The sequence below is a fragment of the Xyrauchen texanus genome, chromosome 19 (genome assembly GCF_025860055.1).
Source record: "Xyrauchen texanus isolate HMW12.3.18 chromosome 19, RBS_HiC_50CHRs, whole genome shotgun sequence".
Taxonomy (NCBI): domain Eukaryota; kingdom Metazoa; phylum Chordata; class Actinopteri; order Cypriniformes; family Catostomidae; genus Xyrauchen; species Xyrauchen texanus.
The window spans coordinates 26,451,300-26,523,388 of record NC_068294.1 but is presented as its reverse complement, the minus strand read 5'-3'; the positions used below and the strand labels follow the sequence as shown (position 1 = coordinate 26,523,388).

Below are 72,089 nucleotides of genomic sequence, written 5' to 3'. Positions count from 1 at the left end.
ATTATCCTGAATTTGTTCATATTTATAACTTTTCAGTTGATCCTATCCAATATTTTTTGGTTTTACATGCCATCCCCAAGGAAATTTTGAGGCTATTAGAATGTAATAATAATTATTCTTTACAAACAGTTAAAGAATTTACTGCTTGTATCAAGCTGCAGGGCAAGAATTTCACAAGTTCTGGATGTAATACTATTTTCTTGCGTTCTCTTCTTCAATCTAAAAATATACTTGCTGTTACTACTCATTGGAATTCTCATTTTAAAAAGCGTTTTGATTGGAGTAAAATTTGGATGACACCTCATAAGTATTGCATCACAAATAAAGTGAAAGAGGTTTCATATAAAATGTTCCATCGGGTCTATCCAGTTAAATCACTTGTGGTACAGCGTTTTAAAGTGAACATGGAAGATATTTGTGTTTTTTGTCAAATTTCCCCTGAGACTATGGTTCATTTATTTTGGGAGTGTCCCAAGATCCAAATGTTTTGGAAAGAACTTAATAATTATTTACAAAGAAAAGCTATGATTCTTGTTAACTTTGAAGAAGTTGATGTTATGCTAAAATGTTTTTCATTGATTTAATTATTATAATTGCCCGTTATTATATTCATAAAGTCAAATGGAATGGAAAAATGCCAAATTTTGAACAATTTAAAGTCGATGTTAAAATATATTTAGAAACAATATCTAAAAGTAAAAACTTAAAAGCAAGAAAAACTTTACAGCTATTTAATAGATATTTTAGAAGTTTTTTTTCTGTAAAATGCCTTTCTTTATTTTTTTTATTTTTTTAACCCTTGACTTGTATGGTTATATGTACTCTTGTATGTAAATTATTTTTGTTGTTGCAATAAAAAAAAAAAAAAAAAATAAAATAAAATAAAAAAGTACAGAGCGTTATCTCAGTTACCGTAGACTTTGTCAGTTCCAACCAAGCGAGCCGCACAGGCCCTCAAAAGTGAAGCCAAAACGTCTCGATCGCCCCCCGTGACTGGTCCTAGTATAGGTCATAAACCCCGCCTCCTCATGTTATTCAAGGGGACGTGAGACCAACTAAACAATTAAATCACACTTCACATATCTTTTTTCCAAAGATAGTTTCTGTAATTTACTGTAGTTTCTATCACGTTGATGTAATTTCAAGTGTTTTTTTTTCTAAATAAGTTTGTTTTTAGTTAGTTATTTGATGCTATAAAAACGGTGCTGTGACATCATGATTGACAGGTTTTCTGAGCGAAGTAGTCATTGAAGCACCAACAGACTTTTTTTCAGGATCTTCGGAGGACTGAGGAGATTGGAGCTTTAAATTTAATATCTAAATTTCTATAATTAATTATTTCACACCGTCATAAGTCAAAAGTGCAGGGGTGTGTGCTTGCGATTGATTCAGCGAGAGTGAGGGCGGGGCCTTGATTTCGCGGCTTTACTTCCTGCTCACTACTGCGCAGGTCTGGTCCCGAAATCGCAACTGCGCAGACTCAAGTCCCAAGATGTCAGTGGCATATAAGGACACTGGCAGCTTCAGTTCTCACCAATGGAAAAGAGCGAAGGGGCTTCAGGTCTTTTTTTACAGTCTATGGTTCGAACCAGCCTGGCCATTCTCTGTTGACCTCTCTCATTAACAAGGTGTATCCATCAACAGAACTGCCACTCACTGGTTGTTTTTAGTTTTTGGCACCATTCTGAATAAATTCTAGAGGCTGTTTTGCATGAATATCCCAGGAGATCTGCAGTTACAGAAATACTCAAACCAGCCAGTCTGGCACAATATTAGGCAGGTGGTTTTAATGTTGTGGCTGATCAGTGTATGCATTTTTTTTAACTTTAGCTCTTCACTATAAATAAGCAATGGAAATAGCTTTTTCGCTGCTTGACAAACTACATCCAAAAATATTTCATTTAAAAGTTCATAAAAATAATCATATCACGTGTTCTGAAAGCCTTTAGATCTCATGATTTAACACCCAGCTAATCCCTCATTTAAAAAAAAAGTTCTCATTTAAGAATTAAGAAGTAGATTAAATACAGTACTCATTGAACATTGTCTTATATCTTATAAAAAATATATTTTTAATTGTTTAAAGCAAGTTTTTAAAACAACTGGAATTTCATTTGGCATCACAGTGCAATTTTGTTCCTTTGTGCCTTTCGAAATCAAAGACTTATTTAATTAAAAAACTACTATGTGCACAAAATTATCCAATATGTGCCCCCTTGATTAAATTAAATTATGCTCATCTAAAGTCGTTAACACCTGGATAAAAAGGATAGTGAAAATTCTTCAACTTGAACACCAAACACATAATCGTAAAATAAAGTACATACTTCACATCAAAGCTAATTTAGCCCTGCATCCAGTTGATGAAATACCCATTTCAACATTCTTTGAATTGATCTGTGTAGAACAGAAAAAGTCCAAATACAGGAATCATGATGTGAATCAGTCATTGTCTGAGTTTTTAGGAGGCAAAAATATCAAAGAATCATGGAAGTCATGTCCATACGGTCGAAGTCTGTAGACGCCATACATCATGACCTGCATCTGGCTCGCAGACATGCCACCGAACGTGATAGCCATGTCAGAACAACAGGCCTCCACAACATCGGCTGGGTTTTGGTTCATGCTGTCAGAAATCAATGTGCTAATGCTTTTCTTGTTAAAAAGTCCTTTGCCTTGTGCATCCTCTCCGTTTTCAGCAAACACCCCCCTGTACTTAAGACAGGTGGCAAGCTGCTTCTCCTCAGGCATCTTCCACAAGGCACGACCTCTTTCTGGGCATTTGTCCTCATCTTTGAACATCTCCACCAGCCTCCTCACTGCCTCAAAACTAAAAACAATCCCGCCGTCATATTCCACGTAGTCCAGCTCTCCAAACTTTTCAGTGTGGCCAATGTAAAAGGGCTGGCTTGGGTCTTTATCCAATATCAAATACTTAAGGTTCTCAATAATTGCAAAAGTGGTGGGTCGTGCCACAAAGAACCAGCGCAGATCTCCGGCATTCTCATAGGCATGTTTGATGGCTTTGCGAAGCCTTGCCCACTCGTCCTGCTCCTGTAGGTCCACTGCCTCTAGAGCTTTGGAAAACTCTGTGGTGTAGAACACAGATTTGTCACAGTGTTTGCTCCACGTATTGTTGGCTGTCGCCCAATAAACCAGGAGCTTGGGGGTGACCATAATGAGACAATACACTCGAACCTGCTGGGTGAGTTCCGACATCTGTGCTTCAGATAACTTTTGTAGTTCATCTTTGCTGACAGGTTTCAGATGATGGTGGAGATGCTCATCAAACTCGGAAGGAAGTCCTGGACTAAAAGTTCCAAACAGAGACATCACTAGGCAAAATATGCCCCCTACGATCATCCCTTTCATAAACGAACTGCCCTCAGACATTATTCAGCAATACAAACCTGTAATAGATAATAATAATAATAATAATAATAAATGTGATTTGAATAGAAAAATAAAAGCACTGCCTGCTCTAACAGTCCAAGTCAACATCTAATGAAATTGACAAGTGCTGAATTATAATCACATATTACAGTATATATTTTTATGAAACAAACAGCAATAGCTACAAATATCATATAATAACAAACTATATTATGAGATCAGCATTTACAAAGATACAAACTACTAGACCAACAGGCTTCAGCTACATCAGTAAGATCAACTGACTTAGTAAACAGTTGACCAAAATCTCATATTCCAGTCATTAGTTATAATTTGATACCTTTCAACAACGCAGAATGTATGTCACTTTTAAGATGCGACACAGTCGCATTCAGTTCCGTATACGCAACCGGAAAGTATAAAACCTTCCAAAGTGTAGTATCTGTTCTGAAATCAGTTCTACCTGTCCTCATTCAAGTAATTTAGCTTGGCTAAAGGAATGAGGACTTGTTGGAGTCCAGCTCAACTGGCCTGTGGAACACATTGCACAAACGGATATTTAAACCAGAGATAATTTAGCAGAGACGGACCGCTTCTATTAAAATGAATGGGAGAAATTGGAACACTCAACCACCGGAGCTCTGAACGCCCAACAGCTGTAGAAAGGAAGTCCCGCCTTACGCGTAAAATAACCAATCACCTTTTAGATCCAGACATAACCTGTCAATCAACTCTCGAATGCGCATGCGCATTAACTGTAAAAGCCAGGGATAATTTTTTTTTTGTTACGTAATATGAGATAAATAATTCAATTTATGATACCAGTATTGTCAGGTTTTTATTGCTGATTTGAAATATGTTCTTTGATCGTAATCTTGACCAACCGTTTTTGAGATAATGGTCTTTCTACATTCAAGTAGATATGAGCTGCACTGGCATGGCTGGAAATAGCCTACTGAGAGTGTTCTAAAGATGGCCGACAGTGCACTGCCTTGCTTTTTATTTATTTTTTTGCTAATTATTTGGATTTTTATTTATTTATTTATTTTTTATTGAACACAAGAACAGAACAAAAAAACAGAATATATATCTACAATAGCATTGGTAAGTACAGGTAAATAAGTATTAGGCAAGGCACATATCAGTTAAAATAAAATAAATTAAATATACAAATACAGAGGGGTCTCTTTATTCCTCTTTTAAGAGCTCAAGGTCTCTTATTATTCAAGGTCTCTTAGCCAATTTCTGGGCCTTTTTACTTTTTATACATTCCAACGCTGGAAAGAAATTACAAATCAAGTATCTTTTAAATACAGAAAAATAAGGTTTCGTCTTCATACATTTGGACTTAGGAATAAAAAATGTGCCCAGTATCAACATTACATTAATAAGAAATTAATTTCTTTTCTCTTCCAACAGCATTCCAAACATAACATCAGTTGTCTCTATGTCAATTTGACAAAAAGTACAGGCATTTTCTTCAAAATTAAATCGTTGTCTTAAAAATTCACTTGACGGGTATACCCCATTGAATATTTTAAAATGAGTTTCCTTAGCTTTAGGAGCCACTGGAAAGCTAATATACTGTGTTCGAAATTTTTTAATAGTTTGTTTATCATAAGATTGCAAAAAACAGTTATTATACAGAAGTGTCGGATATAATATAGAATTGAAACAAGAGCGGATAAGTTTGTTGGGAAGCATTGTTCTGAGGTCATTACCACTGAAGTGAAGGGATGAAAGTTCACAAGGTCCATCAGGTATGTTGACAGAAGTGTTTTGTACAAGGTTTGCACTGCCTTGCTAGAGCAACTTTGATTTAAACGGATGTTTAATGTGCGCGAAACGTTCCATGGGAATTGTAATTCGTACGGCATTGAATAGCAAAGCTGCATACGATGGTAAAAACTACAAGCGTCCTCTTCCTCACATTGGCAAAGTCGGTTCCCTCTCGAGAGGTCTCTCCTATTGCGTAAGTAGCTTACGCTATGGGGAAAACTCAGTTTCTCGAGAAATATTGAAGTCTTTATGTAAAACGCATTGCAGCTGCACAGCAGACAGCAATGAGCGAGGCAGCTCGGTCATTGGCTGTGCTGCGGCAACTTGCTCGAGGTCACTAAGGGGTCACGTGTCCACACTAAAGTGCGCATTCCCACATATCAATACTGTCCAAACAGTGTCGAATACTTCCCCAGCTCAAGCTGGACGCCCCATAAATGTAGATCGTGTGCCTATTGTCATGTATGCACCACTACACACAAGCACTGTTCCCACAGTTATAAACACTTCCCCAGTAAAAGCGGGAAATACTACAAAGGTAACGCGCGTGCCTGCTGTCATGCATGCACCCCTGCACACAAACACTGTATGCATGCCCAAAAACCCCCCGCCGCGAGCGGGAGGCTTTATGAAAATGGTGCGCTTGCCTACTACGGTATATGCACCCCCACCCATAAACGCTGCCCATACAGTTTCAAACAGTTCTCTGGCCCATGCCGTGAGCATCACAGATGCGGCGCGTGAGCCAAGAAACTCCCCGCTAAGAACGGGAAGCTTTATGAAAGTGGCGCACGTGCCTATCACAATGTATGCACCCCCACCCGTAAACACTGTCTATACAGTTTCAAAAATTTCTCCAGCTCATGCTGCGAGCATTACGGAGATAGCGTGCGTGCCTGTAATCTCACACGCACCCCTGCACTCCGCCGGCAGGGTCCATACGTCACTGCGACACGCCCCCAGCCAGCATTCAGCCCATATCTGTGCGAGCAAAAGCCGGGGAAAAAATCCCCGACATGCCGAAATGGGTTTTGAACATAATAAGACACGGTTACTCGCTTCAATTCGCTAGCAGACCACCCTGCTTTTCAGCGGTGGTCGAGACGAAAGTGAGGAAAGATGTTTCACATGTTCTACGCACCGAGGTGCTCAAACTGATAGAGAAGAGCTCTATAGAAACTGTTCCTCCCTCTATGAGCGAGGCGGGTTTTACAGCCGCTACTTTCTCGTCGAAAAGGACGGTGGCCTCCGCCCCATCCTAGATCTCAGACATCTGAACAAAGCTTTAATGATTCGCTCGTTCAGAATGTTAACGACCAAACATATCCTCGCGCAAGTTCGCCCGGGATTGGTTTCTATCAGTGGATTTGAAAGACGCTTACTTTCACATTCGATAGCGCCTCATCACAGGCCATTTCTGAGATTCGCTTGAGGGACAGTCATACCAGTACACAGTACTACCATTCGGCCTATCATTGGCCCCCGTACATTCACGCGAAATGTATGGACGCAGCACTTTCCCCTGAGACAGCGGGAGTGTGAACACTGAATTACCTCGATGATTGGCTAATCCTAGCACAATCAGAGAGTCAGTTAACGACGCACAGATCTTGGATTATCAGTCATCTAGAATGTCTGGGTCTGAGAATCAATTTTGCATAGAGCGTGCTATCCCCAGCCAGAATATCTCTTTTCTGGGAATAGTGCTAGTCTCAGTGCAGATGACGGCGCCTCTCATCAGAGCGCTCGCTCGCTATTCGGCGCCTTGCAACATCATTCAGAGCGGGCGCGCACGCCCCCGTCAAACAATTTCAAAGGATGCTCGGTCTCATGACCTCGGCATCAGCTGTACTCCAGCTAGGATTGTTGCACATGCGTCCTCTCCAACGCTGGCTCAAGAGCCGTGTCCCCACTCACGCGTGGCGCTTGGGCCACTTTTTAATCAGAGCGAATCACGGCTGTATAAAAGCCCTGACGCCCTGGAAGGCCGTCGACTGGTATCAAACCGGCGTGAGTCTGGGCGTGAACACATGGAGAAAAATTATCACGACAGATGCCTCCAAAATAGGATGGAGGGCCCTTTACGAGGGCAGGCCTGTCTCCGGTTTTTGGTCAAACCCGGAAAAGCGCCTAAATATAAACTGTCTGGAAATGAAAGTGGTCGCCTTGACTCTCAGAGCCCTGCTTCCGTACCTGAAAAATGAACACGTCCTGGTCCGAACGGACAACATGACGGTAGTGTCGTATATAAATCGCCAGGGTGGACTCAGGTCGAGCTCCCTGCACTCTATGGCCAGGGAGCTCATCTTATGGTCACAGCACAACCTGCGCTCGCTGAGAGCAGCGCATGTGCCAGGCATCCTGAACCAGGGAGCGGACATGCTGTCCAGAGACAAGGTTCTCCCAGGAGAATGGTCTCCCACCCCCTGACGGTCCAGTGGTTATGGCAAACCTTGGACGAAGCAGAGGTCGACCTCTTCGCCTCCAGGGAAAATGTGCACTGCCCTCTTTTCTTCTCAAAGAGCACGGACGCTCTCGCCCAAGTCTGGCCGAGCCGCCCCTTGTATGCTTTTCCCCCGATCGCGATGCTACCTCAGGTCATCAGTCGGATCAGGGAGGTGAAATGTGCAGTGCTCCTGGTAGCCCCACTCTGGAAGAACCAGATGTGTTTTCCAGAACTGATGCAGATGATGCAATCTGCCCCATGGCCGATTCCGTTGAGGCTGGACCTCCTCAGGCAGGCCAACGGGATGATTCTTCATCCCGCCTCGATCTGTGGGCCCTTCATGCATGGCCCCTCAGCGGGTTCCAGAGAACCTCCCCAGCGGAGTGTTGAGAACCATCACTGAGGCTGAGCGCCTCTACGAGCGCTTATATGCCCAAAAGTGGAAAGTGTTCAGTGACTGGTGTGATACCAAGAGCTTGAACCCCAAATCGTGCGAGATACCAAGTGTACTCGCCTTTTTGCAAGAGCTGCTGGAGGTAGGCCGCACACCCTCCACGCTCAAAGTCTATGTGGCTGCCATAGCGGCGTCACACAGTCCTGATAAAGGACGCTCATTAGGGAAAAATGACCTAATCATTTGTTTCCTAAGAGGCGCTAGGAGGATGAACCCTCCTCGCCCCCCCTCGGTACCGATCTGGGACCTGGCCACGGTCCTGGACGCACTCAAGAGTGCCCGTTCGAACCTCTCCGAACCGTGCACCTTAAACAGCTCTCGCTCAAAACTGCGCTCTTGCTGGCACTCGCCTCAGTCAAGAGAGTGGGCGTACCTGCAGCGCTGTCATCAAGCTGCTTGCCTGGAATTTGGACCTAACGACTGCAGAGTTGTCTTTAGGCCAAAGCACGGGTATATTCCTAAAGTGCTCTCCACACCCTTCAGAGTACAGGTGATATCTCTGGCAGCCTATCGTCTTCAGCAGGCCAAGCGACGCTAATTTACTCTGCCCGGTCAGGGCGCTCAGAGTATACTTGGAGCGTTCTGCCCGTTCAGACAGGCGGAACAATTATTCGTATGCTTTGGCGGCCGCACTAAAGGTCTCACAGTTTCAAAGCAAAGAATATCGTGCTGGATAGTAGATGCTATAGCGCTGACTTATGAAGCCAAGGGCCTTCAATGCCCCTTAGGCGTCAGAGCTCACTCTACGAGGAGCATGGCCTCCTCGTGGGCATGGTCGAGTGGGATACCCATTGAGGATATTTGTGCTGCGGCAGGCTGGGCCTCGCCTTCGACATTTATCAGGTTTTATAACCTACAGGTCCCCTCATTGCATTCCAACATTCTATCAGCCTGACTATAGAATGGACTGGAGTACATATATGCTGAGCATTATCTCCTCCCTTATAAGGTCCGTCTCTGACTGACTTAGGGAGTTTTTTATGCATCTCAGTAAAAAGAAAAATCAGTACATAAGATATGTGCGTGTGTTTTTACAATGAGCGCCCCACCATGGGCCACCTTGGGGCAAAGGCGCTCTGTATTATCCCATTATATAGCTCGCCGTTGGCCGGCTCGTTGAATAATCACTTTGCTTTAAGGCTCAGGCATCTGCCTCTGGCTTTATAGAGCGAAGTCAGCACGCACGGCGTTTTGCATGGTGTTCCCATAGCGTAAGCTACTTACGCAATAGGAGAGACCTCTCGAGAGGGAACGACTCGGTTACTAACGTAACCTCGGTTCCCTGAGAGGAGGGAACGAGTATTGCGTAAGCTGCCGTGCTTGTGCTTGGTCAGTCGCTTCAGTCGATTGATCCTAAAGAACTCTCATTACGGGGCGCATAATATATAGCCTTAGCCACGCTAATCTTGGCGGGCTCTGAGCGCGCGGGCGTGAAGCGCGCTCATTGGTCGCGCGTTCAGAGTCGCCCCGTCATTGGTTCGAGCAAGCTGCCTCGCTCATTGCTATCAATGCGTTTTACATAAAGACTTCAATATTTCTCGAGAAACGGAGTTTTCCCCATAGTGTAAGCTACTTACGCAATACTCGTTCCCTCCTCTCAGGGAACCGAAGTTACGTTAGTAACCGAGTCGATTTGATTCACGGAAGTCAGAACCCTTCCAACAGGCTGCCTACAAGCTTAGCATTCTATGGCGAGGAGACAAGAGGCCGTTCTTTTTTATTGGCTTTCTATGGAGAAGATACTTCAGTACGCTAAATAAACTACTTTTGTGAGGAAACGGCTCATCACTTAATGAATTGACCACCTTTCCGCTAATCATCAACATGTTTTACATTAAACAGTCCATTTGGAATTACCTTTGTTTGGATTTACTACGATAAATGTATGACTAATGTATGAAGTCACTGACATTCTTTGCGATAGGTAGGTGTCACTTTACGGTTCTCCACATTCATTTGTATGGGATCCGCAAACGTTGATTTACTGTCGTAACACGCTAGTTAACCGTTACGCTCTCTCCTATGATATAGCCGCGGAGGTTGTTATACTTTTAATAAAGGAATCTCTGACGGAAGTGGTTGTGAACGGAAGTTATTTTTTATTTAAATATTTAAACAAATTATTTCTTTAACAATAGTGATTCTTCACCTTAGTCAGATTTTTGTCTTTTTCGTCATGATTTTTTGATGTTGATTCTATTTAACAATAAAATGTTTACTGTTAAAGCCCATATAATTTGTAATGGAAGCACAATACTGCCGCTTACTGGTAAATGTTGTACAAAGATTTTTGTATATTTTTCAGTCTCAAAGCTCTAAAATGTGTATAGGTGCTGTAATTAAGGTCAACATTAAAAATAGTAATCTTTTTAGATATATATTTTTAATTTAAATTGATTTGGATAGTGCTTTTCATAATACATATTGTACCAAAGCAGCTAATAGTGCCTTTACAATCCCAGTAGTAAACAAACAAAAGACAATAGTAGCAACGACAAAAATCAAAGTGATAGTTCACCCAAAAGCGAAAATTTATTATTTACTCACCCACGTGTTGTTATAAATCCATATGACTTTTTCTATGCACAAAGGGAGAAATTGTGAAAATTTTTTGTTCTAAGTGATGTCATACAATGGCAGTTTAGGGTGACCACCTCTACTAGCTTCAAAAGCAAGCAAATGTATGATTCAGAAGTCTAATAAATTATTTCATTTGACTTATACAATAATGTCTGGTGAGAAACAAACTGAAATCGAATGACCTTCTTGAGCTGGAACATATTTAAACAAATGTCTACAAAACATAGATGCATAATTGTTTTTTAGTTTGACCAAATGCCACATAGTAATAATGAACCTCGTGATGGGTGGATAAAGGGAATATAATATGTTACCAAGTAATATGTTAAATATGAAAATTGTACATATTTACAAGATTATGTAGATCATGATGGCCTCCCTTTCTTTACCATCCGATCCAAGATCAGAATAGATAAATTGCTCATACAATTATCACTGGTGAATAAGCAGTGGAAAAAATACACACAACACCTTGTTTAGTTGTACTTGAGCAATTAGGTGGAAACAGACTACAATGTTAATCTGGGGTACTCAACCATACTATTCCTATATATAAATTACAGTCTATATGTTTGATTTAAGGAAAGGTTTTTACCTGTAATTGTTTGAAGAACAAGTTACCTTTTATTCCTCAGACAATTCCAAAACCACTTTTGGAAAGAAAAGAAAGAAAGAAGCAGCACTAGCACCAGGTGAAACGCTATTACTAGGTCAGATTCGGTTTTATTGAAAAAAAAATTCTTTTCAGTATTGAAAGAAAAACTGAAATGGGTAGAAAGCATAGAAATGCACTATTTATATACAGTAACACATTTTAACAGAAAATAAATATCATAAGAGACAATAAATACATTTCAGGATTAGACTATCCTCTATTTTTATTTATTTATTTGTATTTCTTGACAGATGGAAACATCTGGAAAATTCCTAAATCAAATGGCACCCAGCTAATACTTTTTGGTAAACAGAATGTTCTTGGAACGTTCCTAGAATGGACATTCTAACATTCTCTTTTGGTAAGTCAGTAAAGTTTTAGTTTTTAAGAAAAACACAACATTCCCTGTAGGTTTGGAGAACTTACCCATAACATTTTCCTATAGCTCTAAATTCCGATATCCTCTGTGCGACCCTGCTGTACGTCAATAATAAATGTAATAATAAATTACCATTAGAATACATTTTGCAGACGGTCTATTAAGGTTGTCACACAAAAACCTCCCTGCAATGTGGAACATTTGTTTGGTTATAATAATGATTATGAAAAATAGAACATGAATAGAACGTTCCTAGAACGTTAGGAATTGCTTCCCAAAAATAACCAAATGGGAATAATACGTGAACATTAGGCGAACATTTGTTTTTATTTTTACATAAAACGTGCCCTTTGTTTGGGATTTCTTTAGGTGTGAAACGTTCTAAAATATCACGTTCAATTAATGCAGGCTACTCAAAAGTAATTTTCTAATGGTCTGGAATGGATATTGGGAGAATTCCTTTGTTCCCTGTACAGTGAGGCACTGGCCCTTTAAAATAAGACATTTCAATCTAGGCGTGTTTCCTGCTCCCGAAGAGAATCAAGCCCTGCCCGCATTTTACAACGGAGAAATTTGAGGAAAGATTGTATTCTTACACATATAATATCTGTATAATCGCCATAGGATTTATTTAATTGAGTTATTGAGGAAAGGGAACGGAAAATTCTCTCGGGATAGACGCCTTTTAACCAGCCTAGCCAATGAGATAAATGTCAGTCGGTCAAGGTCCAATCTCCAGATGTGCTTTCAACATGTACAGGTTTATTTAATCTCATTTTGAATCTGAGCGGAATCACTTTGTAATTGCGTTAAAGTGTATGCTTTTTATAGCCATCATGGGAAATCTTCGTTTTTGTATTTGAATGGACTTTAACCATGGGGGTTGAAACCAGGAGAGCAGATGGAGTGACTGACGGATGAATTAAAGACCGAAACACTGAAGATCCATGAGGAAACACACGGATAAACACGGAAGGATACCTACAAACAAATCTCGCACGTGAAGGAAGAATTGTACTGAAGCTCTTTGAACATTTAGCATTTAAAAAAATGCTGATAATCGTTCGTATTTCTCCTCCGTTAATCATTTAGTGGACGCAGTTGCGATTCATTTATTTCAGGTTTCATCGGCAAAAGATAAGTTTATTTGCTACCATGTCGGCGGTGATGATAACACGGAAGGTTACTCGAAAATGGGAGAAACTGCCTGGGAAAAACACATTCTGCTGCGATGGACGGGTTATGATGGCACGGCAGAAAGGAGTGTTTTACCTGACGATATTTCTCATCATTGGAACCTGCTCTCTGTTCTTCGCCTTTGAGTAAGTTGGTTTAAATCACTGGTGGTTATTATACTTCATCTACTCGACACATCCCTCTCATAGAATAACAACCGAGGATGTCCACACTGCGAGTAGTTCATTATAATAAGTGCGTTTTAGTTGGTTGCGTGCGGCGCGAAGTGTGGGTGGCATTTGTTTAAGGCCATTAAAAAAAAAATATACATTCTTTTAGTTGATACATTCCTTTAGTGAACCGACAAATATGACGATAGTTGTGCCACCTGCCTGAAAACATAATATTAATATAATAATGTTTGCACATGTGTATCAAATGTAGAGCCGAGAGCTCCTATTGTTTGGGAGTTATAGGCCATTCCTCAGATATGACAGCTGCATTTTGGGGCCACAGTCACATTTCTTTATGCAATGGCTTTATTTGAACAGGCAACTTCCAGTCAATCTCCAGAGAAGCCAGTATTTCAATGGTTAGCACATTTTTGCCTCAGAAATAACTGGGTTAACTGTTTGTAGGCCTACCCCATGTGTTTGACATCGAATTATATGGATTTATGAATAGAATTAAAAAGGAATATTCCAGATTCACAGCATTTGTGGCTCAATGTTGATTACTATGAAAATGAATTTCGGTTTGTCCCTGTTTTCTTAAAAAAAAAAAAAAAGAAAAAAAAGAAAATTAAATTGCATACAACTTAAGACAGAAAAGGTTAGTGAGTGATTATATTGCACTAAAATCATGTTAACATGCATATTGTTTACGTCTTGGGCCTATACTTTTGAAATGCCGAGTATTTGAACGTTTACAGACTGGCCCCATTCATTTGCATTTTAAATAGCTCACTGTGTTTATATATATATATATATATATATATATATATATATATATATATATATATATATATATATATATATATATATATATATATGAGACAAGTCATTTATTATTGTGGTAATCAACATTATGTCACATGCTATCGATTGAGCATAACTTGTATTTAAACCGGAATATTAATTTGATATTTTAAACCTGACCTCTGGATCTCAAACTGTAACATAACCCTCAATATAAGTTTTACATTGTAGAATGTAGATCTGCTATTACACAGTCTTTAAAATTACATGAGATCTTTCTAGCCTGATGATATAGATGGATTGGAAACAAATAAGACCTTTGTGCTTTTTTTTCAATAAAGCACGTTTTCACACAAATAAATGAAATTCAGAGTAAAACATGTTTGGAAGTGGCTTAGCGTCCATGTTGATAAAACACATCATAAGGTGTGCTGCTGCACTTGGATGTGAGCTCCCATGTGTGGACAATGTTCATAATGCTGATACCCATAATTAGTCCTCATGGGGCAGACATATTAATATAAAGAGTGCAAAAGCATGATTGCAAACTGTATATTACAGGACCATGACGAGCTAAAAGAGGAAGTAGACTTTTTTTTTTTTCCCCATTGAAAAGTGCTCCTCCTATTTCAGTTTTCCTTTGCTTTTGAAGCATTTTCGTTTACCAGCTCTTGAATGTATAATCTTTCATTTGGACTGAATCTGACATTGGGGATCCATGAATACCTTTATCTGAAACCACATGTTTTTGGAAAAATGTAATTGGTTGCAGAAATGCATTTTTGTTAAATAGTACAGTTTTATCAGCTGTATAAAATTGTGGGGATGTGGGATCGTATCTTATGGGATCTCATTATTTCATTTACATTTGTGAACATTTAATATATACATTTATGTGCACTGACTGAACCTTTTTTTAAGTAATGCAGAGATTGCTTAAGAGATATGAATGGTCTTTGGAAGAAACTTGTAACTGTTCTAAGAATGATTAGACATCTTTCTGCTGATCAGTGGTCTTGATGGAAGTGAAACCAAATCATATTGTGAAATGTAAGAATGGATATTTAAAAAAATGTTTCATTGCTAGCACTCAGCTCCTTATTCAGTAATTTACAGGAATTATTGTTTGAGTTTTGTTGTATGCTCACACTACTTTGTCTTCATAGTCCTTTCTGTCCCTGGGGCAGGTGTCCGGCCAATTCATCCCTACATAGAGTTCCAAGTACAAGGCTGATTAGTAGGGCTGGACTTTGTATAGTTCTCTTTAAAGATCTAAGTCTTTTGCTCAGTGATTGTTTACTTGGGATAATCTATTCCTCCTTCCTTCTCCCTCCTTCCACATCACCCCACCCATTCCTTTCCTTATGTGTCTTTGTTTGTCTGTTTTTGGCTGTGATACCACTTTGGGATGTGCATCAATATATAATAATTTGAGGAACTAGGTCTTGCATAACTACTAATTTTTACTAGTAAAAGTAGTCAACTGGTCGGCAGCTCAATGTTTCCCTTATGTAAATGACTCGACATGCACCGTTCAGACATCTTGGCTGTTTTTGTTCCAACGCTGCGTTAAAGTCTGCACAGCTGAGATGATGCGAGTTAGAAATGAAAGTGTTCATATCTTCATTGCCTGATTTGTGCTGCTTGCATTGTCAAATGGTGCATAAAACAGACATGTCTCACTTGCTTATAGTTTCTGTTCGCCTGTAGGTGACACTCAATTTGTTTCAGTGTGGTTTGCAAAAATCTTGGCTTGTATGTAAACATGTTAAATGGTCTCAGACATCAGAACATCTTCGATGTCCGCATCTTCACTAAAGTCTAGTGATCCATGACTAGTTGACACAGACAGAAAGCACAGCAGAACTAATTGATTAGAATCGACTGAATGGAAGAACCTCAGGACGTGCTGTCCCTCCTAATAAAATGGAGAGGACTGTACATCCATTTGTTTTTTTTTTGTGTCCCCCTGTTATGCAAGTGTAAAACTGGAGTTGTGGCAAAATTGTCTCTTTCATAAGGAATTATGATTCTGCTGTTTGTTTTGTTTTTTGTTTTTTTGTTACTGCATAATTCATTTGCTCTGTGAATCACTCACTTAAATGGGCAAACTCTTTATTTAGAACTAACAGGGTCAGTGCATACATTTTTTAATCCTTGGCAATGTCGTGGTACATTACGACAGCTTTATCTGAGTGACAACTGTCTGTAGTGTATATGTAATGTACTTTAAGCACACCTAAGGGGGTATTTAAATTTACTATTTACCTATAAGCAGATTCCAATTACACTTGGCTAAAGATTTTGTCTCCACAAAACATATATAAATCCATTCTTAAATTCCCACACTATACGCTAATAAAATGGAGTCGACTTCTGTGATTATGCTAACGCTGGGCAGCGAATTTAAAAGATGTGCTTTATTATTTAATGCCAAGTAGGGCTTCGCAATATGTCCAAAAATATTAACACAATATTTTTTCATATCGTTCAATATCAGTATTCATCACGTTCAATGCGTATCATGTTTCTTAGACATCAAGAATGAATGTAAATTTTACTTGGAAGTTTACATTTAAACCCCAGAGGGTAAGCTAACTTTAAGGTAGACTCCGTTTAGAAATGATACATAAGGTGTGTGACCTCTTTTTGATGAAACTTTGCCAATTTCATCACCTTCAGCTAACATTTGACTTTACTGAAAGAATTTCTTGTGACGCTGCACACTCCAGCTCAGTAGTTGGCAGTAATGCACCATAAGCTGGATTGCAACCGCAAATTAACATCACCAGAAGAAGAAATACTTTCTTCCCTGTACTATGGATCATTATTTTTTTTTTTTAACTAAATTGTACAAAAATAAACAGCAATTGTGTTGATGTCGGAGCTGCTGTTGTGTTTAGTCAATCGATGTATTGCATGGTTAGTGCTGTCTTGTTTGGTACACTGATATCATATTAGTCGGATAGTTAGCTAGCTGCTATTTTTCCCCTCAGGCTTGTCGTAGGTAAGATATGCCACGATGCGCATCCAGCTGCACTCATTTTCAGTGTTTCCTTTTATTTTCGTCAGTGATCAGCATCAAATAATTTAAGAAAATTGTTATGTATGTCCTACAACATACATCTGTTTCTTTCTTTGTTAATATTTACTGTGCAAAGCAATCCCAATGCAAATACTCTGTAGCAACTGTTCTAGTTTGCATTTTCCCCATGCTGATCTAGTGCTGTTTGGGCGGATTAAAGTTTACATATGTCTCTTGAAAAACAAGATGCATTTACACTTGACTGAGTTTCATCTGGAATGCGTGTCAAACCACTTCCGGAGGTGGCTTGAGTGTTCGTATTTATATCGGTCTCAAATTCGTCTTGGTGGGCATTTACACTTGGTCATTTTCATGATTGGATAGCTGTCCAATCAGTAGAAATGTATGGAGTGACATACTCTCTAAAAGTCCCACAACACAGAGAAGAGCCACTGACGTCAGATCTGGAGTAAAGTTTATTTGTTCTCTTGCAAATCTCTCCTTACTGTGTAATTGTTAACACTATTATTGCATACAAATGTTTTTTTTAATAAGTTTTGCATTGCAAAACGTAAATGAATAAACCAATTATTTGCATTTTTAATGTTTTTCCCAGCATTGGCATGTACTAACTATTCATTCCTTATCAGTTTGACCTTTTTTTTTTTGCTTTAATCTTACATACGCAGACATTCTGGAATGGGTGTGTTTCATAACTAAAACTTTCAAGAGAAAACATTTGCAGTACTTTGAAAACAGTTTACTCTGTATTCATAGCATTTGTGCACTTTTTCTGTGGAGTAAAATTAAGCATTGGTTAGTCCAGTAACATTATCATGCACTAAGTAGTTACCATTGTATATCAATGAAGGACACTATGGCTTTGTTCACACTGTTTTTGTATTTACAATTTTTAGGACTGGCTGTTTGAATTTTCAAGCGATGAAATCTGATTCATTTGTTCTGTCATTGTTGTCAGGTTGCCATAGAAATTACTTGAGTAAGATTTCAAAAGACATATGTGAGAAGTTTTCATTGTGGTAAGAGAGAGGATGGAAAACTGGAAATGTTGCCTTTGCTCATTCATAACATTCCACATGCCACTTGTATATGTGAATTCATACACAGACGTAGACACTACCGTGCTTTGTATATGATATTAAAAACACATTGTGCAAATGACAAAAAACACTTAATCGAAGCTATTGATTTTCATCTGATCTGGTTCACAAAGGCCGTAATTTATTTGGTGTCAAACTCGTCAATTATTAAAAAAAAATCAGATTTTGATGCATGTCTGAACAAAGGATTCAATTTAACATTTCAATTAATAGTAGTATACAAATGAATGAGAGAGGTCATTGCACATAAACCGTACTCTGCATGACAGTTCATGATCCATTAACATGCTTCAAGTATATAATGTTGTCATATTTGTTTGAGACTGGACCCAGTTGTACATGAATAGTCACTATTGATCTATATTCCTTTTCAGCCATTATCCTCCTTTTTATTCTCCTCTTATTTTTCTTTCCGGTGCAGTAGCGGATCTTTGCTTAAAGCTCTATCAGCTTTGTCAGGCATCCCTTCCCCCAGTCTTTCAGTGATCTCCACCTAGAGACCAGATCTATTGATTTTACAAACACAGAGTAAGGCCTTTTCAGACAAAGCCATAAAACTCTGCAGTTGTACTTACTGTTGTCTTAACTGTGGAAAACACTCCTTGTTCTCTGTGGAACTGTGTAAGAAGATAATACACCAAGGAAAAACTGAGAAGGCAAACAGAAGGGTGGGGAGGCTAGAACACAGTAACAGGAGTGGCTTTATGCATGATTTGAACTACAAGCGTTTATTTAATTATCCTTATAAAGCAGATTATGAAAAGTTGTCTTTACAAAATATATTATCCGCAGACACCTTTTTTTCTATTTAGTTTTTATTAAGCAATACATGTGCTGACTATGCATTTTTAGGCACAATACATAGTGTTAATTAAAATGTGTTATGGGGAGTGGTGGTGGGTTAGAGCCTTTGGTCCAAAATATACTTTGGGTGTCCACATTGCAGATCGCTCCACGCACTGTATGTGTAATGCAAACAGCGTCATCAGCTTAGCCGTGCGGCTTGACTGCGCACCACCTAGATCTTATAGACTCACACACATGGTCCTCCACTGTGTGTGTCGCTGATGCATATGGCTGCTATTGACTGTACTAAAAGGGTATCACAAAAAAGTTGTTGTGGGCATGCGTCAAGTGCGTTCGTATTTGGTTGTATTTCAGAATAGTGTACTAGAGGTCAACCGATAAATCAGTTTTGCCAGATAACAGATTTCTGGTTATTGGCAAAAATCCACACCTATAGTTTTTCCCCATTGTGTCAGGTGTTTGAGCGGCTGGGAAGGGTCTGCTGTCTTTATACAGTATGAGAGTGGTATCTAGATGCGAAATAAAAACTAACACTTCACTGATGCCTTGTGGTGTTTGTTTTGACATGTGAGACTACACTCTGCATGTAGCGGAACACTTCAGATGCGTATTTAAAACATCAACAACGAAAGGTATGTATACAGTACACTGTCATATCATTATAAAGTATATAATTTGTTGACTAGATAATGGAATAGTAGCATCAATATGTTTGCCGACAAGGCTGAGGATGCTAACGTTAAAGCGAACCTCAAGTGGTTAGAACAATGTGACACAAATACATGCAAGTCCTACCCAAATGTTTGAACGTCATGATTGTTATAATCTATTACCATCTATTTGCATTAGTTTATATCCAACTGGCCACATTTATGCATTCGTTTGCCCTCACTACTTTATCCTCACTGTAATATGATGACTTCAGATCAATCACATTCTTGTGCTAAAAAAGGCTAGACACAGTGCAACAAATACAGTTTAACAGAAAGCAGGTGTCTCAATATGCTTTTAAAGTGCTTTTTAATTAGACATATTATCTAAAAAAACAGCGCTTCTGCACGAGACACTGAATAAACAAAAACAAAGCGAAACAAAGACGTTCATCTTGCATGCTTTAACATGGAAAACAAATGGATGGTTGCAAAAGCGTTCGGTGTGAACCGCCCGTTACAGTTGCTGGAGGTCTTTGGCCATTGCGTCTTGCTCTCTTATAAGCATTTCTCAGATTAAGCAATGAGTTGTTTAAATGCTTTGTCAGGAAAGATGTTCAACTTTGAAATATGTGTCTTCAGATTCTCGCGTTTGGTTCCAGTCTGTTGTGCTCCGTCTGTTTGAACAGCCCCTGTCCCAGGCTCATAATATGAGCTGCTTCACCACCAAGTTCATCCGAATACCACTGTGGGGGGAGAGGGGGCATCGATGTTGTAGATTTCTGCAGGAAGAACTGGTGCACTTCATAAAATAGATTGTATCATGAGGAAGGAAAATTACGTGGATACATTAAAGCAACATCTCGAGACATCAGCTAGGTTAAAGTTCACATGGTGTTACACTTACACTGATTCCTACTACTCCAGACTCAAGTTTCATAATAACAGCGAAATACCGCATTATATTTTATTCAGTACAATTGTATGTGGAGTAGCAATATTCACAGATAGCAGTTAAAGCTTGGTTGCAAATGTGTCTTCGAACTGGACAGTTACCCCAAGCATGCCTCCAAAGTTGTGGCAAAATGGCTTAAGGATAACAAAGTCAAGGTATTTGAGTGGCCATCTCAAAGCCCTGACCTCAATCCGATTGAAATTTTGTCGGCAGAACTGAAAAGTGTGTGTGAGCAAGGAGGCCTGTAAACCTGACTCCGTTACACCAGTTCTATGTAGAGCAATGGGCCCAAATTCCAGCAACATATTGTGTAAAGCTTGTGGAAGGCTATCCAAAACATTTGACCCAAGTACAAACAATTAAAAGCCAATGCTACCAAATACTAACAATGTGTATGTAAATTTTGGAACCACTGGGAACGTGATAATAGAAATAAAAGCTGAACTAAATCCTTCTCTCTACTATTATTCTGACATTTCACATTCTTAAAGTAAACTAGTGATCCTAACTGACCTAAGACAGGGAATGTTTTCTATGATTAAATGTCAGGAATTGTGAAAAACTGAGTTTAAATGTATTTGGCCAAGGTGTATGTAAACTTCTGACTTTCACTGTATATACATGATAAACACATTGTACAAACTATATAATACACAATAAACATAAATTATGTTATGATCCTTTATTCTCTTGTACTCAAAGTTTCTTTATTTTCAATTTAAATAGTATAATGTCGTGATCATCAAAGCCTAACTTTACGAGATGATTATATACTTTTTCGGTTCTGGCCGTCAGTGCTTCAGACTCATGCTGCAATTTTTTCTTTTTCATAAATATTCAGCGCAGTGTCTGTCCATTTATCTATTTCAATTTGAAAAACCTAAAATAGCAACAACTCAACAGAAGTTTTAGAGAATATTACTCATTGGTACTGGCAAGTATCAGCTGTCTGATTAGATGTCTTGAAAAATGACTCTTCCCAAATTCTTCCACTTTGCAAGGAAAGTATTACCTCTGGAGCAGGTACTAAAAGGGCACCTTATTTGGTTTAGGTTTTAGTTCCATGTCAAACTAGTTCATGTGGTGGAAAATCTAAGTGGACCAGAAATAGTTCAGGAACTAGGAAAATTAGGCTAACATCGGCTAAAACAATGCTTTGGGTTTGGAGCAGAATGATCTGTTTTTGGCCGACCAATAGCAAATGGTGGGAGAGTTTAGGAAACCTATTTGAAAACAGTAAATGTTTTTTCAATTCCATTGGTTGAGACTTCTAGCACAGAAATTACATTCTTCTGCTTTAATATTAGAACTTCTTTTCTCTAGAATTGATTTTTGGGGACAGAGGTCATATCCAGCACTGCCAGTTGGTTAATGTCAGGAAGCTCAGAGCTGTGATAGGAACTAACTTTGGAGCACATCCAGGAGACTTAAAGTCATCAGCAGAGATGTGACACACACACACACACACACACACACACACACAAATTGTTCATGTTTTGCTCTGCTCTTAAACTGCTTTCAGAATAATAAATGGATTTTCCTGCAGCATTCTATTCAAGGATCTTAGCAGTGGAAAGTTTTATCGACCAGCTCTGCTCTGGAGTTTTTTTCTCCTTTTTTATTTTTTCTGATCCCAGAGTTTAAAACTGATCACACTACTTTGACCCATCCCACAGGTAGAATTCCAATGCATTGAAGGCTAAGGTATGCTGAAATCAGAATATGATGCACCAGTGTGATGTGTACAGTTGAACTTTGGACCCAGTACAGAATTGTCTGATTGCTAATTAGTGATTAGCTAATGACAAGCTTGACTATATCTATTGCTAAATCTTAGGTTTAGGGATTTGAACATTTAACTTTACAGCTTTGTATTAAACTTTGGTGTGCAACTCGTCCTGTATTATATGTGCTGTGTACTTGAATTATTATTTGGCTTGTTGAGGAGAGGTGTGCGATTAGTTTTCCAAGTTGTGCCTGGTGGAACATGAAATGGGGGGAAAAATACCTTAGATCTACATTTGGAGGGACCCAAGACATATCTAGAGACTAGAATATCATTGAGAATTGGGCCAGTGTGCAACCACCTAACAAGTACTTGGAACAGCCTAACAACCGCATGGCAATATGCTAAAAACACTTAAGGCCTTAGCAACCACATAGCAATGCCCTGGCAAAGTGGTAGTGAGTTTTCACAGACATGCACCATTTATGTTTTCTTCAGAAGTGTTTCTTGCTGCCTCACTATACTATGTTGTGGGATCATAGTATGGTAACAGGCCCCACCCACCAGTGTAAGGAGACAAGCCCACTGAATAGAATGGAGTGGTAAAACCAGTTTTCTGGTATGCTTTGTTGAAGGATTAATTTGACGTGCGAGTATAAAAACCTACAGTGCATTCAGAAAGTATTCAGACCCCATTTTTTTTTTCTCACATTTTGTTATGTTGCAGCCGTATGCTAAAATGCTTTAAATTATAATTTTTTTTCACATCAGTCTACACTCAATACCCCATAATGACAAAGCAACAAACAGATTTTTGATAACTTTCAGATTTATTAAAAAGAAAAAACTGAAGTATCACATTGACATAGGTATTCAAGTGTTGGAAGGTGAACCTTCAGCCCAGTCTGAGGTCCTGAGCACTCTGGACCAGGTTTTAATTAAGGATATGTCTTTATTTTGCTGTATTTTGGTATTGTGCAGGTGATGACCAGTGCCTGGTATCCTCCAAACATGATACTTGGAATTGAGGCCAAACAGTTCAATCTTCATTTCATCAGACCAGAGAATCTTGTTTCTCACTGTCTGAGAGACCTTTAGGTGCTTTTTTTTTTTGTGTGTGTCTTTCACTGAGGAGAGGTTTCCATCTGGCCACACTGCAAATTTGCAAAGTTATCAAAAATCAGTTTTTTGCTTTGTCATTATGGGGTATGGAGTGTAGTGGTCGACCGATATGGGATTTTTAATGGCCGATGCCGATATTGAGAAATCAATCTGGCCGATATGAGGCCGATACAATACATGTGAATACAGTAAATGAGAGACAAAGAATATTGATGAAACTAAATGAACATTTATTGTACATATTTTTAATTGCAAAAACTATATTGCACAAATATTATTTACTAATTAATTAAAATGTAAACAAATGAGGTAAGGTAACACTTCAATAAATAAAGTTTTAGTGCAGCTTCTTGTCTGCTTAAACATTTACAGAAATAAAATGTTTATTAATAAAACGTAAACAAAATGTAAACAAATGCAATGAGGTACTGTAACACTTCAATAAATAAAGTTTTTTTGTGCAATTGAAAGCAGCCTTGTGTTTTTTACAAAGTGCACTTATTTGGTTTACACACACTCAACTATTTTTACAAACAGAAAATGTTAAGACTAAAGTGCTCACAGCATCACCACCAGTCCCTTTAGTTAGTAGTTCCAGTTTAACAGTGGCAAGTTGTAATGCAGGAAACAAAGTTTCTCTGCATTTATTCCAGTGAGCCTGTTCCTCTTCTTCTGATAAATTTCCCCAACCTCACTAAATACTCTCTCACTTGGAACAGTTGATGGCGGAGGACAGAGATATTTCCTTGCCAATGGTGCAAGGAGTCTCAGTCGTGACTCATTCTGTTTCCACCATTCCAGTGATTGACCACTCTTTCGGTCAATAAGTGGCTCCCTGAGGTAAAGATTCAGTTCCTCTGTGATGTTCACTCTCATTTCCAGAGGTGTTTGAGCTCCAAGGATGTTGGCATAAATTTGATCAACAATACCAGTGGGTTCTTCTGCCTCTCTCCTTGGTTGTTTAGGAGGACTTGTTGGTCCTTGGCCTTCTTCCTGTGTGGCAGTGACTTCTGGCTGTGCTGAGGCAGTAGCATGTTCCTCCCCTATCCACTTTTTGGCTTTATCCAGTGTTTCTGCAGCTGTAAACATATGGCCTTTATAACGCGGATCCAGCAGTGTTGCTAACACCAAACATTTGTTGTCTTCTATTTTGGAAAACCTTCTTTCCAAGCTCTGCACCATTGTCTGCCTCAGTGTTTGGATTCCTCGTGTTGTGGGACCTTCTGCTTGAAGAAGCATCTTCAGCACAGCAATACTGGGAATAATGCAAGAGGAAGATGCTTCTGCTTTGCTCATTTCAAGAGTGACTTCCTCAATGGAGCTCAGTGTGTCTACCAGATTTGAAATGATGTCCCATTGATCTGCAGTTGGGCTTGAAATTTTCCCATGTTCCCCTCCATAAACACTCAAAGCAGGCTTCTGCTCCAACATCCTTTGCAACATGTGCAGAGTGGAGTTCCAGCGGGTAGGCACAGCTTGAATGATGCCATTCTTTGGAATGCCAAGCTCTTCTTGTATGGCCCTCAGACGTTGTTTTGCTAACACAGAGTGATTAAAGTGGGTTGCACATGTCCTCAACCTTGCAATTATATCCCCAGCTACTCTCTGGCTACTGATGCCATCATTCACGACAAGCTGCAGCGTATGAGCACAGCAGCTAAAGTCTGGCATTTCTGCAAGTCGCATGCCTTTTACAACATTTGCACCACCATCTCTGAGCACAAGCACAACTCTATCCTTTGAAACATTCCACTGGTCAAGCAGGTCAAGGAACATCTGACTGATATAATCTCCAGTATGAGAGCCAAACATGGCCCTTACATTCAAGATAACTTGTCTCCTTTCCCAGTTCTTGTCAATAAAATGGCAGGTGAGGCTCATCAGCGATTCAGCTTCTCCAGACCAACAGTCTGTGGTGAAAGCTAAATGGGATCCAGCATTCTCAGGTGCAATCAAAGTTTTGATCTTATCTGTTGCTTTTTTGTGCACACTGTCAAGCATGTCCGTGCGGTAGTATTTTTCACTTTTTAGGGTGTACCTTGGCTCAGCCACACCCAACAACCGTTTAAAGCCAACATCTGAAACTACTGTAAAAGGCTGATTGTCAGTGGCAATCATCTCTGTTATTAATGTGTCAATAGCTTTTGACCTAGGATCAGAGTTTTGCCATTTTCTTTGCGTGTCAAAAATGTGTGTGAGTGTTGTCTGGACTTTGCTCACTGAGGCAGAGCTTGAAGCAGCATCTCTTTTCTTCTGTGCTTCTTCATGCACAGATGCATGGCGAGACTTTAGGTGACTCCACATGTTTGTGGTATTTTTTTTCTTCCCTGTTGCAGCTCCCATTTTCACCACGTCACTGCAAATATTGCACTTTGCATTCCCTGGTGTTGTCTCTGTAAAGTATTCCCACAGGGGATTTGTTTTCTGTCCAGCCATCTAGCAGAATGAAACACACACACACACACACACACACACACACACACACACACACACACACACACACACACAAAAACATTTTAGATTAAATTATTAAATGTCACATAAATAATTACTGCTGCTTACTGCAGGTTACAAATAACATTTATCATTAATTAACCAATCTAAACAATATTCATAAATTAATGACAAAATAGTATGTGCAATTCCAATTCCATCTCATAAATATACATTTATTTACACTATTAAGTTTAAACAGGTTCTTTACTTTAAGTGTATTTAAATGCTGCTGTTCCTAGAATCTTTAGTTTCAGTTTCTGTGTTAGCACCCCCCCACCTACACAATGGTTGTCTATGTGCACTGGAACAATCATTCATAAAACGCATTAAACTTTAGTTTACAAAGACGTGAAACTCACCGAGTGGTCTGGGGTGTTCACTGATATGCTCATACAAAAATCGCTGCAAAAGATGCTTTCCAACAGGTTTTAACGTAGTTTTTGTACCAAGTCAAGTCAATGGAGTCGGACAAAAACTACGATAAAACCTGTTGGAAAGCATCTTTTGCAGCGATTTTTGTATGAGCATATCAGTGAACACCCCAGCCACTCGGTGAGTTTCACGTCTTTGTAAACACAGAAACCGAAAATTCTCGGAACAGCAGCATTTGTCCAAATTCCAATCTTAACCGTTCTATTTCATCAGAAACGATCTTAAAACAGGGCTTTAAGTGTAAAATACCGAACTAACCCTTTAAATAATAATGATTTATGTCTGTTTAGTTTTGCTTGTTTGTTTCTTTGAAACTTTGTAAGCCGTCACATGTATTTGCATGCTCGATTATCATCAAATCCGACCGGAACATATGAAAAGGTATACTACACACAATATTACGCCAATCATGGATAATTAAATACAGCAGACAGAGATAGTGAATAACTTAATTCCGATTAAGGAATATTTTTTTTCTCAAACGTATTATTACTTACCAGACAGTGTTCTCTTCTCATCCACCTCACGCGATCACTGATCCGTAGGGCACGCGACCCAGCTTTTCAGTCCGTGGGAAAACAGCGTCTAGTTTAAACGTAATCGAGAACAGCGCGCGCGCATCTGAGGAACAGCCAGTCACGGGATTTTTGACTGTTTGTGAGGTTAAATGTTTTCTGTTTTGTTTAAATTTATTTGTCACATCTGTGACCCCCACTGGAGCTACCGCTGGGCTGCGGATCTGACATATCACAGTACTGTTTGAATAGACTTCGCTGCACACCGGAGCAGTGTTGCCAACTATTTTCAATGGAAAGTAGCTAGTAGTGATGTGTCGTTCATGAACGATTCGTTCATTTTGAACGAATCTTTAATTTGACTCGGGACTACCGAGTTGTCTCAGAGAGTGATTCGTTCATTTTGTGTTGACCGCGCATGCGCGCAACATCGCATAAGGTACATGAAGTCATAAATGATTAGTTCATCTTTCGCGAGTCTTCGGGTTCGGCCGGGTCCGAGTCTTTCGTTCTTCCTGTCAGTCCCATAGAGACTATGCTGTCAGTACCGGAAAGAGAAATGATTAGTTCGTCTCTTCGGTTTCGAGTCGTTCGTTCTTCAAGTCAGACTCACAAACCCATAGCACTTAGTGTCGGTACTGTCGGTACTGTAGCCTACTTCAGTTTATAATAACGGTTATCTCCCCTAAACCGTGCTCATACTGTTTTTATATAAGTATATAGCCGAATGTCCAGTAAAACGGTTCTGAATTACATATTTTCTGTTAGACAACGGAACGGAACTTAGCTAACGTTACATGTTTATGAGTTTGAAGAAGGTTTATTGTTGTGTTTGGATAAGTAAAATGTATAGAGTCTGTAAATATACGATCTGAAGTCGGAGTGTTCAGAAACCGAACCGGAATGAACTGATTAGTAGTGAATATAAGCGCATGCCAAGAAAAAACGGTCAAATTAAATGTTTTGAAATAAAACAAAGGAGAAGGCAGCTGCTATGTGATCACTGATTGGTTCCTGCTAACACAGCGTGCACATGCGCAGCTCATTCATGTCTATGTCCGCTGGCGTGCAGTCAAAGGAATGTGCTGCTCCTCTCAGCCGCTCACTGAACAGAGCAGACGCTAGCGGGAAGTAAGACCTCACGCTTGCAGTACTGGCGATATTTGGAATTTGGAAAGTTGCTAGGGTTTGTCCAAAAAGTCGCTAGATTTGTCGCTAGTCGCTTTTTTGAAAAAAATGTCGCTAAAGGGGTCTGAAAAGTCGCTAAAAATAGCAACAAAGTCGCTAAGTTGGCAACAATGCACCGGAGTGTTTTTGTGTGTAACACAATGTAGCGTCAAGTTAGAAAGCGAATGCTGATTGGTCATTTACTGTGTCTGTCAGATGTCTGCTTCACTTCTGAGTGGCTTGTCTTACGGTGCTGGGCGGAGCAGAGCGAGCATATTCAGTTCATTCATGCTCGCTCTGCTCGCGCCAGTGGAAAAAAGCGCTAATGCACTGTCACAGACTGTTTTGAAATATATCGGCCAAATGGAAATATTTATCGGCCGATGCCGATATCTAAAAAATTCCCAATATCGGCCGATATATCGGCCTCGGCGATATATCGGTCGACCACTAATGGAGTGTAGATTGATGTAAAAAATTATGTAAAGCAGTTTAGAATAAGGCTGCAACATAACAAAATGTGAAAAACAAATGGAGTCCGAATACTTTCTGATTGCACTGTATATCGTCAGGAATGCTTGAGGCTTGAAAGAACCCTATCTCTGTTTTACTTCTCAACAAACAGATGTGATATAACTTTTCTTAATGGCGGGACTCATGATTTTGCCTTCCAGACTATGAAATGTGCAAAATCCCATAGACTTGAAATGAAGGAGTCACCCAAGACAGAATATTACAGAGACTTGGGGATGGGCTCTCTTTTGTCTTGGGCCTGTAAGCAATCACCTTGTACACTCTAGCAACTACCTTGTGGTGCCCCAGCCACCGTATAAGAAGAGCGGTTTCCAAAATGACAGACTGTAAATTTATGCCCATCTAGTGTATGAATTTTCAAAGTGTAAAGTTATCTCAAATGGAACATTGTTTCTTACTACATTTTCCTGTTAACGGAAGTAGGACTGAAACGATTAATTGACAACGTCAACAATAAAAAATTGTCGACAAAAATGTTAATTGTCGAATAGTCGTCTGATTTCATTTAACACAACATGAACTTTTTGAAATGCTAATGATGATGCGGGAGAGCAGCACTTCAGCTCACACTTGGTTGAGGAGAGGAAGAAAGAACAGCTCACAGTCCAGATGCACTACAAACTTTCCAAACAGATTAAGGTGATTTAGATCGCAGATTATTATAATACAAAAATGCTAAATAAGTAAATACAGAAGCAGTGACTTCATGAAATAAAGCAGAGCCATACGTGGTGTTCCGCTTGAGCAAAACTTGCCTGTCAGAGTATCTAAAAAGGAAACACTGCACAGTTATATACATTTATTTAATGCATCCTTGATTCAACTTCAAATAATAAGGGAACAGGCTGTATAAATAAGCACAAACTCAGCAGAAGCTGGCATTTGTCTGTGTGGTCAGTCGCGTGAAAAACCGAGAGCGTTTCAAACTTCTCCCGGCTGATACACTGTTCGCGCGGAGATGCTCATCTCTGGCACACACTTGCTGCAGCTAGATTTTGTTTATAGTGAATTATAATATAAGTGTCACTGTGTGTCTCTTATGGTGAAGATACACACTTGTTTTTTGTGAGTTAAAGATGGAGCGAAATCAAGTGAACAGAAAGGCGAGAGGGTGTATTCTTGGCCCCATTATACAATGCAAAATATACTACCTTATTAAAATTAATTAAATATTAAATATTTAAATATTTTAGAATATTGAAAAATACATTTACCTGAGAAACAACATATACCGGTAAGATGCTTTTGAGCAAATATCTTGAATAAGAGTATATTATTTTCTTTACTGCTCTGGCAAAATTATGAAAAAAAAAAAAAATGTGAAAAAAACCACTTATCAAAATACACTTATATTTAAGATGCATTATCTTAAAGTAAGTCTAAATATCTCATATGTTGCTTCTCAAGTAAATGTATCTTGTTTTAAGGATTTTTAGACAATTCTAAATGGAAACAAGACAAAAACACTTGATAACAATAGGATTGTTTGCAGTGAATTTTTTTTAATGAATTAAACAATAAAAATCCAAGTGTATTAGACAACCTCAGTCCAAAACTGATATTTCAAATGACATGCATATTGTGGCATGAGTGATTTTAAAGCATTCAATTCATATGTGTAAAGGGCTGTCTTCACTAAAGTTTTGGTAATTGCCCCATTACCATTAATTCCAATAGTTTTGTCAGGCCCCGTCCCATCCATGAGTGCATGTAGTGTCCAACATTCCACACTGCAAAAAATACATCATCTAAATTCACTACTAAGAACTTGTTAGCAATCGTAGAGCAACCATCCACAACACACTAGCATCATGGTGGCAGTTTTAGCACAGGCATACTCCACACTTATATTTTCTTCAAAAAAATCTAGTTCTATTTTAATGTTAGGGCTAGTGAAGTGGATTGTATTTTGGGCCTCTTCATGTACAGAATGTTAAACGTAGCAAATTTCCCCCTGAGATTGTATGCACTGTCCCTGTGATGTACCATTATAGTGTTGTAAAAGCTATACATGACCTTCATATAACTGGTCTACATCGCAGGAGAGAGTGGAGAAGGAGAGCCAGGGCGACCCTATTAATAGCTCAATGCAGTGGTCTGTGGAATCCGACAATCTGCTGCAGGCCAAGCACAGGGAGGCACTTTTACTGGACCCAAGTCATCCGCAATTTATGGGAAAAGCCAAATTAATCTCTACATGGCTGTCTGCCGGCAGGAATGGAGAAAGCACAGTAGTTCATAGTAAACATCGTGCCTGGCTGCTTCATTGTTGGGAAAAAGCCTTTATGGGAACCAGATAATTATTAGTCACCCTCTTCATCAATGACCTCCCCTTTTGTGATCAGGATGAAAGATGAAAAAAATGGCCAACAACTGCTTTTATCAAAAACAAACTGAAATGGTTTTATGTTGGACGTAGAAAATGTAGCCTGAAAAGAAGAATGGCAATCCAACTATGATTGTATAATGTATGTTTTTTGTTTTTGTTAAATTCTTGATTTATTTATCATTGTTATATTGATTTTGGCCCTGCGATGGACTGGCGACCTGTCCAGGGTGTCCCCCGCCTTTCGCCCAGTGTTAGCTGGGATAGGCTCCAGCCCCCCGCGACCCTGTACACAGGATAAGCGGTTGACGATGGATGGATGGATGGATGGATATTGAGTTTGTAAAATGAATGTCTGAAACTGTTTCGATAAAAAAACACGAGAACACTTGAGAAGTGGCATATGCACTTTATTTACATTTAGCATTTTTATGTTAAAACTGATGGTAGCAAATATGAATGTTTACATTCAATTGAATAATACGATTTATGCAAGAATGGTTTACTAAAAATTTACATCGTTATACATTGCTTGTGTTCCATGAATGAGGCCCATTGACTGTTTCCAAAGACGCCCCTGTCTACCATTGTTCAAAAACAAACAGACTGAATTTGAGTGGCATATTGCCATGCTTCTATTACTATTTTTGCCATAGACAGACATGGCAGAAGTAGTAGGAGTAGCATGGCATTCCAAACTCACCCATAGTCCTGTTCTGAACTCGCACTATTGATTGAACCAATGTTGCTAGGTTGGGCATTCAAATAAACAGATTGCAATTTCGTTTAGTGCGTCTAGTGGCACAGAAATTACACATTTTAAATGAAAACTAAACATTTATTTCTGTTTAAGTTGACATGCCTATGTAATCACTGTGCTTTTATTTCCATGTTTACCTTGCTCTGCTTTTTAACCCATATTGCTTTTCATTTGTCCATTACAGGTGCCCATATCTTGCAGTGCACCTCTCTCCTGCCATCCCTGTTTTTGCAGTGTTGCTCTTCCTCTTTGTAATGGCCATGCTGCTCAGAACCAGCTTCAGTGATCCAGGGGTGCTGCCACGGGCACTGCTGGAGGAGGCCAATTTCATTGAGATGGAGATTGGTAAGAGTTTACCTGACTTCAGGAAATGGGATTTGCCATAGTTTGTACCATCAGGGCTACCTGCGGGTGTTTTAACCCAGTGAAGGGAATAACATGAATAGTGTAGCAGGCTTGTTGTGTAAGTGGGACGGTGTTAGCCCAGCTTTGCTCATTTATTTATGGTATTGTTGTGCTTTGAGATTTGAAGAGGGTGGGTGCATTCATCCATGAGTGTGGGACATGTGGGAGACCTTGTGTTGTTCTTGACTTCCTCTCAAGGTTGAATGGGCTGTATTTAATGGCTAACTTGCCATCTGGTAAAATCTGGAGTTTTGATATGTTGTTTTACTGTTTTATGATAATAACAGTTATTGAAGGACAATTTAACTAGGGTACTAAAGGAGGCATTTTGTCTTGTAACACTGAGCTACATTTCATTTTATGATGTGCATTAAAGAAGAGTGTCTCAAATGGGGGCTCAAAAACCCCTCAATGTTTGTGATGGAATTACTGTAAAGGGGTTTTGTAACGTAGTGACAGAAATGCTAAAGCCGAATTAAATAAGGTAAAAATGTAACAAAACAAAAAACTTAGAACACTTTCTGAAAATGATTCAATTAGTTGTTCTAATAGTTTGTGGCAAAAAAAATAAAATAAAACTGCATAGTTACATAAAAGCTGTCTATGTGACTCATGCACTTTATAAAAACAATTTCTGATGCTATATGTTCGTTACATTTCTTGAGACAAAAATTTATAATTATTCATGGCAAACCTTCCACCATAGCTCTCAAATTTAACTTGCACATGTATATATTCAAACATCAATATACGTTGCAGCAGTTGTGACGCCACTAGCCTTGTTTCCACTGTCGGGCCAAATTAGGGTGTGCTATGGGGCTTTTCCACTGCACGGTACAACTCGACTCTACTCTGCTTGCTTTTTTGGGGTTTTCCACTGTGGATAGTACCTGGTACCTGATACTTTTTTTAGTATCACCTCGGTCGAGGTTCCAAGCGAGCCGAGCCGATACTAAATGTGACGTCAAAATCCTGCAGATCACTGATTGGTCAGGGAGAATCATCACTACCAGCTTCACTGGATTTCCGACACACGACATCAACCCGCTAGTTTTAAAGTTAGCAACAGTGATAACTGTATCATTTATTCATGCGACTTTCGAATTGTGAAAAAAGAAATTGCTGGGCGCACAACCACGCTGTTGTCCATAAACGAGGTGCAGACAGTCCACTCAATAGCGTAAATGAAAGTCTCTCAAGAAGTGTCTCAGCTGTTGGCCGCACATGGCTACCATCGGTCCTACCAGCAGTGTAGGGAACAGTTAAAAAAAAAACCTTAAAAGTGACTACAGAACCATCATGGAAAAGTGGAAGTGGTTTGACCAAATGGATGCTATCTAAACTGGCGAGCAATGGGAGGGAGAGTGCCCTGGACTCAGCCACAATGGATGATGGTGCATTTTGTTACGTTAACTCTATACTCTGCTTGAAAGCTTCACTTTATTTAGTTGACCAGCTACTGGAAGCTTGCTTCTAAAACAACCAGGCCAATTTAACTGTAACACTTGTGTAAAATTACCATGCAACAACTGCTTTGTGCAGCACAATGAGCTAGTAGCTAACAGTTAGCAGTTGTGTTATTGTTTTGGTCAGTTTGTGTCATGTTTAAGATGATGTCATGGCAGTAGAGGCGGCGCAAATATGACGATCATCCTATAATCCCACCCACATTGAGGGGCACTAAACTGCAGTGGAAATGCAAGCTCAGAAAAGGATAGTGAGTAGAGTTGAGGCGAGTCGAACCGTTATGTGTAGTGGAAAAGTGCCACTAGTGTGTACCATGGCCGGTTGCGTTCTCACTGTCATTTTGGGGCTTTTATCATGCCTCCTCGGGGCTTCTTCAGCCAAGTGCCTTTGGCCTGCTGATTACTCTTTGGCCAACGAAGGCCAGCTGTGGATTGAGGTGGGGTCAATGTCAATGCCAGAGTTTTGCTGAGTCAGGTCAGAGGTTTCAGCACCAAGATACTAATTTCCCATTTTTTCATATCTAGCTACCAGCTTACCTCAACAGATCAGTGGAGAATAGACAATAGTCAGTACTGGCCAGTAGACAGGGCCCTGAATATGTTGGTTGATGAAAATGTAGATCAACGGCTTCTGCCAAAACGAAGATGTGATTTGTTTATTGTAGAACTTGCCAAGTTCTGTTTCCAGTGCACAACGGTACAGGTTTGGGGGAAAAATAAAATTGCGTGCACAGAACAAACTGGTTTTAATTTCAAGGGCTAGCTTGTCTCCAGAGTTTGTGACATTGGCAGGGCAGAGCATTAAGTGCGGGTTTTAGGGCAACGCTGCAAGGCCATTGTCCCAATGGTGGGAATGCGGATTGATTTTGGTCTCACGGCTTGAGGTCCGAGGCTATTTGGCACGGCTGAGCAGTGGAAAGCCCTGGCTTGCACTGGCCTGAGGGTGGAATAGAGGCTATTAAAACCAAGAAAGATTGGTTCTCAAGGGTCTCATAACCAATTATGTTGCATTAATTTTGAATATGTGGTGCAAATAAGATTTGAGGCCTACAAGGCCAATATTAGCCTTTCACCGATACATCGTTATCGGCGTATATGTTTGCCAAAATGCGCAGCTATGAAAACCTTTTTTCAGAATATATAATGCAGAAAACAATGCTTTAGAATTGGTGTCATTACGTAGTTTGTCCAGCAGAGTGCACTCTGACTCAATTGTTTTCTGAGCTGATGGTGGGTCTGCAGGCAGGGCGGAGTTGAGTTGCAGAGTTGAGTGATGTCTTCTCAGTAAGTTGCTAACTAGTTTGTGAAATACATACTGGAAAGTTAATAAAAAAATGACGCCATAATTTTCCCTTTTCAATATAACTAATTTAACGTTAACCCTGTCCCTGACAACCATGCCACTCATGTCTGCTTGCTGTTAGCCAGCTATAGTTTGTCAGTGCAGTAAGTAATTTAGCAGATTAAAAGGTATGCATCAGAGCATCTTTTTGCAGCTCAGCAGACAACAGTGCGGTGGTGGATTGTGTCTGTTGAGTGTTGATTTCACGCTACGCTGTTACCTAGTTGGTGAGATATAATGCTGGTCCATAGTTTACTCTCCGTGACAACGAGCGTATAGCTAACTAGCTAACCACGCAACTACTTTTAATGCTTGTCAGCTGAGTGGAAGTTAATGTGCAAACATGTATTTACCAAACTGTTTTCTTCAGGATTCACAGTTTCACACTTCAACCGAACAATTCCAGTTGTAGCATTTAGAAAATGTAATATTTAAAAGTCGTTGAAAGTTTCCCCTGAACTTGTATAACAGAATATGGTGTAACACCACTGGTGTAAATGCTTCTTTTTTACAACCTTCCCATTATTGACTGGCAGTATTAAAATAGTCAGCATTTGACTAAACAGTGGAGTTGTGGTGGTGTAGTGGGCTAAAGAACTAAACTGTTAAGCAGAAGTTTGTTGGTTCGATCCCCACAGCCACCACCATTGTGTCCTTGAGCAAGGCACTTAACTCCAGGTTGTTCCGGGGGGATTGCCCCTGTAATAAGGGCTGTGTAAGTCGCTTTGGATAAAAGGCGTCTGCCAAATGCATAAATATAAACAGTACTACTGGTGTTTATTTGCTATTTTTTATTTATTCTTTATTTTAATGGTCAGCATTTGTCTGATACTAAAGAGTACTGATGTTTATTTAGCTATTTATTCATTTTATTTTAATGGCAGTGGTCAAGCTTTTTCTTTCAATACGTTAGACTTAAGGTGCTCCCGGTTTGAGTCCAACCCACAGTGTTTCCCAATCCCAAATTCTGCCTCCCACTACGGTCCTATCTTTTAAAGGTATATAAAGTCCATAAAATGTAAAAAACAAAATTGGTAACCTCCACATGGTTGAAAAGGGGACACACCCACACAATACCAAATGTTAACTCCCTTGAACAGAAAGCAATATTATGACTATTCTGAAGGAAGGTTTTCTGCAGGGGTGTTTGGCAACAGCTATTTCAAATCTAAGAATGTTTCACTTGAAACATTTGTCTGTTAAAAACATTATTCTTTTAAAATAGCAAGGATTTGTTTTTTGTTTTTTTTTACATGAAAAGCATTCACTCTAGAATAGTGAAAGAAAAAGCCTTATACTTTTGACATCCTCATCCTCATTGAGAGAAGTGATTTTGCAATAATTAGTTTCTGTAGGGATATAAATACACACTTAGCCTGCAGCAAACATAACTCTTTTCCGTGGCGTGGAAAAAATACATAAGTAAAAGTGAAAATAGGGTATTTATAGGTGATTATTTTGTCGCAAAAGCATTCACTGTATCAACGCAGAACCTCCTGAACGCAACTCCTTCAAGGAGTGCCATCAAACCAGCCAATGAGATTTCCGCTGAGTGGCTTGAGAAATAATTTTCCAATTTTGTGTGCCATGTGCATCAGATGGTTAAGAGTACTGACTGTCTGAGGCCGAGACTAGCTTTTTGCTAACTGCCTTTGTGAATGTTATAAAGGATAGTTTAATTGCATCAAACTAACTTGAATAGATTAACTTGATGAGCTGCTCTCATTTTGATCATTTTAATTTTAATCAATAGTTTGTGTGGTTCTGGCTCACTTGTTCCTGTGGAAATGCCTGCTGCAGTTCAGTCACCAAACGTTCCATGTACTGAGTATAAGATTTCAACTACAGTAAAGATGAGCTCTGTTCCCTTCATGTCGCCTCTCTCCACCTTCCTATTTCTCCATTTTTTTTTTCTGTCCTCTCTCTTCCTTTCATCTATTTTCCCTCCCATTATCATTTAAATTAGAGCACCGCTGTTATACATCAGCACCACTACTAACGCTCAGATGTGCCGAGGGGTGGTGCGGCATTTATTATTGCTGAGGTTTACTATGCCAGAACATAATTTTCTCTAATAGTCCTCCTGATAAACCAGAGTATTCTCTGATGTCATTAAACTGTCATGGAACATCATAAGTGGCTGAGTTGGAATGTTCTGCATAGGCAGCAACCCTGCGTGCCAAACAATTGCGCCTATGATGCTTTAAATGGCTTAAAACTAAATCTTTGTAATTTCGGTTTATTCTGAGTAAACCTGTATTTTTATTCCAGATCAGAAGTTCCACAGCCTCATTTCCAAATGGTAAGTAACCGGTTAGAAAAAAATAAAAGAATGGTTAATAACATTATTTTTTAAATGACAGTACTCTGCACTAAGGGGTGGGGGATATACCATTTGCAGTGTTTACAGATCTTGTAAGAAAAACAAGCAACCTGGTCTGGAAAAACAAACCCAAAATAAGCCACTTTCCTCCCCAATATAAGAAAAAATTATCCACAACGGGCAATTAGGCAAAGAAATGTGTGATGCAGCAGTTTCCTTCAGGATCAAGGGATGTAGTTACAAAAATGTACTGTGATAATCCCTTTGGCCTTTGGTTTCATGAAAAAATTATTGGAACAAAATTAACTAGTTAAAACCGTTAACCAGTATTTAAAAATTTGGTTTTCACTCCGTAACAATTGAAGATCACTTTGTTCTTGTTTTCGGTTATGTTCTGCAAAAAGCTTTTGGTTTTCGCTTCTTGAACTGTTTTTAATCCCTGGCCTTAAAATGCTGCTTCAATAGGCTACATTTACGTGCACCCTCATAATGCGATTTAAGGTAATACAGCGATTTTAAACTATAGCTCATGTAAATAAACTATTGCGATTTTGTCAAATTGCGATTTATGCTTAAAATCAGAGTAATGATAACCGCAGTAAGATATTTGAAGTACTCCTATTTTAATCACTTTATACTGGCATATAAAAGCTTTTATCGCATTTCCTCCATTCTGACCCAAGTGCTCCTGCACCAGTGCTGCAGATGGATCATGATCCACTCACGCACAATTTTGAAAACATTGTGAAAAAGAAAAAGCAGCTCGCTCTTTTCGGCTTCATGTAAAACGGCAGTTCCATATACCATTTTCCAGCAGTGGTGCTCCCCCATCTACAGCTCCATGGCAAAAGAAAAACATTTCCTGAGTTGTGAATGTCCGTTTGCAGTCTGAATTGAATGTTGGGAAGATAAAAAGACCATATGCTGCAAAATAATGGGAAGGAAACACATCTTTTGAAATGAGTTTGTGCTTGCGGGCTAAACACAACAACAGCCATCGCATGTATGCCGATTCTCACAAAACAAATGACTCTTGTGAACCAATTGTTTTTAGTGAATCAACAGACACAGCAACCAGTGTAGTCTGACAATCAAATGACTCTTATGAACTGATTTTTTTTTTTTTGTGAATCAAAACATACAGCGCATCCAGTATGATCTGGATTAAAAATACAGGTATACTCAGAATGTCTCTTATGAAGAGGTTATTTTAATAAATAGGACTCACAAACTGACTGACTAAATTTTCCTTATGCTAAGCTGTATTTAAAGAGACATGTTTGCAACAAGTTGTTTTTTGTAATAAATATTCATTTATAAAAAATGCATTAAAACATCACATTTCACTTCAGAGTAATGCCAAGTAGCATGTAAACTGGACTGAAGCGGTTGGCCCAAAATATGTAACCATCTTAATCAAATGATTCCTTATACTCTGATTATTGCAATAATAAACATAGCCATAGTCAGCTCACTAGGTTTTGGAACCGAGCAATTGACACTGATCTGCAACTCTGTCTAAAAAAAGAGCCATTATGGTTGAGTAATGCAGCAAGGCATAGATTGATTTTTCTATACAAATTTCCTTTTCCGCCTCTGCCCTGTTTCAATATCCCAGCTTTAGTATGCTATTTTTTGATTAATGTATGTGTGGCTGAAAAGTGGTTGATGCTGGATTTAAATGCGAGTATAGATGTGCCATTTTAGCCAACCCAGGCATGTGGATTAAGAGACACCTGTGTGGTTCGGCCCTGTGTGCCTTTTGAACACATGCTAATGCTACCATCTCTCTGGAGTACTAAAGTGCAGAGGCAGACAATGTAAGGAAATTTGTTTTTTTCCACAGCATGATGAAATTAGAAACTTGTGTTTTAAAGAAACACCTTGACTAAAAAAGCAGCTATCAGAGGCTGTGAAAGTGAGTCATTTTGAGAAACGAATAAAGAAGAGGATATAGTAAAGACTAATTGCCCATATCAGCATTTTATGACTGTTATATTTGTGCAACCAAATTCAAATAGACAAAAAAAGGTAAGGAGTTAAAAGAGTTCATTAAATATTTAGGTGATAACAACTGGCTAGCCACTGGTTTGGCATTTTCTGAAGGACCTTCCTGGACTTGCAAGGTAGCAAAAGATTTGGGTTTTAGGTAAGTTTTAAGGTAGTTCTAGTAAAGCTTAGGTTTTATAGGCTTTGGTTCTGCACACATGTGCATGACAATCAACACTGTCACTATGCAAAATGCAAAGAAGACAAAATTAATCATAATTCAGTATGCAAATATTACGATAATGTCATCGCTGACACATTTTGAAAGCTGACCATTCTATCATTGTAAGTAAATGGGAGATATTCAAACTTAACCTTACTCCATAGTACACCAAAGGCTGAAATGTTCTGATAAACAAAGTTTGGATGGAATTTTTACACTTGCAGATTTAAGCCTAATTAATTGCAGCAGTTTTTAATATTTAGGTTTGGGGTTTAGAACAAACCAGAATCTTTTAGGAATATCAATACTGTGGTGCCTTTCAAGCACTGTATTTTATTCCCATCTAGAATGTCTTAAAGAATTTGAGCACATATGCATATTTGCAATTTTTAGGGGGTAAGAGGGAGGCCTCACTGCAAGTATTTTTCTAAGAAATTCCTTTTATAGTCTGTATTTAAGTATTAGACTGGAAAGAAATCAAAACAGGTTGCCAGTTGCCATGCTGACTGGTTCTACCCTTCTCTTCCAGAGGCAGCCAATGGGAATGTACTGGCCGGACAGCGGCCTCCCCCCCGGATCAAGAATGTGCAAATCAACAATCAGATCGTCAAGCTGAAGTACTGCTACACCTGCAAGATCTTCAGGCCCCCTCGTGCTTCCCACTGCAGCATCTGCGACAACTGTGTGGGTGAGTGTGAGTCCACCTGGAGCTCAGGGAAGACTCGTTGTGCATTCACCTGTACAATTTTTCTGCATTTAAGTTGAGGGCCAGTAAGCAACCACCCAGAACACTATACAAACCATATAGCAACCATCAAGAACACACCAGCAACAACATAGCAGCATGCTAAAAATACTCAGAAGACCTTAGCAACTGCATGGCAATGCCCTGGCAAAAACCTACAACACCCTTGTATGGTGGCGGAGAGTGTAGCATGGGCAAGCACCACTGCCATTTATTTTTATTTTTATTTTTTTTTTAAATGTCAAAATCTAGTTGATGTTTACGGTTAGTTGTTTTGTAGAACTGTTAAAGTTTTTCTCAATTTTCTTCTCATTTCTATACATATGGTTAATTGGAGGTTTGTGGTGTTATTGATTCAAATTTGTATTGGTTTTGGATCCATAAGAATAATGACCTTTGACATGGTTGCTTATGTGTGCCATTTGATACTCTTGTATAATAGTGAATTGATGAGAGATGAGTCAGACAGCCGCCAGCATCACACACACACACACACACACACACACACACACACACACACACACACACACTACAAGGTTAGCGAGATACATATGCTGATATTAGAGAGCTCACTGAGGCCTTGGCTTGCACGGTCATCCTGAACACAGGACCGCTTGTTTGGGCAGCCCTCACCTGCTGTAGATGGCCTGCCACACACACATGCTGACCCCCCCCTCCGCCCCACAATCTGTAGTTTAGTATACCATCTTCCTCTTAGCAGTAAAAAATATCTACCTGTTTGTGCCAAATAGATCCATACTCCAATTAGGGGCTTCTGTATATCGAATGTTCATGAAATATAATGTATTCTCAATTATTTTGCTGGCAGTATACTGTAACATTATGCAACATTTGGAATTTTGCGATGATTTTTAATGCACTTTTTATTTGGCAATTAGGTTTCCTAAACAGCATGACATTAGACTTGTGACTCGCAAATATGAGAGCATCAGGTAGAAAAAATTTGCTATGTGGCATTTTCAATCTATTAAAATGGTTTTGCTAAAACATATATAAGTAAATATTGCTGTTTGATATGACTGTATTGTTATATTGGTGTATATAAATGGAAATTATTCAATAGTATTCTTTTATTGTGTTCATTAAGTAAAAAACATTGTGACATTGTTAAAATATGACTATTATTTTTAACTAGATTTTTACTGTATTTTACTTCTTGCATTAAACATTTTTAATTTACTTGGCAACAATGGTTGTTGTTGATGTTTCCTCTATATAGACATAGATATACATCAATCAGCCACAACATTAAAACCACCTGCATTATATTGTGTAGGTCCCCATCGTGCTGCCAAAACAGTGCCAAGCCACATCTCAGAATGGCATGCTGGGATGCTATTCTTCTTTCGACAATTGGACCGTAGACTTTGTCAGTTCGAACAAGTCTGGCCAATATCTGTTAACCTCTCACATCAACAAGACTTTTCCATCCTAAGAACTGCCGCTCACTGGATGTTTTTTGTTTTTGGCACCATTCTGAGAAAATGTTGTGCATGAAAATCCCAGGAGATCAGCAGTTAGAGAAATACTCAAACTAGCCCATCTGGCGTCAACAATCATGCCATGGTTCAAATCATTGAGATCACATTTTCCCCATTCTGATGGTTGATGTGAACATTAACTTTAGCTTCTGACCCGTATCTGCATGATTATATACACTGCGCTGCTGCTACACAATTGGCTGATTAGATAATCGCATGGATGATTGTTGGTGCCTGACAGGCTGGTTTGAGTATTTCTGTAACTTCTGATCTCCTGGGTTTTCATGCACAACAGTCTCTAGAATTTACTCCAGAATGTTGCCAAAAACAAAAAACATCCAGTGAGCGGCAGTTCCAAGGATGGAAATGTCTTGTTGACGAGAGAGATTAACAGAGATTGGCCAGACTGGTTCGAACTGACAAAGTCTACGGTAACTCCGTTAACCGCCTTGTACAATTGTGATGAGAAGAATAGGTTGGCACTGTTTTGGTGGCACGAGGAAGACCTACACAATATTAGGTAGGGGGTTATAATGTTGTGGCTGATGTTGTGGTATATCAAAGTCTGAAAGAAATGTATATACAATTTTCTTTTGCTACAGTATAAAGTCTAGCCTAATAGAATGTAGAAACTGGCTTTCCCAATTCATCGTGAGAATGTTTTTCCACCTTATCATTATTCATTCATAAAGTCTCATAATTTTCCTCTTTATTATCTTTCCATCAGACCGTTTTGACCATCATTGTCCCTGGGTTGGAAACTGTGTAGGAAAAAGGAATTACAGATACTTCTACCTTTTTACTCTCTCCCTGTCTCTGCTCACCATCTATATCTTTGCCTTTGACATCGTCCATGTGGTTTTACGTAAGTATCAAGGCAAGGAACGGCTTGTGAAACTACAATGTAGTTTGATGCAACAAAATGTTTAGTAAAGTTGTATGGGCCATGTGCCCTTTAATAACTGGGAATGTAATGCTACTAACATGTGTGATTTAAAATGTTTTGGGAACATATGCATCTGCACTAATTATGTCCTTTTTGTAGGTGTCTTGTGTTTGTGGATATCGATATTTAAAATACGCCATGTATCTTCACTGTTGACATACAGAATCAGATTATTTGAAAGAGGATATGACATTCATGTTAACAGCAACCAAGTTAAAAGCACAGATGGTCATGAGTTTAATGACCATGGCGTATGGGAAAAGCGACACTCAGTATGCAAGTGAATGCTGGAGCTAGTATGAGTTCTCTCAGGTGTGTTACAGTCAGAGAGGTTCTGGATGCTGGATGAGCCATTATGCTCGTAAACAGTGTTGGGAGGATTACTTTTAAAATGTATGTAACTACAGAGTACACGCTTTAAAATTTAATTTGTAATGTATTCTGTTAGATTACTTAAAGTCAGAAACGTAATCTGAATACCGAATTACTTCTTCTGCACAGACTTTTTTAAAGGTTCACCCAAAAATGAAAATTCTCTCATCATTTACTCACCCTCATGCCATCCCAGACATGTATGATTTTCTTTTTTCTGCTTAACACAAATGAAGATATTTTTGAAGAATATCTTAGCTCTGTAGGTCCATACAATACAAATGAATGGGTTTCAAAATGTAGAAGTCCCAAAAAGCACATAAAGGTAGCATGACTCCAGTGGTTAAATCATGTCTTCAGAAGCGATATGATAGGTGTGGTTGAGAAACAGATAAATATTTAAGTCCTTTTTTACTATAAATTCTCCTCCCTGCCCAGTAGGTGTCGATATGCACAAAGAACGAGAATCACTTAAGAAGAATAGTGAAGAAGAATAGTGGAGATTGATAATAAAGAAAGACTTAAATATTGATCTGTTTCTCACCCATGGATTTAACCACTGGAGTTGTATGGATTTCTTTTATGCTGCCTTTATGTGCTTTCTGACCTTCAAAGTTTGGTACCCATTCACTTGCATTGTATGGACATACAGAGCTGTGATATTTTTCTAAAAATCTTTGTTTGTGTTCAGCAGAAGAAAGAAAGTCATACACATCTGAGATGGCATAAGGGTGAGTAAATGATGAGCTAAATTAAATGTATGTTGTTTTAAGGATTTTAAGATATTTTAAAATGAAAACAATATAAAAATTCTCAAAAAGAATCAGATTTTTGCAGTACATCTTTGCTCTAATATCAAAGGTCTTAAAAAAAAAAAAGATTTAGCGTGTATTTTATTAATAAAAAATATAGTTGTGCCTGATAATGGGTGCATGTAAAAGGGATAGGAATAGCATTTTATCTTGGCATACAGCTGAATAATTACATGAAAATTTACATGAGATTAACTATTTCTGCTGCTCCAAACTTGCATCAAAATCCCACCGAGGATTCACAACAACATTGTTTTCTGATCGTATGTGTGTTCTCTCTAATAAGCTCCCAAATGGAAAGCTCCTCAGTGATGTCATATCCACTTTTTCACTCACAGCAATGTTAAAAAAAAAAGTGCCCTCTCTCTGCTCATATGCATGTAACACATTATAAGAAACCGTTTCACCATTGTTCAAATGCTCCTCGGATAAGTGTTTTCAACTGAATAGACTAAATATTAAATTAAACAAATGAAGAAAAAATAGCTAAGTAACCTCATCAGTAATCAAAATAAGTTTTGAATGTAAAGGTATTCTGATTACAATGGCAGTGAACTTTACGTGAAGCTTTTGGGTCTTTAAGCTTTAAAGTGAGGTACTATCCACTACCATTGTATTGAAAACATGGACCTTGATTTTCATTAAAACATCTCCATTTATGTTCTGCATAAAAAAAGAAAGTCTTACTGGTTTGGAACAACATGAGGGTGAGTAACTTATAACAGAAATTTTGGGTGAACTGTTCCCGTAACGCACCCTGACTGTCATTTTAAAGAAACCTTTAAAGCTAAAATTACAATTCTTTAATATTTTACTCACCCTCGTCTCATTCCAAACATGTATGCTGTTGTTTTTTTCTGTTGAACACATGAGAATTGTAAAGCAGCTTCCAAACAATGACAGATACTAATTATAGTACATGAGCCATACAGACTACATTTATGGTGCTTTTATAGTGCTTTTTGTCCATTTTGGAGCTTGGAACTGTCACGGTATATAAAAAAAGTTGTGAAGATTCTTTAAAATTCCCATTTTGTGTTCCTCTGAAAAAAAAATAACAGCAGACAGGTTTGGAATGACATGAGGTTATTCAGTTATGTCAGAATATTCATTTTTAGGTGAATTATTCCTTTTATTTTAAAGCTGGAAACTTTTTATAACACTGTAGTTGATAAGGTGCATATAAATAAAAAGTGCACACTTATCAGCTCTGGCAGAGTGTGGGTGGATGTGCGAAAATCTTGTGAACATTTTATGTAATGATGGGGGAGAAAGAGAGAAGCATATCTGATGCAGTGTGTTATTATGTTGGAGCATTTAACAAATCTAATGTGTTTTACAGGTTCTGTGGACTCAGGATTTGTGAACACTCTTAAAGATACTCCTGGAACATATCCTTACATCTGAACTTCAGAGCCAGTTGTTCAAGATTCAAAAACAAAAAGAGCTTATTACCCTATCATTCTGTGAATGACTGTATGAAATTCTAGCCTACAGCAATAAACTGATATGATTTTCAACATTACACATACTGTAATTTGATTACAGGCACACAGCTATTCTAGTTTAGACACGCTTATGTAAATAGTAGCACATTGTACCTTTTATATCACCAAACAAGGCCAAGGAAAATCTAATTTGAATATTTATTCTGTTGTCATAAAATGGTAGCTGTGTTTTGGAGCATTGTAGCTAGTTTAGGATGGTCCAAACTGTAAGACCATCTTAGACCAGCAACCATCCATCTGGTCTTACAAGCTTGAGATGGTCATTCTGGTATGTTGTCTGCCAGCCAATGACCAGCTTGAACCACCTAGAAACCTGCTACCATGTAAAGCCTGGTTTTTCATCAGGGCAGATTGATAGTACAAAAACAGCTAAAAATAGAGAATGACACCTATAAAGCTAAACATTTTTTAACAGCGAGTAGTAGCTGTTTAGAGCATGTTGTGTCCTTAACTCTCCGTTTCACTGTTTTGGAGGTTCTAGTCTGTTTCTTTACCCTCTGGTCTGTGGTGGGATTGACTGGCTTCCACACCTACTTGATCTCCCTCAACCAGACCACCAATGAGGACGTAAGTCTGTTTCTTACATGTCTTCTCCAAAGTCTACTGTCAGTTCTTCGCTCCTGCTGCTGTCACATGACTGGAAAGATAAACACATGCCCTAGAGCATTTCAGCACACTAGATCCAGCAGTCACCTTGGAAACAGTGCAGTCTCTGTGATAAGCAAGCACAGAGGACATCTTAGCATGGGTTTTATGTAGCTTATATACAGTTTATAGGTTCAGTATCAAGCACAAAGGCTCATACACACACATACATATACTGTATGTAATGTACTGTAAAAAACTCATATATAGGCATATATAGTCCTCAGATTCTCTGTAGCAGCTAGAGTTATTTATGCTCTGATTTACTTAGCACCAGATCTACAGATTGTGCAGTCTAATATGTTAAGACACGTTCACACATAACCATAATGATTCATTTACAGCACTTTCTTTCAACAATTGGCCTCTGGCCCTTCTTTTCCTGGTAATGAGAGAGAAAGGGAGTAGGCGTAAGAGAAAGTTGCAGATGCTACAAGTAATTTGGTGTGACAAAATGGTTTGGCTGTGATTTAATCTAAATTTGATCTCGCTTATAACAGACATATCAATACATGTGGACATAGTTGCCATTCAAACTCGGACTAAAAATCTAAAGCGGTGTAAGTGATTGTTTTGAGCTACCATGGATGTTTAGGAAACCTGTTTGGATACAGCCATTATTTTAGCATTTACGTTCTTGCTGCCAGTGGCACAGAAATCAATTACAGCAGATTTAATTCAACTTAAAAAAAAAAAAAATGCAGAAACTTTAGATGAGAATTTCTTAAGCTGATTATCATTCCTTTGATGCATACATTTCTATGTAGGAGCTGATAAAACTGCAACGGCAGGGAATGCGTGTCTTATCTTCTTAAGGTGTAGAACCTTGAAGTGCTTAACTAGATCAAGTGAAACTCATGGGGGAAGAATGGCTAGAACTGAAGCTGCACATTTAAATAAAGGATCATTTTTATTTTATTTATCAAGATCCCATTAAATATAAAAAAATCAGAGTTTAAGGAAAAGAGCCAGTAGAATGTTGGAGTTTAATTCAAATGGTTATAGTCAGTGGCAGTTCTGACATTTTGCATGTTTCATTTTCGAAGTTCTGTGTCCTTTTATCTCTACTGCACAGATTAAAGGCTCGTGGTCAGGAAAGAACCGTGTCCAGAACCCATACACTCACAAGAACATCATCAAGAACTGCTGTGAGGTTCTATGTGGCCCTACATACCCCAGGTAAGAGCTTTATTGTAGTTTTCCTTGTATACATTTTCCCCAAAAAGTATTTAGATGCTTAAATGAAAGTTTTTCTGCTTTTAATCGATATTCATTAACTTTAAGGTCATCTATATGCTATTGCAGTGGTTTTCAAACCTGTCCTGGAGGCCCCTCAACTCTACACATTTTGGATGTCATCTCAATCAAACACACCTGATTCAATCATCAGCTTGTTAGTGGAGACTTTAAGACTTAAATTGGGTGTGTCAGAAAAGGGCAACATGCAAAATGTGCAGTGCTGGGGGGGCCTCCAGGACTGGTTTGAGAACAACTGGGCTATCAAAATCTGGCAAATACTTTTTCACAGCACTGTATATTGTGATTCAAAACATGGATTTATTATATTTGAAGCCCAAAGTAAACTTCGTTTTTGAAATGAAGACTTTGAGTCTGCGTACAGTTGAACGCTAGCCTTTCAAAATATACTAGATTTGACAGTGCGCATACACCGGCAGTTGCCGCATATGCTCTACGACTGCTATAAGATACTAGATGATTTCTCTATATATTTCTTCAGACTTCAGTTATACAAATGCAGATATTTCCAGACCTTCTCAAACACGTGATCTTGATGTGCACATCCACTGTAGTTGTTTCTACCTTACTTTAAGACTAAAAATGTATGCTTGTCATTGCTTTACATCAAAAAATATCAAGCCAGGTTGAATGTATTTTAAAGAAAGCTAGAATTACATGTATTTTTATATGTCTCTCTCTCTCTCTCTCCTTATAGTGTTTTGGACAGAAGAGGGGTGATGTTGGAAGATGCTTGTAGCTCCATCCCATCTGATGCATCTGTTCCTTCTACCACTAAAAGCAGCAACCCTGCATCACAAACCACAGTAAGACAGCAATTATTATGAGTGTGTAAGCGTATGAGTGAATGTACTGTACATTTGGCCCAAATGTTGTTACTGGCTGCAAAGTGCATTGAGTCTTGAGTCTGCAAGAAAGATCCTAAATCAATTACTCTAAGAGCTGGGAAGTGGAGAGGGGGAGGGACAAGAACCATGTGGAGTTAATGACTGCATTAAGTTGTTTTAGCTTGATGTGGCTTTCATAGTGCAAATGCTCATGTAGAGAATTGGACTGTGTCTGCTATAGTCTGTGTGCATCATAACTGTAAAGACCTGAATATTTATATTTGGTCAGGTGGATGTGAACTATGCTGAGAGTTTCCAAGCAAAAAATATTGGTTACAGTAAGGCTCTTACAATTGAATTGAATGGGGCCCGTCCATAAAAAATAAAATACACAATGCTTCGAAAGTAGAGCCACAAGACATAAACGTTATTCATGTTAACATGGATAATGGAACCCAGAAAATTCCTTTGATGGAGTGGGTGTGCTTTCTCTTCATTTTTAGTATCAGGACGTATGTTTTATTTACCTGTATATATTTAGTTTCTAGCACACATCGATGAGGTTAAAGCTCTTCGCTTATCAATTAATCACCCTCATGGCATCCCAAATGTGTATGAATTTCTTTTGCAGAAATTAAGATTTTCAGAAGATTATTTCAGCTATGGAGGGCCATACAATGCAAGTAAATGGTGACCAGACCTTTCAAGCTGCAAAAATCAGATGAAGGCAGCATAAAAGTAATCCATATGACCAGTGATTTAATATAACTCTTCTAAAGCGATGCAATCATTTTGGGTGAGAAACCGATCAATGTCAATAATTTTTTTACTATAAATCTACAATTTCACTTTCAGAATGTGAAAGTGGAGATTTATAGTAAAAAAAGGATTGACCTATTGATCCGTTTCTCACCAACACCTATCATACCTCTTCTAAAGACCTACATTTTACCACTGGAGTCATATGGATTACTTTTATGCTGCCTTTGTAAGTAAATGGTGACCAGAACTTTCAAGCTGCAAAAATCGCAGTTTATAGACCTATAGAGGTGAAATATTCTTCTAAAAATAGTTTTTGTGTTCTACTGAAGAAAGTCATTCACATCTGGGATGGCATGAGGATGAGTAAATGATAAGAGAGAGTTTTCATGTTTGGGTGAAATATCCCTTTAAGATGTTTGTACTAGTGATAAGACGATCTACCATCCATGTCAATGATTCCTCAGGATTCTGATGTCTAATGATGGCTTTGTACCTCTTGCAGAAACACACAGCTCCTTTGATCCCTAATGAACACACTCCTGATGAAGCCAAACCTGGCATTGCTGCAGGCACCCAGAAGTCCAGCAGCTCCCCTAAAGAAGAGAAACCTCCTTCAAGAGACACTCTATCAACATCCCCCAATGCCGTCGCCCCTGTGGTCATCAAAGAGTCTGCCCACTAGCTTTGGTAGCATTCTCTAGACTTCTCTCAAACCTCTTAATGTGCTTACATTGAGGAACACGCACAGAAAAACTGTTCAGGTACTGCAGGGCTGTTTGACTCTGATGTTCAGAACAGGGGCTTGCGTTCTCTGCTATTCTCGCAGAAAATGGGCCCCTCTGCCTGGATCCTGCACCAACACTCCAGAAAACATCTGAAGGTCTTGATTACTCTCCTCTTTAAATCAAAGCATGATGAACGACGCATTTTCCGCACAACGAGGGAAATGCGTAGAGCCATGGGCAATCGGATATTGACAAGAATGGGCTAATAAGACGCCTAATATGGAAACTCTTTGTATTAAAAACTTGTAAAATGTTGGTGTTTTTTTCTTCCCCATTGTGATAACCTGTTTCTGAATATCCTGATTCTATTATTGTGTACCCTATAAAACAAATTTCTGGCTTCTGTAGTCATTGGTGCTAAAGGACCTTTGGATTAGCTTTTCTTTTGTTTTCAGAATGTGAAGGTGCAGCAACACTAGGCTTTGATTTCTTTTTTTATTAAATAATAATAAATTCAAAATATTAAAAAATTCTATCTATTCCACAATCATGCATGTGCCATTTAGATCCTCTATTGGTCACCTGTCTATTGCTCATGGGCCACCCCGCTCGCAATTGCCGTTTTGGTAATTTTTTTTGTTTTGGGCACAACTGAGCTTTTAGTGGTGGAACAGTCTTTGTACAAATGCAACACACAGGAGATTTAGCATGCTCGCACACCAAGGTTGCCGCACCTTTCTGGCCCAGGTTTCACTGTATCCACTTCCCTTTTTTGTATCCATGCGCCTCCGCTCTCAGAAAATGTCTGTGCCACCACAGAATGATCACTGGCCCCTGCGTGGCCACCCCTGTGAAAAACTCCTGGCTCCACCCATGCTGTCTCTATACAAATTTGCAAGTCAGAGATTTGTACACCGTAATGAACGAAACTTCTTCACATGCTTTCATTTACCCACACTCAAACGTCTTTTCGCTATACACATTTTAAAACTTGATCTATTGTACACAACAGAAGATACAAATTCAAAAGTCAAGCGTTTAGCCATCCCTTCGTAGTGTGTAGCGACGTAGTTCGTTGTAGTGACAAACTGCCATTGATGAACGAAATCCCATTACCTGATTAGGCCCAACAAAACGTCTTTACTGATGTCCCAATCAGTTCCATTGAGTCAGTCATTTGCAAATGTGATTCAACAGGAAGTTAAAGGGATAGTTCTCCCAAGTATGAAAATTCTGTAATCATTTACTCACCCTGCTGTTGTTACAAACCTGTATAACCTTTTTTTTTCATGAAGATGTTAGGTGGGGGACTGAGGATTTCAGTCACTAACATCTCCCTTTGTCTTGTTTTAAAGAAAGACATACATGTTTGAAACAACATACAGTAAATGTGAGTAAATAATAACAGAATTTTCATTTTTTAATGTCTGACAGACAACCTGTTTATAAAGTCAGTGTGAATGTTAGAAAACAGGTCAGTTCTGTTTTTGTTTGAGGCTGCTCTTACACATGTCTATAGGCCATGTGAGTGTGTTTTAATTCATTTGTTTGTGTGTGGGGGGGAGACTACAGGCCAATCTGCTATTGACAGACGTTAGTAAGAGTGCCTTACCTATGCTCTAATATTGCATATAACAATGGCCATCTACAGAGGACCCCTAAAATTCAATGTCCTCATACTATCCATAATTTCCTATACATGTTAATAATTATACATTACTAATGATGAATCAGAAAGCAAAAAATAATTCAAGCCATTGAGTAAATGTGTATATAATGTAAAAATAACTGAAAAACTGCAAATTCTCTGTAAGAAGTGGAATAACTTGCCTGATTTATTATTATTTTAATCTTGAAGTTATAACATTCCCTCAATACTTTTTACTTTAAAGAGGTCACTCCACCAATGCCTCCTATATTCCAGCATTATACTAATGCTGGAGTCTCTTGTCTGTTGTCACAATCCAGGGAAGTTCTCTTTCCTTCCTTATAAATATTTCTACTTGAGGTCAAATGTCAGCAGCTGAAGGTGTTCCTGTTTGTGGGCGGAATAAACTTTAGTTAAAGTTTGTTTAACATCATCTGGAAAGCTTAAGGGATAGTATACTCAACAATGAAAATGTATAATTTACTCGATGTTGTTGCAAACCCATCTGACATTCTTTATTCCCTAGAACACAGAAGATGTTAGGCAGTATGTTAGCCTCAGTCACCATGCACCTTCATGGTAAATGACGACAGAATTAGCATTTTTGGTTGAACTATCACTTTAACCTTTCTGTTGTTAAGTACCTATTAGCCGTCAATGGCATTTTAGCATGTTTTTGAATTCAATTTTAAAATATTTTAAAATCATAATTGTATATTTTTCTCACACATTCTTTTCACCATGTTTAAGGTAAGGCAACTTAACCAAGTGTATGTAAAAAAAAAAAAAAAATTGTTGTGTATTGTAAACAACTAATGGTCACCTTTACTAATTCCACTTTGGTATATTGATGGTCACTTGTAAGGGAACACTGTTTATGGACAGACTTAGACATCTGGGACCTATGGACTCGGTGTGTGTGTGTGTGTGTGTGTATGTATGTATGTGTGTATGTATATATATATATATATATATATATAATTACATGAATCTCTCAAATTATAACCAGCTATATATTTATGTTGTGCATATCAGAGAAGAAATCGGCAGTATTGTTTTGTGTAAAAAAAAAAAAATGGTGTGGAAGTGAAATGTAAGAAAATGATTTCTCAATGATACTCAAAAAGACAATTCTTTCATCATTTACTTACCATCATGCTGTGTCAAACTCATATAACTTTCTTTCATCTGCCGAACACAAATGAAGATATTTTCATGGAGATATGATGTGTTCATATCCATACAATGCAAGTCAGTGGGGTCCGATTTATAGTAAAAAAGGAGCTTGGTCGTTTCTCACTCAAAACCGATCATATTGCTTCAGAAGGCATGCATTAAACCACTGGAGTAAACTTTATGCTGCCTTTATGTCCTTTTTGGAGCTTGTAAGTGTTGGAACCCATTGATTTGCATTGGACAGATATATTCACATCATGTATCTTTGTGTTCTTCAGAAGAAAGAACATTTTGAGGCAGCATGAGAATGAGTAAATAATGAGAGAATTCAAATATTTGGGTAAAAAATGCCTTTAATTTGGATTCAACTTTATTTTGTTGCCAGTCCAGTGCCATCCTTCAGCAGGTTGAAATGTATAAGCTGGAATGCTTGTGAGATACGTTGATTTACTGTAGTTTGATTGATTGATTGAACCTCTTTTAATGTTGAAGAAAGTCAAGAAAGTGGGTACGATTCAATTATTGCAGAACTTTAGTGCTATTCTAACAACTAACTGTCCTTCCTCAGAATGTGCTTCTATAAAATCCTTCTTCATTTTAAGTAAATGGGATTTCAATGTGAACTGTTGTGATAATGATCGATTGTGTATGGAAGATGTGAATATTTATTTGATAGGCTGAAGGTATTATTAAATATATATATATATATATATATATATATATATATATATATATATATATATATATATATATATATAAAATAAATTGCTTTTTTTTTTATTTTTTTTTTTAAAGTTGTTCATAATTAATTCCAACATTCCCATTTAATATATGTGTGTGTGTATATATATATATATATATATATATATACACATTTACCATAAAATTGTTTCATGTAATTGTGCAGCTAATGTGCTGATTTACCAATGAGGCTCGACAAAATCAAAATCTTTAATGCCAAGGCAGTGTAGAAATGTGTTTTCAATATTAGTAAATGATAGTCTGCTCTAGATATGTGGATACGATGCATAACATCACAAACTGAGTTGTTTACTTTTCTTGGTTATAACACTGTGATCCTGTATATCTCATACTCTTCACTTTATAGTTTAAGGATTTGTGTGTGTGTATATGTATGTTCATGAAATTCTTTTTGTGATGTAGTTTCAAAATGTTAATTAAATATTTAAAGTTTCTTTTGTTCAAATATTTCTTTAAAAACTTTAACAAAACTAATACAAATTGACACTACAATTGAGAAAGACTGACATCAATACAAAGATGAACAGGCTAAAAACGGATTAAAATCTACAACAATGGCTTGGAAAACTACATGAACATAAACATAACCATATTATAACCATCATTACCAAAAACTATAGAAGCAAAAGAATTTGCAAGTACACAACTTAAAACCTTGAGTTAACCAAACAATTTGGTTTTCCCATCTTTGTGTCTCACCTTTTTTTTTTTTTTTTGAGTGCACTAATTGTGTATTCCTCTGTACATTCATAATGACAAAAAACAAACTAAAAACAATAGAAAAGTAATATATGCTACTTCATAGCTAAAGCAATGATGATGAACCTCAGATATTAGATAATCAATGTTTGGTCATAGAGTACATTAATTATTTCATAGAAAATATGGCTTACTTATTTATAATAAAATAAAAACTTTTGGGTATCACCATGCCTTTTTTTATTTTAGTATGTAAAAGAACATAGCTACAGGTTGAATCCAATATCACTTTATGCAGTTTATGATTATGGATTGTTTCAAAGTAGTTCTGACCAATAATATAAAAGATAACGGCTAAGTCCAGCATGAAATTTGTACCTTCAAGAATTTTGTGCCAGCTTCTAAGAAGACCTGTTGGCTTCTTTTGTACATTGAAATAATTTCTATTCATGGATATGGTCCAGCAAAGGGCCATGACAATTACCCTCAATCCATCAGTGAGGTTAAAATAGTTTACAAGTAGCAGGATCAAAGGAACATTCTGTGGTCTTCACTCTGTTTGACTCTCCAGACTCTCCTCCACCTTCATCTCCTCCAGCTGCTGCTGAACCGCATTTACATCTGTGTTAGGATCTATCTCTGCCTCAGTCTGGGATTCCGCCTGGGGCTCCCCACGCCCGTTTGCCAGGTTCTCTGTGCTCTCGTAACAGCCTGAATCCCGTGGCATTTCAGTCTTTTGCTCAGATATGTCCTCTTCATCGGATTCGTCCTCCGCTGGAGAAGAGAAAGAATGTTAGAAGGCCAAACATCATTATTTTTATAATGAACATTTTCAAAAGGCTGTACCAATTATCATTAAGTGGGACACAAAGACTAAATCAAACAATAGTGTGTTAAATTAGAAGAGAAGCATAATATGTACTTCACTGTAAGACCTGTGTGAAAAAGGAGCGGATATATAGTAACTTTTTTCCCCTCACACTAAAAGGACTGTCAGGTTTGATTTACTGCATAGATCCATAACTCTCATTATAGTAGTTTGTAGGTGGCACAATCAGGGCTTCATGGATTTGAAAATACTACATGGACTTACAGTCATGAATCAGTTCTGTAGCTTTAAGTATCTTGGCACAATGTTCAGGGTCTGTTATGTTTAACTCATTCAGGTGGGACTCCTTTAGGCCACAAAAATCCTCCAAACTCTGGAAGCCATGCATGGACAGGAGAGATCCCAGCTCCTAAAGTAGGTACAAAGTGGAGTCAATCATCAGAAATTCACTACATTTGAGTAATCATTTTTCTCAACCATAAATCAACTGAAACAAGTATGGCACTTTATTCTAAGTAGAATTCATACTATTGTACTTTAAGTGTCTTGAGAGCAGGTGCGGAGTGTGGCAGATCATTTCTATTACACACTAAATGAAGTAACAATAAAAGAAAGTTAAGGCTTACAGTCAGGCCTATTCGCTCTAGAACTTCCTCCAAGCTTTTTGGTTTGGGTTTGTTCTGGCGACCCTTACTAGAGCATCGTTTCCTCTTTGGTGGTGTGTCCTCCTCTGGTAGCACAGTGACGTAGATGAATTTAAAGGAGCCGACTTTGTTATTGAGTTTACCAGTCCAGGTGCCTACTGGTGGCTTCTCAATAATCTGGATGATATCCCCTTTCTGTGTGATAAACAAAATGTCAGAGTTTGCACTACGGATGAAGATAGTAATATTCATTGGTTATGAAGCCAAGCATCACTATTAATATTGTTCACATTTAGGATTAAGATAGGGTAAGGGCTAAGTTAAGTTAGGTTTAGGGTTGCGAGTTTGTAAGGTTTAGTACATTGAAGGAGGAACCCAAGTCATATCTATGGACCAGAATATCATGAAGACTTCTGACCAGTACAGATTAAAAAATATTATTGACACATTGACCAAAAATGGTTCAGCACTGTGGGTAGAAAGGCCTAACCTGCAGTTTTAGGGATTCAATGTCATATGGGCTGGGGGTGAAGTCAGTGTGGACTAGGGCTATACCACAGAAGGGCCCTGTGTAGGTGCTGTCCTCCAGTCTCATACTGTCTCTCTGGCTAAAGCCACTGTCCAAACTCTGTCTATCAGCACCTGCACATCAGTAAAAAAACAATCAGCCTTATCATCTCAATAACGCCTCAAATTGTACAGGTCTGAGATTATAATGGTGCATAGGCTTACATCCAGAGAGCTGGCGTGAGAGAGGGCTGTGTATTGTGTCTTCTGAGCTGTTGGAGCACACAGATGTTCTGTTCCCAGCACAGAGATCTGGCATCCAGTCACTTGGAGACAAGGGAGACATAGAGCCATCCTCGCCACTCTCATTCTGAAAATTGTAATACATTTCAGCAGGAAACATTTTGTGACAATTTGTCTACCCTTCCCCCACATGACAAATGCTGACTGTAAAAAATATTCTATTTCCAACCACAGGGGGTAGACATATTCAATCAAAAAAATATATTTTGCTTTTGTCTCATTATATGGTTTGGTTTCTAAATGAGTGTAATAAATGTTAATCAGCAAATCTATACAAATAGACAGGCTTTTGATTGCAATAATACAGTATTTCTGCCATCAATTTCAAAGTGAAGTGTCTCATTTCCGTGCCACTAGCATAAACAATAGGAATAAAAAATAAAAATAAAAGAAAATGTCTCTGAACACTCTGCCTGTCTTCAGTTGGTCAGAAAAAACAGATAGTGCCATCCAAACTCATGTCATTGGCTGAGCCTGAGTTGCCATGTCAGGCTGGTGGGAATGCTTAACCTTTAAATGCATACCTCGGGTATTTAGTGACCTAGGACCTCATTCCACCTCCTTTAACTCATCCATTTTTTGTATGCCCCCACATCTTTAGTATTCCTCAATCTTTATTTTATGAATTGTGTAACAATAATAATAATAATAGCAAAATATTTTTTCTCTAATTGTTTAATTGCCAATAGTAACCCAAGATATGTAATAGTGTCGTAATGTATATTTCCACTTCCATAAATCATATTTTTATGATTATTCCATATCCATATCATTTTACTATCACAGGATTTTTATTTCTTTGTTTATTACAAGGCAAATGAGTGCCATATACAGTAGAAATTAATACTATGTTGTGTTCATTTTCTGCGCAATGGTTGTGAATGATCTGTATCACATATGATTGCACACATACAAATTAAACATGCCATTTGTTACTCAAAATTGCACTGATGTTTCAGTGATTGACTTGATTTTCATTTGACATTGCTATTTGATGAAGAAGCAACATGGAAGTAAACTATAGCAAGTACAACACATGAACAATGTGATATGATATTTGGGTGTACAACTGAAATCCGGTAAGTTGTACATCTATTTAGACTCAATAAGTGCCTAAGAATATACAAATGTGTAACTATGTGTAGCTTTAGTGTTAAGTGCAACTCAATTTCAGCATGAAAGAAATTAATCCCATTCTATCGTTTGTTGCATCATCTCTTTGATAAATGAAAAATAAATCACCAAAATTTGACAGAATATATTCCATTAAATAGTTTTCTAGTCGTATTAATTTTGTTTTTCAAAATGTTACACTATCTGGGCATTTTGTAGATCATTAGTGACAGATATAAATTTGTTTGGCAAAACACTATGCATTTAAGGGTTAAACAAACAGGGCAATGTTTTGATAATGCCACAGAAGGTTTGTTAACATTTATCGGACAAATTATTCTACAAAAATCTTACATACTCTGCATTTTGATTTGGGATAGGGGAAACTATTTTAACATTGAAAAAATACATCACCTTTAATCACTGAATTAAAACATTTTTTTTACTTACCCCTTCCTCTGCAAGAGCTTTCTGTACCATCTTGGATGTTTTACGGGACATTGTGCGAGATATGACGTTTCGCCATCTCTTTCCCAGTTTCACATTATGTTTTCCAGAATCCTCTGGTGGTGCCCCTTCCAACTTCTGAGGGATTTAAAAAAAAAAACAGAGTGAATTTAGGCATTTTGACCAGCTGTCTTTTATATGTTGCTCAGAGGCTACTAAATTTGTCTCATCATCTCATCAAACTTCCTCCTTTCTAAAAAGGTCTACATACAGTGAATAATTGTTGCTATGTTGCTTGTTCTCATTTTTAAACTGGTTACTCTGTGCATCAGTGGGGATTTCTTTAAGACTGCAAGGGAAGCTCAGCTTCCCCTATAATGTCAAAAAAATAATGGTCAAATATGTACTATTGTGTAAACAATTTATTGACTAAAAATGCGTTAGAACACGTTCATCTCGAAGACGAGTTCGTTCAGAATCAGCTACATTACATATAGCAGGTCGGCTGACTCGATTTACTTCTCATACATTCCCGTAGCGTCAGTGCATTTCCCTGTTGAAGCCGAGCGTCCATTGACTTCAATGGGGCTGCTCTGAACAGTTTTTTCAGTGCTCGAAAATAGACGGTCATTGGATAAATGCTGCGATTATGTCCGCCCACGGACGCTCAGCGTCTCTGGAGGTGATTGAGGAGTGAGCTGGCCCGACTCCGGCTTCAGCGTGATGATTGGAGGATCTGTCGAAAGACTGCATATCCTTTTGATTGACAGTGAATCTGTACTATAAGAAGTCACTGAAGCTATTTCGCGCTCAGTCCCATCGTGGATTTCTCAAGTGTAGTCGAAAGATAAACTGCTGCAACCTATTTCTTTATATTTGTTTGGCTGAAATTGCTAGTCAATTTGCATAATACATTTCACACAATTATACACCACATTCCTTGTTTCAGTTTTACCAAGTTTAATATATTTTTGTTTTAGAGCGCTCGTTCGCTCGTTCGTTCGTTCATTCATTCATTCATACAGTAGGCTAGGCTAGCGTCGTACGGGTGAAACTGCGCACGATGGCAGACGGTGCTAATATTGTCGACCTGATTTTGGCGAAGCCATTTGAAAGTCTTCCTTACGAGGAAAAAATTTGAATTAAACAGCAGGGCAGATCAACACCTAAGATTGATTTAGTGCAAAAAATAGGGTAAATAAGTTTATAATGTAGGCCGAAAATGAGCTTCCCCTCTTTGAAAGACCAGCAGCCGCCACTGCTGTGCAAATCTTACTGCAGAACAGTTAAAGGGTTAGTTCGGCCAAAAATGAAAATTATCCCATAATTTACTCACCTTCAAGCCATCCTAGGTGTATATGACTTTCTTCTTTCAGCCAAACGCAATAGGATATATATATAAAAAATATCCTGGCTCTTCCAAGATTTTTAATGGGAGTTAATGGTACCTTAGATTTTGAAGCCCAAAAAAGCCCATCTATCCATCAAAAAAGTAATCCATAAGGCTCCAGGGGGTTAATAAATGCCTTCTGAAGCAAAGCGATGCGTTTTTGTTAGAAAAATATCCATATTTATAACTTTATAAACTATAATCACTGGCATAATGGTAACGGCCATCCGTGCATTCACAAGAGAGTCAAGTTCCAGCGTATGACGTTGTTTACAGCAAAGGAAACCGGCGACAAGAAGTGAGTTGTTTTAGCTATACTGTAGATTTTAAATAATATTAAAATGTTGTGTTTGTGCATCTATCCAGTCATTCCAATCCATTCATGGCAGCAAACACTCTCAGGCTCTGTTGGCATTACCTTGCATTTTTTGCATGAGCACCACCATGTCTCCCGTACTCTCCGTCTACCAGATTATTTTGTTTGTGCCGCCACTGCAGCCTCCTCCATCTCCTGGAGTTCCTGGTTGGTGTACTCCGGTTCAAACAAATAGGGCTGGCAAAAAACTCAATCTCCTTTTCTCTTATATCGAAATCCTCCAGCATTTTTCTTTAAAATCCTCGATGTTGTCTTCTAATTCATGACCAGCGTTTTGTTTTGCTCTATGCTCTGCGCTTCCGCATTTGTGCTGCTACGCCTGAATGTCATACGCCGGAATGCTTGAGGGGTCACATGATGTTCTGGGTGCATGCACTAATACGCTGTTATCAATGCTCTTAGAGCGGTTCACGTTAGAATCTGCCGGGGTCGGGACAGGTGAATTTTTTAAGTAGGGTTCGGGTTTGTAATTTATGAAAAAAACAAAATGCATTTCTATAATATATAACTATATATTATAACTATAATATATATTATAACTATATATATATATATATATATAGGCAGTACCGTCACTCCCAATAAGCAGACTACGCAGTCTGCGTAGGGCACCAACTCCCTAGGGGGGCACCATCTTATCGCTTCGCGCTCATATCATGCGTATTTTTGCCTGCAGCTGTACCCCCGGGCAGTCAAGGGCTCCCTGGTAGTCAAGGGCCCCTGGGCAATAGCCCCACTGGCCCAGTCGGTAATCTGTGTCTAGATTGTTTTTTGTTTTTTAGCGCAGGTGTCACAAAAATTTTACTTTCTGAAAAAGTTCAGGCTGCAAAGAGGTGACTGTTACAATATTTAACATTATTCCAGATTGTTCTGCAACAAGCAAAGTTTCAGCACTTGGTAAACGGCAATGTTCCCCTTCTGCTCTTGTGCGCTGAGGGGCTGCCATGCCTTGTATGTTTATTATTAGAATATGAACGTTGCCTACGATGCTTACATAAAATACAGCCTCAGCATCAGAATAAGCTCCAGGTGAAAGTAAAGAAATAAGACTATATTACTATTGTATACAACGTATCCTCAAAGTAATAATAATACTCTATCATATTATAATGACTTTTACACACACACACACACACACACACACACACACACACACACACACACACACACACACACACACACACACACAGTTTTGTAAATATAAATACAGGTACATATTGTTTTTCATTTTGAATATACTTGTCTACAATGGTTGAGAGGATGAATTTAAAATTATAATTGAAAATACATTTTATGTAATTTTTTAAGCAAATAGTTTAGAAATGGGGCCCCGGCTTGGTCAGAAGCTTGGGGCCTAAACCCACCCCTGGCCAGAACTATATACTGTAAATAATTCAGTCCCACTACAATTGATAACTGAAGTTTAATTGCTGCTAATTTTTTTCTCAGGTAAATTCAATGTGGTGCCAAAGTTGCAAATTGAAGTTGTTTGAATTTCATCATCAGTGAGGACCTATTGTGACCATAATAAGACTTTTAGTAATATTTTAGGTTATTTACTTATTGTATTTTTGATGTATTATTTTGGACAATTCTTTGGTGTGGTAATCATAATTCATTTCTGATATGCAAACTAATTTCAGGGCGTTGTCAAAGCTGAGCTGCATCAGCTCATATCTGTTTGTAATATGACTACAGTACAGACAGTGTTAGATTTCAGGCACTGGTCTACTCTGCTCAGGAAGAGTTCCAGTAAAGTCTGTGACAATGGTTGATGTGTCATTACCACAGTGAGTCAATGTGACTTCTCCTCTCTGAGCTGTAATAGAAATGTCAGATGTTCTTCTTTTTACTGTGAGCTGAACTCTGAACTTCAAGGGGACTTTACATCAGTCTTTGTTAGATTACACTTGTCTGTATACCTTAGCAATTCACTCAAAACGAACACAGATGGCTATTCCATAGAAAACACCAAGAAGACATTCAACATGTTCATCGTGAAAGATGACATTGATTTTTTTTTTTTTTTTACTTTTTTAAATAAAACTAATTTGCCTGTCACATTTGCTATGCATACCATGTCACACATTTGTCTATGTCTGCTAAAAGCAGACAGATTGATAAGCAGGCTCTCTGCTTGAATGGCTCATGAAAGAACGACATCCTGTCTTGATACTATTAAAACACTGTGGTTTACACATTAATCTGTTTTGAGGCTTTATTTATGCATTCTAAGCTTCAAGAGTGACCTCCCAGAATGATTCTGATGATGCTGTTGTATTTTCCTCTTAGCCAACAGATATTGGATAATAATGGACACAGCTACACATGATCAAATATTTTGATACCTATAAGAGAGAAGTCAGTTATAGGTTGGGAATAACTACTTTATCTCTGTAGTTAGCAAACCACACTTACAGTTTCATCGAAGGCGGCCTCACTCACAACAGGTGACGCTGGCTTTGACTTCATAAAGTCTTTGAAGCTACTGGACCTTTGCAGTGTCAACTGTGAACATAGAATAGCTTTTAATCAGCGAGACAAGCAAAGACATTTTGTCCCAGTCAGGGACATTTTTTATTCTGCTTGGACACACTCTTCTGTGGGCCCAATGTGTAGGCTAAACCAGAGCACCTTTGTGGGTCCCTGACATCATAGGGCCCTGGACAATGTTCCTGGTTGACCCCCTGGTTTGACATAATTGTTAACAGACATTGTTCAGTTGTTCAGTTTATAATACATTTTGGTAAATCATTATATTCACACTGTAAAAATATTTCAGATTTTGCTATATGTAATATTTTGTAACATGAGCAATAAAACTACCCTGTCAAACTAAATATTGAAGAGTTCATTAAACTTACAGTACATTAATAAATTACATATCTTTTGGTTGTCATATTAACAATTTCATACTACATAAACACACAGTTAATTTCAAGAAAGTCATTCCGATTTGACTGCACTATTTAACTAAGAAGTCTTTTTAACAGACTGTACACAATTCGCTGTCTACTGCTTATATTTTGTCCTCTCCTGTTGTTCAATCTCTTATTATTGCTCATGACCTAAAAACTGGTTGATTTGATCAACCGTGACATCTAGCACAGAGCTGTTGAAATGTTATCTCTGTGCAACACTAGAAGTCCAGTTTAGTTCAAATAACAGCTCATCTCAATGATATAATGGCCATAAATGTTATTGTAGTGCCATAAGCATAAGTTCTAATCAATATTTATGATGCATTATCAGGCCTCAAGAGTAAAATCTGAGAAATAAAGGTCATGCTTTTCAGATACATATTATTACGCAATAATAAGCATCATGGACTTGCTTCAACAATGTGAGACATGAGAGTTTTGTAGGCTGGAACTTTTAGTATTCTTTATGAAAAACAGGCTGTCATAGGATTTCACAGACATGAAAAATGTCAATGTTACATCTTAATAGAACAAATAACGTGTTATTTCACAAAATAACTGCATATTGAGTGCATGATGCTCATTTGTATTATTCAGTACTTGGTTGTGTGTTTACACTGTAACAGACACTGTAATTCAAAATGTATAGGACATTAAATGGAGCCAAAAATAGTTAATTCATAAGATCAAGGCACTATTTATTTATGCTAATATCATTTGTGTGGGTTTTGAGGGCTGCTTTGTAGAGCATGATTTTATCAATTTGACTTTTTTTCTATCTGAACCTTTCACTGTGCTACTTTTCTTAAGCACAGGAAGTGGGTCTGTCAAACCCAACACAAAGTATGCTACGAACCAATCCCTGCAGAGCTGTGCACTGTCTAAACAACAGACTTTATCTGCAATCTGCTTAACCAAACATCTTCATTTCAGTTCTTCTGTATTTCATGCTTACAAATTTGTTACATTCATACTTTTCACATGAGCTGTAATAATATTAAAACTACAGTATTTGCTCTTCTTTTAAATAAAATTGACTTGTAGTTTTGTAGAAAACAGATAACATGTCATATTTCTAATTAACAAACCATTATTGCAAAATGTATTCCCATCTACTGTATTTACAAACCTTCCCTTCAGATTCTATTAATTACCCCAACACAGGGACAAAATTCTGTGTCATAGGCATATTTTAATATATTCAAATTAAATTATAATTTATAATCTCAACCGTGACCATAGAGGAAACTGCAACTTTTAAGGTGATTTGGAAAAGTATATTCGTTATTCGTTTATGAGAATGAGCATCTGAATGCAACACCCTACTCTGGATAGGGATATGAGAAAAATATTAGGGCTGTCCCTGACCAAAGATTCCTAGTCGACAAGTAGGTGTTAATTTAAGACATTAGTCGGCCAAGTAACAATGTTATAAGTAACATTGCTAACACTGTTCTATATTACAGAGAAATACTTAACTGCAATAACGAGCCCTTAAAATATACATTTTACAAGTACATGCATGGAGTGAGCCGCAGCGACACCAGCAAAAGTGGTAATGATACTGAATGTGTCGGAAGAAACAGCAAGGAGACTGTCTGAACATTTTGTTAATTTATAAAGAGAAATACACATTAGGGTTGTGTCCAGAGATGATGATCTCAGGGATCGATGATGGTCAATAGTGATCACCAATAGCTGATGCCTTTGACCATGTCAAGACGATATTTGGCTCATTTTCCCATTAATGTATTTAATTATTATTATTAATAGGCTATTATTATTGTCAAATTAATATTACACATAATTTGCCCCTAGAAACACAGACACGTGCTTGAAGAAACACACTTTATTATATTATTAAGAACAGGTTTGAAGCCGTCATGTACGACACGCTGTTTGTATAGATGCGTGCATTCAAGTGGAACACGCGCATGTAAAAGGTTCTCAATCTTTCTGTTTCAGTCTTCTTTTTGCAAGAACAGTATCATCTATGAGTGTTGGAAATGACCTCAGAGATCTCAGCTCAGGAGGTGCTTTGAGTTCAGTTTGCTTTATTTCCACAGAGCAGTTTATTGTGAATGCAACTCTGCAGCCTTATACATCTGTGATTTTTCACATTTATAATTGTTTTTATGTCTTCATTTGTGTAAGTCATTTTCCGCCTGAATGTTTAGACGGATACTTGCCTGGCGGTAAATTGAAAGGTGGTTACCTATATAGCCTATATTATTTTTTGATCAATCCATTATTTTTTATTTAATTGTTTAATTTGGAGTGCACTTTCAATTTAGAAATGTATTTGATTTTAGGTTTTAATTTTTTTTAAATAATTACATTTTCAATGCAAAATCATTAAAGCAAGAATATTCATAGATATTGAATCAATGTTGCCAATGTAATTGGATATTGCATTTTTTCATTAGAATTTTTAGTTATAATAAATAAATAAATATAGTTTAAAGTTTGAGATCAAGGTGTCTTGCTTTATTGTGTAGGCTTAACCATAACCCTGCTTATCGCAATTAAACCCGTAGTACCACCAAGCTTCAAACCAGCAGTAATACTGGTGTTCATCGGTTTACTGTGGAGTTTTTTTTTCTGCGAACAACCGACCAATCAAAACTTGGTCGACCAAAACTCTTCTCATTGACTAATGTTTTGGTTGACTATCAGGGGGCAGCCCTAAAAAATATGGGTTTAAAATACAAACATCAAAGTAACCATGATGCACAATCGCCAAAATTTTCATCTCTCGTTTCTCGTTTGCAGACCCATACAAATGCCTTCAGTTTCAGAGAGGAGAAATATCGAAACTGTTTGCTGTTACACACAAGATGTGATTCAAATGGAAAATAAGTGTTAGGGTTATTTTAAGGCTGTTAATAATAATAATAATTCCTAACATTTATATAGCGCTTTTCCAGGCACTCAAAGCGCTTTACATGATATAGGGGGACTCTCCTCAACCACCACCAGTGTGCAGTATCTACCTGACGGCAGCCATAGTGCTCCAGTAAGCTCACCACACACCAGCTATTGGTGGAGAGGAGAGAGTAGAGTGATACAGCCAATTGATGGATGGGGATTATTAGGAGGCCATGACTGATAAGGGCCTATGGGGATAATTTGGCCAGGACACCAGGGTTAACCCAAGTGTCCTGGGATTTTTAATGACAACAGACAGTCAGGACTTCGGTTTATCATCTCATCCAAAAGATGGTGCCTTTTTACAGTATAGTGTCCCCATCATTATACTGGTACATTAGGACCTACACAGTATGCAAGGCGAGCACCCCCTGCTGGCCTCCCTAATATCTCTTTCAGCAGCAACCTTAGTTTTCACCAGGAGGTCTCCCATCCAGGTAATGGACAGGCTCAACCCTGCTTAGCTATAGTGGGCAACCAGGCAAGAGCTGCAGGGTGATATGGCTAGGTGAGAAAAACATGAGCATGAACTGGAGTAGCGTGGGCTGTGAAGACGGAAATTTCACTTTGTATTCAGGAGTTGGATACTTTGCTCTGATGAGGTATAAACAGCTTCATGATGTATGATGAGATCTGAATTGTCGCTACAAGTATTTTCAACCAGAACAATAGAGTTTCAGTTCTTTTGCTCATTACAAGTCTCAAGACAAATGTGACATATTACAATCATACAGTTAATAACATAGATGAATGACAACATTTCAAAAACCTTCTCAAAGAACTGCTGATTTCTGCTTTAATACACCTGTGGCATTCACATTTTGTGTAACTGGTAGAGCATGACCCTAGCAATACCAAGGATATGGGTTAAAATCACAAGGAATACAATGTATACCACAAATGCACTGTAAGTCACTGACTTCAAATGTACATACTGTACCATCATTGTATCTCTTGTATCCTTGCTCATTAACTGCTCTTCAAACCAAGGTAGCACATGCAGAATTACACCAAAACTCTTACCTTCTTCTTTTGCACCTGGGGCTGCTCCTTTTCTGAGGCATTGGATGGTTTCCGTCGTAACATGTTGATCCTGTGGTGGGTGAGCAATAATATCCTGAGGACCACAACTACACCTGTGGCAGTAAAGTTGGCTGTGCTACACTAATGCTTGTCACTTTTACTGCCACAGTGCCCAAAATCCACTAGAAGAGGAAGAGGTAGAAACAAACTCTGATCGGTGAAGTGGAAAACTAAATGCTTGAGGAAGTCACATGACCAGACAGGAACTTCTTTTTTTCAAGAGGTGGTTTTGGTTTAAATGGTTTACATCAGATATAAAAACAAACCTGTAGAACAACAGTTCCAGGGATGCCCTAATGTTTACAATGAACCATTGTACATCTCAAGGACATACAGTATATCTTCAAACAGAAGCTTTCCAACAGTGTTAATAGATGATGAATTACATTACCGGTACATTAAATTATTTTATATGTGCAGCATAAGCAATATGATAATAAGTCATGTAGACTCAGAAACATGTAAATATTGTAGCGTTTAAAAAGTCCTTCAGACTTACACATAATTAAGGATGGATTTAAGGTTTTGGTATTTGAACAAAAATGGAACAGCAAACAGATCAATAACATTTCTTAATGGTGATTGGGCAAAGATGCATCTCAGTAAATACTGATAAATATAAGTCACAATGTCCTGAGACCAAAAACCAACTCAGCGGGACTTTGCCTTTAAAATCAGCCAGATGAGACAGTAGAGGAAGTTTCTCTCTGTTTGTGTGTGTGTGTACATTTGATTTCAAACAAAAACTGATGCGTTAAATAATAAGCTATTTTTTTAAAGTGTAAAAACAACAACAATTACACTCACCTAACACTTTATTAAGAACACCTGTACACCTACTTGCTATTATCTAATCAGACAATCGTGTGGCAGCAGTACAATGCATAAAATCATGCAGATACGGGTCAGGAGCTTCAGTTATTGTTCACATCAACCATAGGGTAAATCAAGTACATGGAAAAATGTAATCACAGTGATTTGGTATGATCGTTGTTGCCAGAAGGGCTGGTTTGAGTATTTCTGTAACTACTGATCTCCTGGGATTTTTACACACAACAGTCTCTATAATTTACTCAGACTGGTGTCAAAAACAAAAAATATCCAGTGAGTGGCAATTGTGGTGACAGAAACGCCTTGTTGATGAGAAAGGTCAACAGAGAATGGCCAGACTGGTTCGAGCTGACAGAAAAGATACAGTAACTCAGATAAACCCTCTGTACAATTGTAGTGAGCAGAATAACATCTCAGAATGCACAACATGTCAAACCTTGAGGTGGATGAGCTACAACAACAGAAGACCATTTTGGGCAATTTATTAGGACCATAGTGTTCCAAATAAAGTGCTAAATTTAGAATATGTACAGTAAGTAAAGTAAAAGTGTATGTGTGAGCAATTTTTGCTTTAAATCACATAAAAAATAAGATTCTTGACTTTTTTTTTTTTTTTAACACGTCCAAACATGAGACTGTGTTACAGGTGTGAAATATTTCAACATCAATGTGTTCAACAAACAAATCTTTGCTGCCAGTAAGCAAAGTAAGGCAGTAAATGTTTGTACATGAGAAAAGTAATTCCTCTTGTGCATGCAGTGGTCATGCACACAGAAAAATGTAATGAACTAATCGTTTTCAACACCTCCTCTTGCTGCAGTTCCTCTTTAAGCATGGACCACACCAACCATGGTATGAGCTTTAAATAAAACACTATTTATAGTGTCACATCTTTCAGTCTAGTTTTGAAAAGATGAAGGATAAAGAACAACCAAAAGCCTAAAAACTGAACTTTCCCTCTTCACATGTTCAAAGTTTGTTTTCAGCTGAAGAACAGCCAAACAAAAGAGTGCAGCGATAGAGAGAGAGAGAGAGAGAGAGAGAGAGAGAGAGAGAGAGAGAGAGAGAGAGAGAGAGAGAGAGAGGGAGAGGGAGAGAGAGAGAGAGAGAGAGAGAGCGAGAGAGAGAGGAGCGGACATCTCTGAAACCACAATCACACCTTAATGTGGCTCTGACGGAACTGTTGCCAAGCAACAGCACCTCTACAGGCATGAAACCTTCACATGCGGCAGTGCTATTGACAAAAGCTCACTTCAGGCCTGTGACATTTTAAGGGGATTGTAAAAAAAGTATTTTCTCAGAAATCATTATTATGATATGTGTCTGCTGTGAGATGTGATATCGCACTGTGAGAGATATGACAGTACTTATCAGGGCTCTAGACTAAAAACTACTTAGGAGCAGTGGTGGAAAGAGTACTGATAAATCATACTCAATTAAAAGTACTGTTACTTCACAAACAATGTAGTGTGAGTAGAATAAAAGTAGCTGTCCTAAAAACTACTCAAGAGTAAAAGAGTTGCTCATTTAAAAGTACTCATGAGTAGTGAGTATTGAGTACGTAGTTGCAAAACCTATGACCCATTATAATGAACACTGTATGCCAACTTCTAAAATACATCACTTATCTATGATAAACACAACAGGAATCTGATACCAAAAAATAAAAGGGAGACATGATAACAGAAATGAAAAGATTAAAAAGTTATTTTCAATAAACTGATCATTTAAATCATAATGCATGAAACAATTACATTAAAATCAGTTTATGTGTAGTGTCTAAATTTCCCTTAATGCCGACAGAGCGTTATTGTTGTGCATAAAACATGCTTAAACAATGCAAGGAATGCCAAAAAATGCTAAATAAGCAGGACCACTTGGCATGTCGTAATAGAGGAGGTAGAGTAGGTATGGGAAAAGATGTTTGGTACAGGGGCAACATCATGCTTAAAAAGGAATAATTCACCCAAAAATGAAAATTCTCTCATCATTTACTGAAAGAGAATCAGTGGCAATATATTGAAGCTCCACAAATTACATAAATCAGCATATAAGTAGTCTAATCCATGTCTTCAGAAGTGATATGATAGATGTGGTGAGAAACTGATCAATGTTTTTTTTTACTATTAATTCTCCTCTCTTCAGTCAATCTCCACTTTAACTTTCACTTTCTTCTTGTGTTTTTGGTGATTCACATTCTTCATGCATATCGACTCCTACTGGGCAGAGAGAAGAGTTTCTAGAATAAATGGACTTAAATATTGATCTGTTTCTCACCCACACCTGTCATATCAATTCTGAAGTCATGGATTAAACCACTGGAGTTGTATGTATTACTTTTATGCTGCTTTTATGTGCTTTTTGGAGCATCAACATTTTGGCACCCCTTCACTTACATTGAATGGACCGACAGAGCTGAAATATTCTTCTAAATATCTTAATTTGTGTTCTGAAGAAAGCAAGTCATACACATCTGGGATGGCATGAGCGTGAGTAAATGTTAAGAGAAATTTCATTTTTGTGTGAATTATTTCTTAAAGTAGCACATGGGGGGCCACATTGTCCTCCTTTTGAGATACAATGTTCAACATTGATTTAGTTCTTGTATCTTTTAAGTCCAAAAATAGTTGTTCTCTCATTATAAAGCATGATGCACAATTATCTGAAGTTTGTGACTGGTGGAATGTTCTGCTGAAGTATTGCTCAGCAAATGTTGATTCTTTTCTATCTTTATAAAGGCGAAGCATAATTATATATTACTTTATCATCTGTACTTTCCTGGTAATTTATTACACCAATTAACACCCTCTCTACATCAGGGGTCAGTATTATAAAAAATAAAAAAAACAATATTATTAAAAATATTATTATTATAAATGTTTTATTCTATTACATTAATGCTTTTAAAGCTACTCAAGATATTCGGCCAAAAGTAGTGAGTGGTTTTCTCATTTCCTTGTTAATGTTGTTTGATTAATAGCCTTTATATGACATAGCCTACAAGACAGTACTCAATTCGGTTACATGTACACTTCAAGTCCAACATTTTGATGCAAATTCGCTTTTTGTCCCACTGTTTAAGTTCACTTTAGACATAAATGACTGCATTTACATTAAATCCTCACCAAGACGGGCACTGGCGGAATTATAATGTGCATTTGATTGCATTAGCGCACAAATATTAGCCGCCTCTCAATCAAACAGCGCATAGCTAATGTACAGACGTCAGGAAATGAAAAGTCAATCTTTTATATTTCATCTTGATCAACCAACCAGTGGTGCTCTTGGTATCATGATTGATGTTATGAACACCCCTGTCATAGATGTATAGCATAGGCTAAATATAGAAAATTACTCAAAAGTCTGATCGAGGACATCTCTCTATTTTCCTATATACATCTAGATCATTTTATTGCCCAGCCTTATTGATAACATTGCATTAATCTTTCACAGCAGCCCAATAATCTCAGTGATAGTTAAATTACAGGCTACATTATAGACACACAGAATCTAGTTATCAGAAATATGAAATTTACCTCGATATGTTTCTTCAAATTAGAGGCAGGATTAATGCTGATATCAGGCTTGAGAAAGTTAAACTCACATGACACAATCAAGCAATTGACCTTTTTCACTGTGAAAATCCCTTTCAGGTGCGGCCGGTTATGTTCAGCTGTAAACTTTGCTTGAGGAATTCTCCACATCCATAATAGTTGGTGCCAGATCTACAGCTGCCATTCAAGTTTTCATTTGACGGGAGTCACGAGACTCTCCCTTGCCAATCATGTTGATAGATAAAAATAAAATCAGGACAGGGAAGTAGTGAACACAGACGGTGGGAAAATAGTGCAGTAAAAGTGCAGTTACAGCACTTAAAATGTACTCAAGTAAAAGTATACAATTTTTAAACTACTTAAAAAAGTAAAATTCTTGGGGAAAAGTAAAGTAGTTACAGTAACATGAGTATTTGGTATTCGTTATTTTACACTCCTGCTTAGGAGCCATTGGCTCCTGAACTGAAACATTAAGGAGCCAAACGGCTGTTTGTTTGCCAAATCACAGAATTGCTCAATTTAGTTTGCTATTCAGAAACAAGATAGAAAGCAGAAGAAAAGGAAGACAGCTGAAAACCTATTAATCGGAGGTTTAATAAACAGTATACCGTATATATTTGAGAAGATATGATTGTATTCCCGTTGTCTCATAAATGTTCACACCCCTTTCATAATTTATACAAATATAAGAGATCAATATATATATATATATATATATATATATATATATATATATATATATATATATATATATATATAATACTGCTCTTCACAATCTACATTACAGATAATGCAATAAAGTATAGTATGCATATATATATACAAGACCTTATTCACTCTAGCGCCATCCTTGATTTTTAGTGGGAATGATAACGAGGCTGTGAGGGATAGACTTACCATCTCTTCAATGGGCTGTACTGCAGTTAAAAGTGTCTTTGGATCATTCCGCGGACAAAACATTGATATATATCTGTCCAAGGACATTCTATACAAAGAACTCCAGACAACATGAGTTGTGGAAAATCTCATGTCAGATGAAATCACATGACACATTTGACTAAAGAGCTTTATACAGCTTTATACCGTTTGTGCCATTGAAGAGACTGTAATGCCTTGTTCAGACTGCCACTAAAAATCAGATTTTTTTTTAATATCCAGATTGTATCCAGATGAGTTTTTAATAGTCTGGACAGCAAAAAACAAACAAAAAAAAAACACATGAAATCAGATTTTTCAGAATCTGATTCAAACCACATCGGGAGTTGGTTTAAGATGCCATTCAAATCCGATTTGTTTTTAGATGCATCTCAGATTTGATCACTTGCAATTAATAGTGCGTACAGTCTGCCTGAAAAGATCTGATTTGACAAAAAAATCTAATTTGCCTGCAGTCTGAACATAGCCTATCCCTCACATCCCTCTGTCATTCCCATAAAAGATGGCGCTAGCGTGAATAAGGTCTATTGCCTTAGTCTTTTACTGTTACCAGATGGCCCAGACACTGAGACCACAATAGTGCAAATTGAATTAAATCCCAGATGCAGAATATTGTGC

The 72,089-nt window shown here is 38.0% G+C and overlaps 3 protein-coding genes across 3 annotated transcripts; 1 reads left to right on the top strand and 2 right to left on the bottom strand.

Moving 5' to 3' along the window:
* Nucleotides 1-2,092: 2,092 nt before the first annotated feature.
* LOC127660135 (C1GALT1-specific chaperone 1-like) lies at nucleotides 2,093-3,956 on the bottom strand. Its single transcript, XM_052150229.1, has 2 exons — nucleotides 3,734-3,956; nucleotides 2,093-3,410 (listed from the first exon to the last, which is right to left on the bottom strand). Exon 2 carries the CDS (start codon nucleotides 3,391-3,393, stop codon nucleotides 2,443-2,445), a length of 951 nt encoding a protein of 316 aa, XP_052006189.1. The 5' UTR covers nucleotides 3,394-3,410; nucleotides 3,734-3,956; the 3' UTR covers nucleotides 2,093-2,442.
* An 8,270-nt stretch (nucleotides 3,957-12,226) lies between these two features.
* On the top strand, nucleotides 12,227-52,862 carry zdhhc9 (zinc finger DHHC-type palmitoyltransferase 9). The gene is made up of 9 exons (XM_052149806.1): nucleotides 12,227-13,008; nucleotides 31,660-31,820; nucleotides 39,753-39,911; nucleotides 42,198-42,335; nucleotides 44,943-44,991; nucleotides 45,573-45,675; nucleotides 46,829-46,932; nucleotides 47,708-47,816; nucleotides 49,102-52,862. Exons 1-9 carry the CDS (start codon nucleotides 12,842-12,844, stop codon nucleotides 49,279-49,281), a joined length of 1,170 nt encoding a protein of 389 aa, XP_052005766.1. The 5' UTR covers nucleotides 12,227-12,841; the 3' UTR covers nucleotides 49,282-52,862.
* A 26-nt stretch (nucleotides 52,863-52,888) lies between these two features.
* sash3 (SAM and SH3 domain containing 3) lies at nucleotides 52,889-66,299 on the bottom strand. The gene is made up of 8 exons (XM_052149805.1): nucleotides 66,091-66,299; nucleotides 61,637-61,726; nucleotides 57,456-57,590; nucleotides 55,815-55,959; nucleotides 55,573-55,724; nucleotides 55,065-55,277; nucleotides 54,703-54,847; nucleotides 52,889-54,383 (listed from the first exon to the last, which is right to left on the bottom strand). The coding sequence occupies exons 1-8, from the start codon at nucleotides 66,151-66,153 to the stop codon at nucleotides 54,160-54,162; spliced, it is 1,167 nt and encodes a 388-aa protein (XP_052005765.1). The 5' UTR covers nucleotides 66,154-66,299; the 3' UTR covers nucleotides 52,889-54,159.
* Between the last annotated feature and the right edge of the window lie 5,790 nt (nucleotides 66,300-72,089).

What these genes read in the sequence shown, in the direction of transcription:
- LOC127660135 (XM_052150229.1), bottom strand. Translation starts at nt 3,393, where the DNA reads ATGTCTGAGGGCAGTTCGTTTATGAAAGGGATGATCGTAGGGGGCATA.
- sash3 (XM_052149805.1), bottom strand. Translation starts at nt 66,153, where the DNA reads ATGTTACGACGGAAACCATCCAATGCCTCAGAAAAGGAGCAGCCCCAG. An exon ending in CCCAGGTGCAAAAGAAGAAG is followed by an intron (nt 61,727 to 66,090) that starts GTAAGAGTTTTG and finishes CTATGTTCACAG; the next exon opens with TTGACACTGCAAAGGTCCAG. An exon ending in TAGAGCGAATAGGCCTGACT is followed by an intron (nt 54,848 to 55,064) that starts GTAAGCCTTAAC and finishes TACCTACTTTAG; the next exon opens with GAGCTGGGATCTCTCCTGTC.
- zdhhc9 (XM_052149806.1), top strand. Translation starts at nt 12,842, where the DNA reads ATGTCGGCGGTGATGATAACACGGAAGGTTACTCGAAAATGGGAGAAA. An exon ending in TCTCTGTTCTTCGCCTTTGA is followed by an intron (nt 13,009 to 31,659) that starts GTAAGTTGGTTT and finishes TGTCCATTACAG; the next exon opens with GTGCCCATATCTTGCAGTGC. An exon ending in TTTCATTGAGATGGAGATTG is followed by an intron (nt 31,821 to 39,752) that starts GTAAGAGTTTAC and finishes CTTCTCTTCCAG; the next exon opens with AGGCAGCCAATGGGAATGTA.